Source organism: Phaseolus vulgaris, chromosome 7 (genome assembly GCF_051622355.1).
Source record: "Phaseolus vulgaris cultivar YP4 chromosome 7, ASM5162235v1, whole genome shotgun sequence".
Taxonomy (NCBI): domain Eukaryota; kingdom Viridiplantae; phylum Streptophyta; class Magnoliopsida; order Fabales; family Fabaceae; genus Phaseolus; species Phaseolus vulgaris.
In genome coordinates, this window is record NC_143504.1 from 41144354 (window position 1) to 41216442 (window position 72089).

The window sequence follows — 72089 nt, forward strand, 5'->3', positions numbered from 1 at the left end:
AATAAGAACAGCTGCTGGAAAACTTAAAAACCGAACCAAAAACAACAAGGAAACAAGCTAAGACAAGGAATTAACAAAGAAGAAAGGAAGGAGAAGAGAATTGCTCATGAAGATGGATGAATGATGAATGATCACGCCACTAGAAGTGTGGTTGCTCCTAGATGAGTGTGCTGCCGCCACTTGAGGACACCATGGATCCTTCAAGATAAGACTAGAGAAGAAGGCTCAAAAGCTCTCCAATGCTCACTCCAATTTTGAGTATAGTTTCTTTAGATAAATTCCAATCTGAAATTTACAAAGAGAGCACCTCTATTTATAACCTAAGGTGCTGAAATGTAAGCTACACAAATTCAAAAACTCCCTCCTAAAAAGCTTCTAGAATTGGTGCCTAAAACAAAGCATGAGGAAGGTGTGACCTCTTCCTTCACTTTGGCACCTCCTTTTCTACTCCTACACCTATCTACTAACACACACACCCTAAGACTCCTAACTAAAGACTAAAAGATGCTTTAACAATAGAGGTTTCTAATGTTTCCCTCTAAGCACCTTCAAACAATATTATTTATTATTTAAAACTTGGCCTTGCCCTTCATAGGATGGACTTGGGCTTGGGCTTAGGCTTTGGGCTTGGGCCTCTCTTTATTTTATGTCTTCTTTTAATTTTGAGAAGACTAGAAGGAAGAACTTCAAGTGTGATGGTGAATTGCCTCTTCCTTCATTAATAAAAACCTCCTTTACTTGACTCTCATCATACTCCCCGAGTTGGAGAGAATTCGTCCACGAATTCTGAATTCTAAACACCAAGACGATCGGTGCACTTGACACTCGCGCCCGGGGAGGAGGTGTCCCGAAGGAATCCATTAACTCCCGCCCGAGGTTTTCCTTCATCAAGGCGATCCGATGCATCACTGGTCTCACCTTCGCTCGAGGGCGAGGAGGACTTATCTCTCGCACCTGATGTCCACGCTCGAGGGAGGCGCCCCCCGCCACTTCCTTTCAAGGTGTCTAAACATCAGGGCGACCGGGGGCTTGATGCTTACGCCCGAGGGGAGGTGTCCCGAAGGAATCCGTTAACTCCCGCACAGGGTGTTCGAACACCAAGACGCCCGATTTTTAGCTGGGTTGCATTTACCTTTCGCACTCGATGCCCACGCCCGAAGGATGCGCCCCCCGTCGCTTCCCTTTGGGGTGTCTAAACATCAAGGTGGTTTGTGCGCTTGGTGCCCATGCCTAGAGGAGACGTCCCCGCCACTCTTGCTGAGGTGTCTAAACACCAAGGTTACAGGTTCATTTCTTACTGAACCACGTTGTCTTTGCCCGGTGCCTACGCTCGGGGAAGGCGTCCTATAGGAGACGGCCACTCCCGCTCGAGGCGTCTAAGCACCAGAGTCGCGCCACTCCTCCCTGCATTTCAAAAGAAACTTGAGAATACATGTGCTCAAAACGCAACTTTATTGGGTGACCTCACTAAAAAACCCTGAACAAGGGAAAAAGAGTGTCCCCTTAAACTGAATATAATGTAGAGTTTTTAACTAAAATAAAACTTGAGATTTGCTGCGTTCCAAGTGCGAGGGATGGCGCCTCCCTCCAACGTCTCAAGCATGTACGCCCCGTTTCCCAGGACCTCGGTTACTCTAAAGGGACCGGTCCACTTGGGGGACAACTTGTTCTCCAACTAGTATGGGTGAGCTTTCCACATGACCAAGTCGACAACTTGGAACTGGTGGGGCTTTATCTTGGAGTTGTACTGGTGCTCCACCCTTCTCTTCACTGCTTCCGCTTTTATCCTCGCCTCCTCTCTGACCTCATCCAACAAGTCCAGATTCACTTTTCTCTCCTCATTGGATTCCTCGGCCACAAAACTCTGGAAACGTGGCGAGCTCTCCTGAATCTCAACTCAGATCATCGCGTCCGACTCATACACCAAGCTGAAGGGCGTCTCCTTCGTTGAGGACTGAGGTGTGGTGTGGTAAGCCCACACAATCCTGGGTACCTCTTCTTCCCAAGTTCACTTAGCTTTCTCGAGCCTCCTCTTCAGTCCTCAGAGCAAAACTCTGTTGGCAGACTCCACCTACCTGTTCGTCTAGGGGTGCTCGACAGATGCGAACACCTGCTTTATGCCTACCTCCGTACACAGCTTACCCAACTGCTGACTCGCAAACTGTGTACCATTGTCGGAGACAAGGCGCCTCGGCACACCGAAGCGACACATAATGTTCTTCCACACAAAGTGTTGTACTTTGTGGGCAGTGATCTGCGTCACCGGTTCTGCTTCAATCCACTTCGTGAAGTACTCGATAGCAACTATCAAGTACTTCATCTAACTTATTTCCAACGGGAAGGGCCCTAGAATGTCAATTCCCCATGTGTGGAAAGGCCACGGGCTATAAATTGACCTCAGCTCTTCTGGCGGCGCCTTGTGCCAGTCGGCATGCAGTTGGCACTGCTTGCACCGCTGGGCGTATCTCACGCAGTCTTCTCTTAACGTTGGCCAGTAGTACCCTGCGCGGACAACCTGTCTGCCACCAACATGACTCCCACAAATCCCCTCGTGGAGCTCGGACATGATCCGGGTACACTGTTCTCTGCTCACGCACATCAAAATTGGGTGTGTGAACCCATGCCTGAACAGTTCTCCATCCAAGAGGGTATATCTTGCAGAGTTCTTCTTTATCTTCTTGCCCTCCTCGGGCTACACTGGAAGTATCCCATCGGCAAGGTAACGCCTATAGGGCGTCATCCACGTGTCCCCCTCCTCCAGCACGCATACCTGCATGGGGTCTTCTCCTTCCAGTGAGTCCGGATATACACTCACACTGGGCACCCTCAGCGTCTCCTGGGTTAGCGGCCGATGACTCCTCGCCCCCTTCCTTGACGAACCGACTTGGAGGACGCCTACCATATTATCTGCCACGAACGCTCGCGGTGCTTTGAGAGTTTCCTGTATAACTGTCCTCTGCCTTCCCCCCTTGCCTGAGCTGGCCAGCTTGGTGAGCAGATTAGCACGGGCATTCTGTACCCTAGGGACATGCACTAGCTCAAACACTGCGAACGCCTTTCTCAAAACCTGCACGTAACTTAATTACGTAGCCATCTGTGGATCCTTGGCCTGGTACTCTCCGGTCACCTGACCCGTCACCAGCAGAGAATCACTCTTTGTCAGCAAGCTCCGCGCACCCATCTCCTTGGCCAAGAGCGCGACACCTGCGCGGTCTTCCTTTTCTAGGGGCGGGCGTTCCAGCACCATGAACACCCCCCTCTGCATCTTGAGGCTGCTCTCATAGCACCTCTTAGCTTCTTGCTGATCGGACTTGATCACGATCATCTTCCCACTCAGGTCTGGGAGCTTCATCTTCATGTGGTGGGTGGACGACACCCCCCTTAACCGATTCAACGCCGACCTGCCCAACAAAATGTTGTACGCTGAATGGCCGTTCACCACCAGATACTTGGTATTCTCCGTGCGAGATGTGGAGCCGTCTGTAAAAGTCGTTCTCAGCTCCAAATAGCCCCGCACCTCCACTTGATCTCCCGCGAAGCCATACAAACACCCCGTGTATGGCCTGAGCAAGTCAAGAGATAACTGCAGCTTGTTGAACGTGGACCAGAACATAACATCTGTCGAACTCCCCTGGTCCACGAGCACTCTGTGCATTTTTCTCCCTGCGATTACAACAGAAATCACCACAGGGTCGTTGTCATGGGGGACATCATCACGAAGGTCGGCCCTCGTAAAGGTGAGGTCAACGTCGAGCAAATCGTCCGCTGCTTGCTCCTCCACCGACATCACCGAACGCGCGTATCTCTTACGCTGGGAGGAGGTGCAGCCTCCACTTGAGAATCTGTCCGCGATGGTGTGGATCTCCCCATGGATAGGCATCTCATGGGCTTGGTCGTCTGCTTGCGTAGCCAAGGCCTCAGCTCCTGATGGGACAACACTCGTGCGCTTCTCATTTACTTCGCCCTCCGCTGCGATATGCGCCACCGCACGACGCCTTATCTCAGCGAACGTCGTGGGGCGACTCCTGATAAGCGATTCGCTAAAATGCCCAGGGCATATCCCCTTCCTGAAGGCATGAACGATCATCGACTCGTCCTTGGTGCTCACCCTCACCACCTGAGCCCCAAAACGATTCACAAACTCCTTCAACGTCTCCCCCTAGTACTGCCTTACGTCAAAGAGATCGTAAGAATTGGGCGGGAGAGCACAATTTGCTATATACTGTTCCCTGAACAGTTTTGAGAACTATGCAAATGAGGTCACGTGGCCGTCTGGAAGGCTGATGAACCACTCCATTGTCGTCCCTACCAACGTGCTCATGAACAACTTTCACCTGACGGCATCATAACCGCCAATCAACATCATCTGAGTGTGGAATGTTGTGAGGTGTGCTTCCGGATCTTCCACTCCCGTGAACGTGGCTTTCAGCCCCACGAACGTAGTCGGGATCACAGCATCCATTATCTCTTGCGAGAAGGGCATTGGAAACTCCCTTGTAAGTGTCGCACAGTCATGCTCCTCTGCCTCGCGACTTCCCCCTGGCTGCGCAACTCATGTCGCAACTCTTCATTTCTTGACTGAGACGCAGCCAAGTCCATCTGAATACGCTCTTGATCAGCGCGCGACGCCGCCATCGCTTCCTGGAGACCTTGCATCATCTCCATGACCTGCTGTAAGGTCAAATTCCCCTCCTCCACCGGCGCGGTGGAGCTTTGCCTAGTGGTTCTCATTTCTTGGTGATTCTTGAAGGATTTCAGCGAATCCTTGCAAAACAGAGTGAATCTTGAAGCTTCTTGACGAACGTTCCAAGATTCTTGACGAACTTCGCCAAATTCTTGAAAACCTCAACGAACTTCACAAACCTTTGCAACTTCTCTGGATCTTGAACCTCTCGCAGTGGGACTGATGTTAGATCAAGCCCCACGATGGGTGCCAAAATGTTTCGGCCGATTGAGCTAAGAGGTCCTTGTGCGTCTCAATGATCCACGTCTCGAAATCTCCTTCGTCTTCGCTCAATCTTGCTCTCATTCCTCCGTCGTGAGCACCTGAAACAGAAGAGCAAAGGGAGCCCTCACGGCCGTTTGCACTCCGACGCTCAAGTCAGTATGGCTGGAAACACCGTCGCGCTACCGTCGCGGAACACCACAAGCTCATTGTTCTTGGCAGCGCGTAACTGAATGTAACCGTTTTCTAACAGAATTCTCTCTCACTTTCAGAGCTTGCCAAACGTCTAAGTCTCTAGAAAAGTGTGTGTAAAAAAATGTGATGTAATGAACGTCATGTGTAAAAACGTACCTCACTTAGCCTTTCAGCAAAGGCTTATATACCTTTGCTAAGTGTTTCTGCCACGTGTCTTCTTCTGACTAAGCATTACTGCAGGCGCGCCTTCACGACCCCGTAACCCAAGCTTTGGGAAATTCTAGTGTGCGAGGCTACCCTCTCGAAGTGCATCTGGCACGGGATGACCACTCAAGCGTCGACTCATACGCCCAATATCAGAGGGGTCATCCATGTTGAGCGTACTCTGCCCCTTCACGTGTCGTGCATGTCAATCGCCCCTGGAACGAGACTCTAGCGAGTCGTATCGGTCCCAGTGGCTCTCTAACGGTGGGGCGTATTGCCGCTTCCCTACACCTCATGCACGGATCCTCGTGATCTGGGCCTCTTCGTACTGATAGCTGATGTGTGGCTTTCAAGCCACCTCTTTTTGACTCGTGATCCGAGGCCTCCTCGCCCAGATACAATGCCGCCTCCTCCTCGGTTCTCCTTACTCGTGAGCCTGACAAGGCTCCTCCTTGGTCAACTAAACCTCCTTTGCGGGTCCAACCTGCGGAGTCCCTTTTTGACTTTTGGTCAACGGTCGAGACTGAGACCTGGACGGTAAAATTTTAAATGAATATATTAAGTTTAAGATTTTATGATCTTGATTACCGTAGCAACATTTTAGATTTTTTTAAATATAAAACCTTAAAAAATTATAAAAAGAAAAAAAGAAAAAAATCTAAAAAAATGAGAAGAATTAGAATTTAAAATTTAAATAAAAATAATTAATATCATAGGGAAAATAAATAAAATCCATGTAAATTAGTTCACATCTCTTTCTTTGATTTTCCAAAATCCTTATTATTCTAGGTTGTTGTCACTTTTCCTCTTCAAGTTTATTCCTCTATACACCGAACCAAAACCCAAGGTTTCAACAGCGACCAACAAAACCAGTTCAAACATTAAATGTTAGATGTTTTTCAATATAATGTTTTTCTGGTGTTCTTCAATATCATGCTATTAGACCACTTGGATTTTCATAACTACAATTTTATCTACAATATACCTGTTATAGCTATTAGTCATACTAACAAACCGATCTATTTTATTTTCTTATTAAAACATTTACAAATATTAATTATTTTTATTAACTTAGTATATCTTTTTTCAATATATATATATATATATATATATATATATATATATATATATATATTATTTTCCATTGTTTATGTAACTGTTAAAAAAATGCATACTGTTTTCTGTTTTTTAATGTTATTTAATAGTTAAGTATTCATTTTTTTGCATTCTAATATATTATTTAAAACCTACTAATTGTGTTGATTTTAGAACATATTCATTGCAGGAGCATATACTGAATACAATTAAAATTTATGTCTTATAAAGCATCTCTATTAAAATATACTGACATGACATAAAAAATGAAAATTCAAGATTTTAAATAAAATTTTAGATCATAAAAATAAAAATATTATTTTTCTATCTTAAAAGTATATATTTCTTTTAACAACAAAATAAACATTAGAGAGTGTTGGTCTTATAAAAAAAATTGTATTTAAATAAAAGTTATAAAAAGATTTTTGAAAGTGATATGATCATAAAATCCATAAAAGAATATATTACGATGAATGTTGAAATAGACTTGTTATTATAAAAATAAAGAAGAAGAAATTAAGTAAACAATTATTTTAGGTTTTAAAAGTAAATGATTCTGATTTGCAGTACGAAAAAGAGAAAAAAAAAGTAAATATTTGAGTCTTTGAAAATATTAAAATTAAAAAAGTGACTCAAATTAAATTTTTATTATTATTTTAGTTGTACAATTAGAAAATTTCTTATTTGAAACTTAAATTATCACTTACTTGAATTTAAACATTTATTTTTTAGCGTTTTAAATTTAATTACTTGTTATCTTTAGAATATCTAAAATATAACTATTTTTCAGTATTTTTTAATACTTTTTTTTTATCGGCAATAAAAAATAAATAAATGTGAATCACTTCAGGGGTGGTTCAACCCTTATACAAACATAAAATACCTAAGACACTCCATCTCAATACTCACACCGTCAGACGCCTAGAATTACTAAACAATCCTAACTCAACCCATACGATCTGATCTAAACAATAATTCAAAAAACCATCATCATACAGACCAAAGTTTCGAGACACCACTCGGAAAAGGAGAACAAACCAGAGAGAGACTTGGACGTAATCCAAGACCAAGTCTTCACTTGAACCAGAGCAACCACTTCTAAACCATCGACAACTCCCCCATTAAAGATTGCATTGTTTCTATGCTTCCACAACTCACTTACCACTGCAATCCAAATCACTCCCCACATCTCACTTGCTAAAGCAGACGCATTACACAATCTAAACTGAGAAAAATTTAGCAGTGGATCATTATGGGACACAAACTGCACTCCAAGCCAAGCAAAACAACCACTCCACACTAGCCAAGCAAATCTGCACTCACAAAACAAATGGTTATTTGATTCCACCTCCACCCTACAAAGACTACAAAAAGGACTTTCAACTGCAATCCCGCGCTTTTCCAAGTTAACCCTAGTGGCTAACACCCTCCAGGCAGTAACAAGTGCAGAAGGCAGGGCTTTACATCTTCAAAGCTGTTTGAACACAATGGCATTCCCCCATCCCGGCCCCTCCTAAGACGATTATAGGCAGAATTAACTGTATATGATAACCCCTCCCCATCCTTCCAAACCCAGCTATCCTCCTTTTCCAAGTCCAAACACACACCTTGTACTACCTGTAAGAAGTGGCACTCCAATTGCTTCTCCCATTCAAAAAGACTCCTTCTCCAGGCAAATGTCCAAACCCATTGCCCATTATTCCACGCCCCAAACTCGGCCACCTTAGATTCTTTTGACAAACTCAAGGAAAACAACCTCGGGAAAACTTCCTTCAAAGCTCCGTTGCCCACCCAATTGTCTTCCCAGAAAACAATTTCCTTCCCTGTACCACTCATCCACTTGATAGCATCTTCAAAATTCTGACCCCAACCCTCCGAACTCCAAACCTCCTTCAGATCTCTCCACCAAAGAGAGTCCTTACTACTTTTCCCTCCCTTTCTCAAAACTCTCCACCCCAGTACTTAGACTCAAGAATCTCCTTCCATAAACCGCCCTTGTCAGATCCCAAACGCCAAATCCATTTACCAAGCAACGCCAAATTAAAAACCCTTAAGTCAATGATGCCAAGACCACTGGTCTCCCGTGGTTCACACACCTTTTTCCAAGAAGCCCAGGCAACCTTTCTTCTATCATATCCCCACCCCCATAAAAAATCCCTTTGTAATCTCACTATCTCATTTGCTACCGCAGAGGGTATTTTGAATAAGGACATATAAAACAAAGGAATAGAGGAACGTACCGACTTAATTAGGCAAATTCTCCCCGCCATGGACAAGAACCTACCTTTCCACCTGCTTAATTTACTCCTCAGACTGTCAACCACCCCAACCCAAAACACCCGTCTCTTGTGGCACCCTCCTACCTGCATTCCCAAGTAAACAAAAGGAGTTACCATCACTTCACAATTTAGAATAGCCGCAAAACGATGAATCATTATCTGATCGACCCCCACGCCACCAATCTTGCTCTTCGAGAAGTTCACCTTAAGGCCAGAAGAGAGTTCAAAACAATTTAAAGCCACTTTTATATTAAAGACACTTTTAATGTTTGCTTCACAAAAGAATGTGGTATCATCGGCATATTGCAACATGTTTACCTTCACTTTTTTCCCTCCAATTTCCAAGCTATCAATCATATTCTTCTCAACTGTCATCCTTGACACTCCTGCCAAACCTTCGGCTGCAATAAGGAACAAAAACGGAGCTAGCGGGTCACCCTGCCTAAGTCCCTTCTTTGGCAGAAATTCCTTAGTCGGACTACCATTCACAAGAACAGACAGTGAAGCCGATTCTAGGCACCCCTTAATCCAACGAATCCATCTACTACAGAATCCGACTCTTTCTAACATATAGTAAATGAACTCCCACCTCACAGAGTCATATGCCTTTTCAAAATCCACCTTAAAAAAAATGCCCTTTTTCTTCTTTCTCTTCACCTCATCCAAAACTTCATTGGCTACTAACACGCTATCCAACAAACCCCTTCCTTCAAGAAAAGCAGACTGCCTGACATCAATGACCTTACTAATCACCTTTTTCAATCGTAAAGACAACGCTTTCGAAATGATTTTATACAGACATCCAACCAGCAAAATAGGTCTAAACTCACCGAGCTGTTGTGGATTTTCAACTTTAGGAATCCAACATAAGAAAGACGCATTTGACCCCCTAGGCCATTTACCGTTATCCTCGAAATCTTTCACTGCCGCCATAATGTCCATCTTAATGAAATCCCAACAAAACTTTATGAAACCCATATTAAAACCATCTGGCCCATGACTTTTCGAACTATCACAACTCCACACCGCTTCCCTAATTTCTTCTTCTGAAAAAACACCTACCAACATCTGGTTATCTTCTCCGGAGAAAGATTTAAATTTGACGTTGTCTAGCTTGAGCGGAAGCTCTTCATTTCTAACAAATCTGGCTTCAAAGAATTCTCTGACCTTGTTTTTTACCTCATCCTTGTTCTCACACCACTAACCATTCTCTAGGACTCCATGTAACTCGTTCTTAGCCCTCCTCCATTTAACTGACGTATGGAAAAACTTCGTATTGAGATCTCCTTGCTTCAACCACTTTTGTCTTGCTTTTTGTTTCCAAATCGCCTCTTGCTTGAAAAGATTTTTGTTAAGATCTGCTAAGAGAGACCTTCTTTCCTCCCTTTCATACATATCGAGCTCATTTTCTTCATCTTTTATATCCAACTCGTTAATCCTCTTTTGCAACCCTTCACCCAGTTGATTCACATTCCCAAATATCTCTTTATTCCAAACTTTTAAATCCATTTTGAGTTTTTTTAGTTTTTCTTTGAAAATGTACATTCCACCACCTTGCACCTCATAGCTGGGCCATCTTTCTCTTAGGAACACCTTAAACCTACTATCACTTTGCCAAACATCCAAACTCCTAAACGGTTTCTGGCCCCAGTCAACATACTCATCTTTAAGAATTATTGCACAGTGATCAGAAACAGATCTACTATGAACGAACTGTTTACAATGCGGCCAAACATCGCACCATTCCTTTGACACTAGAAACCTGTCAATCCTACTCTTCACTAGCCCGTTTGGTTTATACCACGTAAACTTTCTACCAGTCAACGGAATATCTACCAATTCAGCTTTCTCAATAAAGGCATTAAAGCCTTTTATTTCCCTACTATACTCGGATACTGACACCAAACTCTTCCTCTCCTCTTTTCTTCTGATAGAGTTAAAATCCCTCATAACACACCAAGCCTTAGATAACTGTGTCAACCTATGAACACTAATCTCCTCCCAAACCAACATCTTCTCCCGCAACGAACCAGGGCAATAAACATTCACAATTGTGACAGGAACCCCCAACCCGACCTTCCAAAGCCCCTCAATAATAGAAAAATTCCTGCCATTAATAAACCTGGACATCTGAAAGCAACTTTTTCTCCATACTGTAAAAATCCCACCAGCACCATTGCTTGCTCCGTTTTCAACCCAATCAACTTCATTAGATCCCCACATAAGAAAAACACTCTCCTTACTTAACTTAGCGCATTTTGTCTCTTGTATACACACCATATCCGCCTCCTCCTTATTAATCAAATTTCTTAAATAATTTCTTTTGATGTTACCTCCTATCCCTCTTATATTTATACTGATTATCTTCATCATCTAAGAACCTTGGACTCCCCCTTTCATTCCTCAACTTGCAGCGGTCCCGGCTCTCTAAAGAAAGTAGATTGCGGATAACAACATCTTCCTGATCAGACCGAGTATACCCCTTTTCCTTACCATGACACCAAATTTTAGCTGCCTCAAAACCATCATTTTTCAGCCTAAAAATTTTTTCGTCATTCTCAAAAGCACTATCTGGCTTTAAAATAGCAGTAGACCTCCCCACCGTATTCTGAACCATATAGTCACCCTGCTCTACCCTTACTTCAACTAGATTACAATCATCTCCGCCCAAACCCTCCATTTCCAACTCACCCCTTCCGTCGACCTCTCCCAACACCACTTCTGTATGGTGTCTACATTGAAGGAACCCTCCTTGCCACAAACAACCATCCCTTGTCAAACACCGCCCCTTTTCTTCCTCCCCCAACGTCTCCACTCCAACCCCACACGGTTCGATGAGACCCACTTGCGGCAGGGAATCACCAAGCTGCCCACAAACTCCTCGCATCTCACACTCCACAGCTACATCTTGCCACCCCCTTCGAGACTCTTCCATTGCCCCTACACTTAGACTCACATGTCCCCCATGTCCCTCTCGGTCCGCAGCCCCTACACCCCTCACCTTTGAGACACCGACCTGCTCTTTCTCTACTTGAGATGGGTCCAACCCACCACAAGCTCCCACCCCATTCACGCCCGAAAACCCCACGTACCAAGCATCATCACTCCCATCCACGTGGACTTCATTTCCTCCTGCATTAATACCAATTTGGCAAGAATCATGTGGCTCATGATTGCATAACTCCACATTTATTTCACTAACCACGTGCATTCCTTCAACCACTTTTTCAGGTTCCAATTCATGATTAATACCAAGCACTTTACGTGCCTCACCATGCTCCATTAATAATGTGCCAACCTCCACATTTAATCCACTAGCTGCATGCATTCCTTCACCCACCTTTTGAGAATCCAATACATGATTACACCCATGCACTTTACGTGCCTCACCATTCTCCATTATTAATGTGCCAACCTCCACCTTCTCCCCACTACCCATTAAAGCTTTTAATGCGGGATTAGTATCCCACTTTTGTTGTGCCACCTCATGCTCCACATTAATGGTACCAATCTCTCTCTCCGTCCCACTACCCAATAGAGGGTTCAATGAAGGATTTATGATCCTCTGTTGATGAGCCCCACCTAGACCCAATTCTGCATGCACCACCGAACCCTGGACCGTCGCCTCTTCGCATTCTCTTCCACCATTGCCATCGTCAAAAACTGAACCCACAGAGTCTGAGCACTCCTGTCCACCTCCAACTTCTGAGCTAGCATCAGAATCCGACACTGAGCGGGCTCCCCACTGACTAAAAAGCTTCTCAACTTGCGGTCTGGAATACACGCCTCCTCTTCGAAAGACACCAAGCACACTGTTCTATTAATGCACACTTCCTTCGTCACGTTTATCGTTTCGCCCGCCGGGATTCTAACTCGAAAACGAACGTATTCCAAAACCTCCCTAGCAAGAGTTGCTTGATCCATCTCTACCACTTTCCCGACTAAAGCCCCAATACTTTCAAAACACTGATTACTCCATAGTTGTATAGTTGTAGAGTTGTATAGTTGTAGAGGGAGACCTCTACAACGTACCCAAGCATATCTTTCATTAACTGCAAAAGATTCATCCCAAAAGGAAGAATCGAGACAAACATTCCAGCAAACCAATCTCTATTTTCTTCAATAATTTTACCAATAAGACCATCCTCGTCACAGGACAACAGTACATAATTGTCCCCAAGTACCTTAACCTAACGACGCTAAAACCACCCATAATAAAACTCGAGTAGTGATACGTGAACAACTCTTCGCCTGGATACAACTTGCTTAGGTGGCAAATTTAATGACATGGCAGGGGTAATTTTGTCCTTTTAAAAAAAATTAAAAAATTCCTATACGCGTTTTTTGGAAAGCTTGGTGGTCTGGGTATTTTCGTTTTGGAAAGGTTGGTGTTCTGGGTATTTTCGTTTTGGAAAGGTTGGTGCTCCTGGGTATTTGGAAAGCTTGGTGCTCCTGGGTATTTTCGTTTTGGAAAGCTTGGTGCTCCTCATTTATGGGCGGTGCTTCTGGCGCAAGAAAAAGTGGGTGCCTTCAATTCAGTGCGAGATTACGCCTTCAATCTGGGTTGGCAATTGGTGTGCGTGCGATTTGGGGGCTTCTTTGGAGGTTAGTTTTTGTTTAGGGTTTAAGATTTTATTGCATTATAGTAGCTATGTAGGATTTCTATTTGAGTTTGAATTTTATGGGTTATTTAGGGTTCCGTTTTGGGTTTTGATTTTAGGGTATTGTTTTGGGTTTTGATTTTCAATGCATATAAAGTATGGTAAAAATAGTGATGTGAATGGCAATAGTGATGGTAGTAAAACTGGAGTGTCTAAAAATGATTTTCCCTTACATAACGTGCATCAGAACCATCAGAGAAATTCAATTTTTCATGTAATTGACTGGGACCCAGACTTTTGGCCACCACTTGAAGTTGATAGAATGGTTTATTTCTTTTAAGTAATTCATGGTGTAAGCAATAAGCAACTGAAGTAGGCATGTCACATGAGAAAACTCTCTTTCAATGTTTTCTAGTTTGATTCCTAAAAGAATAATGGTTCTCTACTTTTGTAAACTATTTATTTTCATTGTTTAAAATAAAAAACTGTGGCAGAAAGTGAGATTGCAATTCATATATGCTTCATCCCACTATCCGTCTCCCAATTCATGAGGCAATTTTAGTGAATTCTGATTTGCATTCGTTGCACCTTCACTGTCCATATTCTTCCCATTTTTCTATGTTCATAATGATTTTGTTCCTAACTACTATACAATCCTTGAGTTCTTAAATTGTAAAAGTTCTTGTATGAAGATATCCAAGTTTAATACATATTCTGTATACTGTGTAAGAAATCTTCAAATTTAGGAGGGTATTGTAAGATGAATTTTTTTCATGGTTCCTATTTTCATTAGTTTTTTTTTATACATATAAATCAACTATTTTTTTATTTACAATAAATAAATAAAATAAAATGAAAGATTTCAGGGATGTCCCCACCCTTATGTTTCATGTTTAACTTTTTATATCAGAATACCATTAAGATTAACGCCTTTACAATGGTAAAATTGAACATGCATTGGGCACATGCAAGTGAATGGATTTCCTAAATATCATCCATTAATACTTGCATCCAGTAATGTTTTTAACAGTGCAGAACATTAACGAAGTGGAGAATATTTGCCTTGATGACATATCCTTGTTTGAAGAATGTGAGACTTCTAACACAGTTAATTGCAAAGGAATTAATAATGATGATGATTTGGTTCCTATAGTGGCCATGTGTTTTGATAGTGCTGATAATGTTAAATTTTTTTATCGACAATATGCCATTTCAAAGGGTTTTGGCATCAGAACACGAAGTTCTAAGAAAGGACCGAACAAAGAGCTAAGGTACTTCATGTTGGTGTGTGCAAGAGCCGGAAAATATGTCTCGCCTATTCCGACAGAAGTTAATACCCAACCAACTCAAAGAATTGAATGTCCAGCTCGAATAACTGTTGGGATAAAAAATGGAAAGTGGTATATTATGTCTGTGCACGAAGAACATTCACATGACCTAAGTCCAACAAAGTCACGGTTGTTTCGGGGTAATAGAAGAATCAATTTACACACAAAGAGGATGCTTGATATGAATGACGATGCTGGGGTACGAATTAATAAGAGTTATCAGTCGTTTGTTTCAGCAGCTGGTGGTCATGATAATCTAGAATTTGTTGAACGAGATGTGCGAAACTATGTCGGGAAACAAAGGAGGGCTTTGGGAAAGGAAGGAGATGGGAAAACACTGTTAACTCATTTCTCTCGTATGAGGGAGCTTAATGAGCACTTCTTCTTTGACATTGATTTCGACATTGATAACAGAATCCGTAACATTTTTTGGGCCGATGCACGAAGTCGGGCTACGTGGGAAAGCTTTGGGGATGTTCTATGTTTTGATACTACATATTTGACTAATAAATATGACATGCCATTTGCACCATTTGTGGGTGTTAATCATCATGGGCAATCAATTTTGTTGGGTTGTGGACTACTATCTTCAGAAGACACAAATGCTTTTGTTTGGCTCTTTCAAACTTGGTTGCGATGTATGTCAAATAGGCCACCTAAAGGCATTGTGACTGACTAATGCAGGGCAATGCAGAATGCAATTGAATTTGTGTTTCCTAATGCAAGTCACAGGTGGTGCTTATGGCACATCATGAAGAAAATACCTGAGAAGCTACAAGGCTATGGCCAATATAAACAAATCAAACATGCAATGAAGATCGTAGTGTATGAGTCCACCAATGTTGATGAATTTTTGTCGTCCTGGGAAAATTTCATTACAACATATGATTTGAGTAACAATGTTTGGTTGACTACCCTATTCGAAGAACGACAACGCTGGGTGCCATGTTTTCTTAAGAATTTCTTTTGGGCAGGGATGTCAACAACACAAAGGAGTGAGAGCATGAACGCCTTTTTTGATGGCTATATCAATTCGATGACCACACTTCAACAATTTGTACATCAATATAACAATGCACTACAAAAAAAAGCACAATTAGAATGTGAAGCAGACTTTGCTTCGATGAACACCGTTATTCCTTGCACGTCCCAGTCTAGCATCGAAAGACAATTCCAAATGGAGTACACACATGCCAAATTCAAAGAAGTACAAGTAGAATTTAGATTGAAAATGAATTGTGTTGCTCATAATGTGCTTGCTGAGGGACAAAGTTGTCGGTTCGATGTTGTTGAAGAGTCCTTTTGTAATGAAAGAACTAAGCACATGAAGTTTGAAGTGTCTTTTAACCGGGGTAACTTTGATATTTCCTGCACATGCTTGTTATTTGAGTTTAGGGGAATTTTGTGTCGACACTGCTTGGTTGTTCTTGCACAGGAAAAAGTCCCACAAGTACCAATGAAATATGTGTTGAGCAGATGGAGTAAAAATCTTCGTCGAAAACACACCTACATAAGAGCTTCATCAGGGATGAAAGACAATGATCCACAAATTCATAGATATGACGGGTTGTGCAAGAAATTTTATGATATAGCTGAACTTGCAAGTGCCTCAACAAGTGGAACAGAACAATTACATAAGCGTCTTGATGATTTTCTGGCCAAACACATGGATAATCAACAAACTTGTACAATTGTGACCCAACCAGTGTTGTCTGGCATTCCTCCATCACCGATGTCACCTAATCATATCACTTTGAACATGAACAACGAAGTTCGTAGCCCTATTGCTGTTAAAAGAAAGGGACGTCCACGATCTACCCGAAAGAAGTCATGGACTGAGAGAGGTCCTCGAGTCAAAACTTCATCTAGTACACACCAAGTTGCCATTATGCGTAATTCGGTTAGTGCAATGCCAAACTTTGTCCACATTTGAATCTAAATTTCGAGTTCATGTATCACATTTATGAATACAATGGAATATCACATATATGAAACATATTATAGGCCAACTATTTGGAATTAAATTTTTTCATTTCTCTTATAGGAGAGGCATGAACAAAGAAATTTTGTAGATGTTCCTTCTCGGGTGTGTGTTGAAAGTCAAGTGAATATGAACACATGCATTGGGATAACACATGCAAGTGAAGGGCTTTCTGTAAGTTATTGTTGTTGTTATAAGTGTGAAAGTTTGTTTCATGTTTTCGCTTCCTTCATTCAATTGTTTGCAATTGTAGGTTCCAATCGGAGCTTCAATAGGATTCCTTTCGCTTTTGACATCATTGGATAATAGTGTAAATAATTCACAGCATTCAAGTGCAGCAGAATTGAAGAGGTTTGTACATTAAAAATTGTTCTTGTGTTATGTTGAACCCAGTACAATTATTTTACACTTAAATTAAACCTCTAAGCATGTTGCTTTCCTTGCAGGCCATAATTTAAAGTGACATCACAACGTTAGAAGTTCAAACTTTTGGAATGATATTAACAAAGAATTTCACATTGTGACCAATCCGTCATGCATTTTTATTTAGTTTGCAATTGTGGTGGGTTATTGTGTATCCCACCTTTTAAAATGGGATGTTAATGTTTACAGCAATGTTGTTTGATATGAACTTTGTCAATGATAATATTTGTAAGAAAATTATGTTCTATTCGTGCATGGGTGAGAAAGTTATACTGTGATCACCACTTATGTAGACAGGAATCACCACATACTCTGAGCACTGTGACAGTTAAAAAACTCAAGCATGAACCAATTTAAGTAAAATTCAGGCACACTAGGTTCTGTTTGCAGAAACTATTACTGAAATCACCACTTATTGGTGCCCTCATCCCCACTTTTTATGGATGAAAACCCAAATGACCACCACATTACCCATGACCAATTGGGAATGCAAAAATAACCTTGGGACAATCCACCCACCTCCCACATGTCCAACAATTCATCCTGGTTTTCCAAAATATACCTAGTTAAAAAAATCCACAATTCGTGCATGGGTCAGAAACGTATACTGTGATCACGAATTATGTACACAGGGATCACCAGATATTGTGAGCACTGTGACAGTTAAAAAAGTCAAGCCTAAACCAATTTAAGTGAAATTCAGGCACACTAGGTTCTGTTTGCAGAAACTATTACTGAAATCACCACTTATTGGTGCCTTCATCCCCACTTTTTATGGATGAAAACCCAAATGACCACCACATCACCCATGACCAATTGGGAATGCAAAAATAACCTTGGGACCATCCACCCACCTCCCACATGTCCAACAATTCATCCTGGTTTTCCAAAATATACCCCCTTAAAAACATCCACAATTCGTGCATGGGTGAGAAAGTTATACTGTGATCACCACTTATGTAGACAGGAATCACCATATACTCTGAGCACTGTGACAGTTAAAAAACTCAAGCATGAACCAATTTAATTAAATTCAGGCACACTAGGTTCTGTTTGCAGAAACTATTACTGAAATCACCACTTATTGGTGCCCTCATCCCCACTTTTTATGGATGAAAACCCAAATGACCACCACATTACCCATGACCAATTGGGAATGCAAAAATAACCTTGGGACAATCCACCCACCTCCCACATGTCCAACAATTCATCCTGGTTTTCAAAAATATACCTAGTTAAAAAAATCCACAATTCGTGCATGGGTCAGAAACGTATACTGTGATCACGAATTATGTACACAGGGATCACCAGATATTGTGAGCACTGTGACAGTTAAAAAAGTCAAGCCTAAACCAATTTAAGTGAAATTCAGGCACACTAGGTTCTGTTTGCAGAAACTATTACTGAAATCACCACTTATTGGTGCCTTCATCCCCACTTTTTATGGATGAAAACCCAAATGACCACCACATCACCCATGACCAATTGGGAATGCAAAAATAACCTTGGGACCATCCACCCACCTCCCACATGTCCAACAATTCATCCTGGTTTTCCAAAATATACCCCCTTAAAAACATTCACAATTCGTGCATGGGTCAGAAACGTATACTGTGATCACGAATTATGTACACAGGGATCACCAGATATTGTGAGCACTGTGACAGTTAAAAAAGTCAAGCCTAAACCAATTTAAGTGAAATTCAGGCACACTAGGTTCTGTTTGCAGAAACTATTACTGAAATCACCACTTATTGGTGCCTTCATCCCCACTTTTTATGGATGAAAACCCAAATGACCACCACATCACCCATGACCAATTGGGAATGCAAAAATAACCTTGGGACCATCCACCCACCTCCCACATGTCCAACAATTCATCCTGGTTTTCCAAAATATACCCCCTTAAAAACATCCACAATTCGTGCATGGGTCAGAAACGTATACTGTGATCACGAATTATGTACACAGGGATCACCAGATATTGTGAGCACTGTGACAGTTAAAAAAGTCAAGCCTAAACCAATTTAAGTGAAATTCAGGCACACTAGGTTCTGTATGCAAAAACTATTACTGAAATCACCACTTATTGGTGCCTTCATCCCCACTTTTTATGGATGAAAACCCAAATGACCACCACATCACCCATGACCAATTGGGAATGCAAAAATAACCTTGGGACCATCCACCCACCTCCCACATGTCCAACAATTCATCCTGGTTTTCCAAAATATACCTAGTTAAAAAAATCAACAATTCGTGCATGGGTCAGAAACGTTTACTGTGATCACGAATTATGTACACAGGGATCACCAGATATTGTGAGCACTGTGACAGTTAAAAAAGTCAAGCCTAAACCAATTTAAGTGAAATTCAGGCACACTAGGTTCTGTTTGCAGAAACTATTACTGAAATCACCACTTATTGGTGCCCTCATCCCCACTTTTTATGGATGAAAACCCAAATGACCACCACATCACCCATGACCAATTGGGAATGCAAAAATAACCTTGGGACCATCTACCCACCTCCCACATGTCCAACAATTCATCCTGGTTTTCCAAAATATACCCCCTTAAAAAAATCCACAATTCGTGCATGGGTCAGAAACGTATACTGTGATCACGAATTATGTACACAGGGATCACCAGATATTGTGAGCACTGTGACAGTTAAAAAACTCAAGCATGAACCAATTTAAGTAAAATTCAGGCACACTAGGTTCTGTTTGCAGAAACTATTACTGAAACCACCACTTATTGGTGCCCTGATCCCCACTTTTTATGGATGAAAACCCAAATGACCACCAAATCACCCAGGACCAATTGGGAATGCAAAAATAACCTTGGGACCATCCACCCACCTCCCACATGTCCAACAATTCATCCTGGTTTTCCAAAATATACCCCCTTAAAAAAATCCACAATTCGTGCATGGGGCAGAAAATTATACTGTGATCACCACTTATGTAGACAGTAATCACCAAATACTGTGAGCACTGTGACAGTTAAAAAAATCAAGCCTAAACCAATTTAAGTAAAATTCAGGCACACTAGGTTCTGTTTGCAGGAACTATTACTGAAATCACCACTTATTGGTGCCCTCATCCCCACTTTTTATGGATGAAAACCCAAATGACCACCACATCACCCATGACCAACTGGGAATGCAAAAATAACCTTGGGACCATCCACCCACCTCCCACATGTCCAACAATTCATCCTGGTTTTCCAAAGTATACCCTCTTAAAAAAATCCACAATTCGTGCATGGGGCAGAAAATTATACTGTGATCACCACTTATGTAGACAGTAATCACCAAATACTGTGAGCACTGTGACAGTTAAAAAAATCAAGCCTAAACCAATTTAAGTAAAATTCAGGCACACTAGGTTCTGTTTGCAGGAACTATTACTGAAATCACCACTTATTTGTGCCCTCATCCCCACTTTTTATGGATGAAAACCCAAATGACCACCACATCACCCATGACCAACTGGGAATGCAAAAATAACCTTGGGACCATCCACCCACCTCCCACATGTCCAACAATTCATCCTGGTTTTCAAAAATATACCTAGTTAAGAAATTCCACAATTCGTGCATGGGTCAGAAACGTATACTGTGATCACCAATTATGTACACAGGGATCACCAGATATTGTGAGCATTGTGACAGTTAAAAAAATCAAGTCTAAACCAATTTAAGGGAAATTCAGGCACACTAGGTTCTGTTTGCAGGAACTATTACTGAAATCACCAGTTATTGGTGCCCTCATCCCCACTTTTTATGGATGAAAACCCAAATGACCACCACATCACCCATGACCAACTGGGAATGCAAAAATAACCTTGGGACCATCCACCCACCTCCCACATGTCCAACAATTCATCCTGGTTTTCCAAAATATACCAAGTTAAAAAAATCCACAATTCGTGCATGGGGCAGAAAATTATACTGTGATCACCACTTATGTAGAAAGTAATCACCAAATACTCTGAGCACTGTGACAGTTAAAAAAGTCAAGCATGAACCAATTTAAGTGAAATTCAGGAACACTAGGTCCTGTGTGCAGAAACTATTACTGAAATCACCACTTATTGGTGCCCTGATCCCCACTTTTTATGGATGAAAACCCAAATGACCACCACATCACCCATGACCAATTGGGAATGCAAAAATAACCTTGGGACCATCCACCCACCTCCCACATGTCCAACAATTCATCCTGGTTTTCCAAAATATACCCCCTTAAAAAAATCCACAATTTGTGCATGGGGCAGAAAATTATACTATGATCACCACTTATGTAGATAGTAATCACCACATACTCTGAGCATTGTGACAGTTAAAAAAGTCAAGCCTAAACCAATTTAGGTGAAATTCAGAAACACTTGGTTCGGTGTGCAGAAACTATTACTGAAATCACCACTTATTGGTGCCCTCATCCCCACTTTTTATGGATGAAAACCCAAATGACCACCACATTACCCATGACCAAATGGGAATGCAAAAATAACCTTGGGACCATCAACCCACCTCCCACATGTCCAACAATTCATCCTGGTTTTCCAAAATATACCAAGTTAAAAAAATCCACAATTCGTGCATGGGGCAGAAAATTATACTGTGATCACCACTTATGTAGACAGTAATCACCAAATACTCTGAGCACTGTGACAGTTAAAAATTATGCATACAATACATTTGTCATAGCTAATAAAACAACATAAACATATGACATGTAAATAAATATACAATTTTACATTAACATCAAAATAAATATTAATAGACAATGAATTTGTAATGACTAATACGGTAATGTTGCTAAATTTTGTACTTGTTCAAATTATGAATATCAGTTAAAACATACAATATTTATTGTGTAATAGTCAAATGTCCCAAAAGCATACTAAAATTAACAATAACATAATCAGTCATATACAACTACAAACGCTTCCATCTTTTCCTGGAATACGTCATCCAAGGTGTTTTCAAAATAGGAGCCTTGACCCGAATTCTGGGTTCACGTTTCATGCGTGATATCATGTTACTTTCTTCATTTGGCACCTTTTCTTCATCTTTTTTATTTCCCCCATCTTCTTGTTCATGTTGTCCTGCATTAATATCATTCAACTCATTCTTTTCCCTATATGTGTAATCCAGTGATAGTGGTTCAAGTAGAGGTGAAGGACAATCTTCTAGAACAGACTTGTGCATTTCACTTATGCATTGCTTTAACTGCTTCACAACATTCTCAACATTGGTAATCAAATAATCTTGTTCCTTAGCTCGATGAACCATTGCTGCAGTTTCTTTAAGCATTTTACCAATATCATCTTTTGTTGGTTTCAGGATGTTATATGCACGTCGACCTTCTTCAAAGGCTTCTTTTACAATTACATTCTCAAACTCTTCCTTCGACACAGGCAAATGAACAATAACCTGATTATGTAAATAACAGTGAAAACATAAATCAATGCATTACTACATCATCAACAACAATATTTCCCTACATATTTGAATTAAAATGATGCCTTACCAAATTCTTTTCCAACGCATATGCAATTTCATGGTCTCCCAATTTAAAGTCCATCCAATTCAAAATTCTAGGAAATTTTATTCTTCTGGGATGCACTTTTGTCTTGTATGAGAACAAATGCTCCAATGCCCATATCTATATACCATCAATATTAAAAATTTCAATCATGCTCAATAAAATATGAAATAAATTACGCATATGAACTAAATTATATAAACATAAACATTTCAAAGTACCTGTAATAAGTATACACATCCAACAATGTGGATATGTGATGTACTTGATTCGTTCGTAATAGACATCGAAGCTGAACACAAACTATTTACTAAGTACTCATAAACTACTAAACCCCAATTAAACTTTTTTAGTTGCCCTAAATCATCCAAAACGCTAAACAACCCAGAATGAACAATACCCATTCTATTTGGTAGTAAAAACTCAGAAAGCCCTAACAATATGTACAATCTACAAAAGTCCTCAATGCAACCATCATTGTCAAACTTCATAATTTCATCAAAAATCATCTTGACATTGACATTATTACTTTGAAATAAAGTCTTAGTATGACTTTCGTTTGCTGCTTTGTGCAAGTCTATTTTTTCTCCCACAACTCTGAACCCCAAACCTAAACAAACATCTACCAAGGACAATGGGACAACTTCACACCTTATGAGGAAACTTTGTCTTCTCTCCACCCATCTTGAACACAACTCCCTAAGTAGGGTTCGACTCATTTTTACCTTGTCACCCAACAACATTACCCATGCAAATGGGGTTGATTGAATGAAAGTCTTTTGTTCATCAGTTAACCTCTTATTCACCACACCCAGAAAAGTTGTTCTACAATAATGTCGAAACACCTACATATGAAATCGAAAAAACAAATCATCAAAAAACAAAAATCAGTGTGCGTTGTGCACAAATTATGATTTTGTTGAATCAGACCTTGTGCTCCATAACCAAATCATCGACTTGACCTGCATCTCCCTCCATTATATCCTGAAAAAAAAACATGTATTTATCCACCTAAAGAAACATTGATTTTTCATATATATAACTTCTGCCTAGGTGGTGTCTGCCCTCACTATTTATCCACCTAAAGAAACCGGGTTTATTTCTTCTCTATTTCTTTTATTTTTACCATACTTAACATGCATCGAATAGGATATGTTATTTTACTTTCCCTTCGTATATATTACGGAACCTAATCATATGGAACAAGTTGAGTTTTATAGTTTTCATATAAATAAATCTAATAAGACAAACTTGTGTCATGTTCCAAAATTAAAGGCAATCATTACTGTCTCTCTCTTATCTTAATACATATATTAGCATTATGACCTCCATTTTTGTCTCTCTTTCTATTATTTGACTTGTTATCTATGTATTACAGCAACAACATTTGGCACTACAAGGTGTGGGAAACTTGCATGGACAATGGATTTGAGAAGATGATAATTAAGGGGAGTGAATTCCCTTTATGCCAGATGCAGCTATACCCTAACACCAAATCTAGAGAAAGAAATGTACATTAATGGCTACTGCTGATTAATTCTGCTCAAACCCTTCAAAACTTATGTCATTTCCTATTTCGACCTATTTATGATACCTCGGTGTACACTCTGAGACTTGTTATACCACCATCATTGAATTTGGATTATCAAACTATCAATTACTATGTTTTCTGCTTCTTCAGATCTCTCTTAACACATTCAATCAAAATAAGTGTTGAGTTTTTCAATATATCTTTCAAAACTTTTGCCACAATTTTTTATTTTAAACAATGAAAATAAATAGTTTACAAAAGTAGAGAACCATTATTCTTTTATGAATCAAACTAGAATCAAAACAATACCCTAAACAATACCCTAAAATCAAAACCCAAAACAATACCCTAAAATTAAAACCCAAAACAATACCCTAAAATCAAAACCCAAAACGGAACCCTAAATAACCCATAAAATTCAAACTCAAATAGAAATCCTAAACCACAAACATATAACCAAACAGTCACACAATATAACCAAAAGGTCAAAACACTGTGCAACGTTGCAGTTTTTCTCTTTCTTTCCCTTGAAATTTGATTTTCAATAAACCACACATACAAACGAACACAGTCAAAGAAACTAACCCAGCAAGATTAAGATAAAAGAACACAATTAAAAGACAAGAACGAAATTGAGGTTGGACTTGAATCAACAGAATAAGCAAATGGAAGTACAATTAAATGTATAAACAACAAAAGACACAGTTCACATCTTCCATTCTCTAACAGATTCAAATTAAAACCCACAACAAGAAATCTATCCATGATTCCTTGCACGAATTCATCAATTGAAACGTAAATTGATCAATTGGAGCAAATCCATTAGCCGTTTATCCACTCCTGGTGAACCCTAATTTCGGAGGCGGGGTACAGGATTTACTCGTGAGTTGTGGCCGACCTTGCCGGTGATCTCGCCGACCCACCATAGACTCAAACAGTCACACAATATAACCAAAAACTCGAAAACCAAAAACGCCCACAACACCAATGCATTCAAAAAACGACCAAAAAAATTCACTCACCTTCCCGTCGCTCCTACCACTTCGTCCGCAATCGCTTCGCACTCCGTCAACGACCAAAAAAACTCCTACCACTTCGTCCGCGATCACTTCGCTCTCCGTCTCCTTCTGTTTGAGCAAACACCCACACTCCACACTGGGTACAGCACGTTTTGAAACGCAGGAAGTTCTGAAACAAAATTCAAATTTTCATTGTTATTTTACAAAAACACCCATGCCACGTAAGCAATCCATCCAGGTCATCCAGATGTATTCTGGCGCAAAAAATAATTGGGGTGTCTAAATATCATTTTCCATAAAACTCTCTTTAATCAACTGTATGTTAGGTGCTTCTGCCAGACAACCTACGAAGCATCTGTCTAACCAGGAAGAAGACTCTACCTTAACATTAAACTGAAAAGCAGCCTCTGCCCCATGAGGACTACTCACTTTCTTTCCAGAAACCACCTGAGCGAAAGAGAGTTTTTGTTGTTTCCGTTGCTCCTGCTCCCTCGGCCTCCACATCTTACGGGTTTGCTCCTCCTTCGTCCTAGACCTCCATTCTTTCCTTGGCCCTTCATTCCTACTGTATTTAGGTAAGTTCACCTGTAATTTCCACGTACCAATCCAAATAGCGTCCAGGCTCCTTTCCAGGGAATAGACATTTACTCCTCCGCTTCCTGGAATTAAGCTTATTAGAAATGAACACGTCCAACACTCTTCCCCATCTCTGAAAAACCTTCCACAGATCCTTCGCAAAGAAATGATCTGGAAAGTTTGTGAAGAAGAAAGATGTATCCGTCATTGGCCTAGCCCTCCCTTCACCGGAAAACTTCCTTATAATTCTCTTCTCTCTCTGATATAGATTAATCGAAAACAATAATTAATGTTATTGAAAATACTGAGCACAGACAAATTGAATAATTACTTCTAACATAATTTATTTGATTTACTGGTATTTTAGTAGTTAAACTTAACTACTTATTATCATTAAGTGAAATTTACATAGCGGTATAATAATAAGTGATTAAAATTTATAGAGCAAATAACTTTAAATTATTAAAACCACGAATTAAAAGATCATTAAAGTAAAGTATAAGATAATTATAGGACTAGAATAGTTAAAAATTTACATTTTTAACTATTTTTTAAAATTTTGATAATTATAAAGATTTAAATAAAATAAAATATTCTAAAATTAAACTCACCTATTTACCGAAAAGAAACTTACGCGAGGTAAGTTGTGTGCGAGAGACTTCAAAATATCCAATATAATGTACACTTTATTGTTTTATCTTTAATATAAGAAATATATACTTAGAGTTATTAAAACATCTCTAAGAGGTTATAAGAGTTATTTAAAAAATAAAACTATTGTTTTAACATAAATTATTGAAAATTAAAAACAATTACCTGAATACAGAGAAAAGATGAAACAGAAGGTAGCAAATTCAAGAAGAACGAAAACAGAAGGTATGCATATTCAATTTGCGAGGAAGACAACTTTCCAACTATTATTGCCCAATTTTCCCTTTCTGAAAAGTCTTCTAGAAAAACAAGACTCTTATCACTTTTTATATATGATGCTAAAACATTTTAATTAAAAAAATAGTTTCTATTAAAATATGAAAAAAAGAATAGGATGAATATCTTATGGATATTAAACACATACGATTATAAAAAAAACCTATAGACTAAGCTCATTACATAAATAGAAATATCTAACAATATCTATAATATCTCATAATATCTAACACTCCCCTTCAAGTTGGTGTATATAAATTATATGTATCCAGCTTGTCACAAATATAATCAATCTTAAGTCCTCGTAAGAGTTAGTAAAAGTATTTGCTAATTGATCATTTGAATTGACAAACTCAATCTTGATATTTTCCAATATATTCTCGGATGAGATGAAATGACAATCAATCTCAATATGTTTGGTCCTTTCATGAAAAAACTATATTTGAGCTAATATGAAGAGCAACCTGATTATCATATATAAGTGTCATTTGAGTGACCTCTTCAAATTGTAATTCTTTAAGTAATTGTTTAAACTAAATAAGCTCACATGTAGCTGAAGCCATAACTCTATATTCTGCTTATGCACTAGATCTCGCCACAACACTTTGTTTTTTGCTCTTCTAAGAGATCAAGTTATCACCAATGCCAACACAATAACCAGAAGTTGATCTTCCATCAGATGAAGGTCCTTCCCAATTAGCATCTGAATAACAAACGAATTTAGTATGAATATTGTGACCATATAACAAACTTTTTCCAAGAGAGCCTTTAATGTACTTCAGTAAAAAAATGACTACATTCCAATGGTCTTCACATGGAGAATTAAGAATTTGACTCACCACACTGACTGCAAAGGAAATATTAGGACGAGTAATAGTGAGATAGTTCAATTTTCCAATTAATCTTGTGTACTTCTTAGGATCTGAAAGAGGCTCCCCCTGATTGAGTAGAAGTTTGACATTGGGATCCATGAAAATATCAACAGGTTTCGAATTCATCAACCCAATTTCCTCCAAAATATTCAATGCATATTTTCTTTGAGAGGTAACAATACCATTATTGGATTGTGCTACCTCAATCCCTAACAAATATTTGAGTTTGCCAAGATCTTTGGTCTGAAAATGTTGACAAAGGTGTTGTTTTACTTGTGAGATGCCATGGTGATCATTGCATGTAAGAACAATGTCATCTACATATACGACAAAATAGATACACCCAACACTCGAATGACGCTAAAAAACTGAATGATCCACTTCACTGCGAGTCATACCAAACTGTTGAACAACATTGCTAAATTTTCAAAACCAAGCCCTAGGAGAATGCTTGAGGTCATATAAGGATTTGCAAAGATGACATACCAATCTAGAAGACTCCCTCTGAGCAACAAAACCGGGAGGTTGCTCCATATAAATTTCTTCCTGGAAATCCCCATTAAGAAAGGCCTTTTTGACATCTAGTTGATAAAGAGGTTGTCATTGAAGAGCAGTCATCGATATGAATAAGAGAACAAAAGCCATATTTGTTACTGGAAAAGAGTATCACCATAGTCTAAACCAAAAATTTAGGTAAAACCCTTAGTCACAAGACGAGTTTTAAGACGATCAATAGTACCATCAGGACCAACTTTGATAGCAAAAATTCACATGCAACCAACAACAGATTTCCTAGAAGGTAAAGGAACAAATTCCCAAGTTCCATTATTCTAAAGTGCATTCATTTCATCAAGCATGGCCTGACGACAACCAGGATGGCTAAGGCATAACCTACAAATTTTGGAATGGATACAAAAAAAATAGACGAAAGACATGCATAAAAGTTTGAGATAGTTTATGGTAACTCAAAGCAGTATAATGTGGATAGGGATTACGGGTATAATGTATACCTTTACGGATGGCAATAGTAAAATCAGTTTCAACTGTCGGAGGTTCAACTGTCAGAGTCGGGGGGTGGAGGTGTTGGCACTAGAAGAGAGCCATTTGATGGAAGATGGAATGTCTGACGATGACTATACACCTAAAGAGTTGGTGGTTGTGGTGAATCATTAGGTGCACTATGAACAATAAGAGGAATATTAACTTGATTAGATGAAGACACACAAGGAGAAGGACAAGATTTAAAGTAAAGGGAAGACTCACTGAAGGTGACATTTGTTGAAATAAAATAATAGTTAAAAGAAGGTGAGAAACATTTATATCTTTTTTGTGATCTAGTGAATCCTAGAAAGACACATTGGTCTGACCTATGAGATAATTTATCAATACCAGGACTAAAATTATGAACAAAGCATGTGGACCCAAAAACTTTGGGAGAAAAGGAGTGGAGAGGGTCATGTGGAAACAAAATAGAATGAGGAATTTTGTCCTTTAAAACAAAAGATGACGTGTGATTAATGAGATAACATGCACTAAGAACAACATCACTCCAAAAACGCTGAGGAACATCACCATGGATTAAAATAGTATGAGTTGTTTCAATAAGATGTTTATTTTTGTGCTCAGCTACCCCATTTTGTTGAGGTGTATAAGCACATGAAGTTTGATGAAGAATACCGTGAAAAGCCATGAAATTTTTAAAAGAATGAGAAATATACTTATGCCCATTATCATTGCGCACAATTCAAATGGAAATTTCAAATTTATTTTTAATTTCATTGTAAAAGATTTGAAATATCGAAAACAACTCAAAACGATTTTTCATTAAACACATCCACGTACTTCTTGAACAATCACCAATAAAAGTAAAAAAATATTGAAATCCTAAATTAGACTTAATACGACTGGGTCCCCAAATGTCAAAGTGAACTAAGGGAAAAAGAAATGAAAAACGTTGTGAGAAACTACTACGAAAAAACTACGAATGTGTTTCCCTAACTGATATGACACACACGATAAACTTGATACATTCGACAAACTTGGAACAAGTTGTTGCATATTGGCAATACTAGGATGACCCAACCGAGCAGGAATGAGAGATGGAGAATTTATAATTGTGTCAACATGTACAGAGATTTGTAGTTGATAAAGTCCATGAGACTCACATCTGGTGTCAATCCTCCGTCCCGAACTTTGGTCTAGTAAAGAAACAGATTCTTTGGTAAAAGAAATAACAAAATCAAGGGAATAAGTGAGAAGACTAATGGATAATAAGTTAAATGGAAACCCAAGGACACAAAGAACATTACTAATAGATAAATAAGGAAAAAGATTAATAGTACCAACACCATGTGATGATACCGTAGATCCATTGGTCATGCTAACTGTACCGACCAGGTAGTCGGGAGTGATGACGTGGCAGCAAGTGGTAATATAGGCGTGTTGAACGGAACACCTGGCTGACGGAAGGGAAGGACATCGGGAAGTTCGTGTAGTCGCCAATCGTTAAGTTGGCGTGCTCCGATCTTTAGCATATCTAAACCGGCGGTCACCAGGCTTGTGTTGTAGTCGCCGTATGCGAGCTTAGGCGACCAAGTGATCAGAAATCGCCGAGAGGGGGACATTGCCGAAGGATTAGGAAGGCTTGCTTAGGGCCTTCAGAGGGTACGAGTACGAAGGACGAAGTTATCAGATGATCATTCCCTAGCCAGAGGTTGAGGCAAGGGAACAGCTTACCAGAACATACACGATGAAGCAAGCGAAGCAGATCATGATGGCGGCCGGCGAGACCACAGAGAAGGTGTGCATGGTGACACCCCGTACTCGCCACGCAGAAGAGATCGCGCTCCAAGGCAGCTATACACCGAGTTACTCCTTGCATGGGTAACTTAGTCGAACGGCCTGAAGAGTAAGAAGTGACGCTCAAACAGAGGACGTTCCAGATGGTGACACGTGTACAGCTGGATGCGAGCCACGTGTCCAGAGGTGTAACCGTCAGGAGAGAGAAAGTGCACAGGTATATAAGGGATTCTAACTAACTTCTGAGGTACATGCGTTTAGAACACTTCTTTACGCTTGGAGAATACTTGAGTACGCTGAGAGAGTTTTTGCACAGTTCCTTGAGTTTCTAGCTTTTCTCTCTTAGAGTTTTGGTGGTTTCGTCACTGACTTGAGCGTCGGAGCGCGATCGGCCGCAGCGGCGCCACTCTGTCTTTTGCAGGTTCTTGAGGTGAATCGAGGTGTGAAGGACGGAAGCTAGCGTGGTGCAAAGCCGATCCAGAGGAAGATACCTTTGACGTGGCAAGACTCTTGCGTTCTGGTCAACCGGCAGGATCATCAGGCGCCCACCGTGGGGCCGTGTAAAACCTGCCCCCATCCACAGCGTAAGTTCTTGAAGTTTCTGTAGTTTCCGTGTGGTTGTGTGCTGGTGCAACCATTTTCCACAGTTCGTTCGAGTTTTTGTTCGGTGAATTCGAGTTCTCTGCTGTTCGTTTGGGTTTTAATCGATAGTCTGAAGTTTTCCACCGTTCGTTCGAGCTTTCGATCGGTTTCTTGAAGTTTCTTGCTGTTTGCACGGTTTTCAATCGGTTGATTCGGAGCTTTTTCCGTTCGTTTGCGTTTCTGGTTGGTGAATCAGGAGTTTGCTGGAGGAGCGGTAGGTTCGTGGTGAGAGTGCAAGTTTCTGTGAAGGTTTCGACGTCCGAATCTATCGGCGTGCTGTTGTGGTTGTGTTTTTGGAAGTTCTTGGGAGTTTGGGAGTTTCTGACCGATTGATTGCTGGATCGATTGTTTGCTGGATAAGGTTTTGTTCGTTGAAGTTTGGTTTGCTGAGTTTTCATGAGAAAGATGAGAAGCAACCGCTCAAGTCCCGTTGTGCCAGTTGCTACAGAAGGCGCCATGACCATGGCGCAAATGATGGAGATCATGCGTGCGCTGCATGCGAATGTGGAGGCATCGCGCATAGAGCAAGCGAAGATGCATGAAGACCTGGTCGCCTCTCAGGCCAGGAATGAAGAGCTCAGCAAAGTGACTGAGGAGTTGCGTCAAGCTCTTCATGAGCAGAGAGGACGCCCAGTTGTTGAAGAGGTCGCGCCGTCGTTGCCACCGCGCGTTTTCCCTATGCCGTTTGCTCAGGCGATCACAGACACGTCTATCCCTGCGAGCGTAGTACCTGTGAAAGCTTCTTTCACCGGCGTGGAGGACCCTGAGGCACATCTCACCATGTTCCACACGCAGATGATGTTGTCAGGAGGCTCGGATGCTGTATATTGCAAGATGTTTGTGAGCACGCTCCAGGGAACAGCGCTGGAATGGTTTGTGAGCTTGCCTACAGGTCACATAACCAATTTCCAGCAGTTTTCGAAGCTTTTCGTCGAGCAGTACATTGTGAACAAGGCGCCACCTAGGGTGTCTTATGACCTGTTCGACATAAGGCAGTACCAGGGAGAGTCCCTCAGGGACTACTTGAATCGCTTTGGAGCACAGATGGTCCGCTCGCCTGCTAAAGACGAAGAGATGCTGGTATACGCCTTCAAAAAGGGCGTGCTGCCGGGACCTTTCTGTGAGGCGCTGATTAGGGCTCACCCCGCCACGTTTGCTGAAGTTAAGCGACTTGCGGTGGCCCACATCGCCGACGAGAGTGAGTTCCAGGCCAAGTAACAGGCGAGTTCCAGGCCAAGGATCCACAAATGGCGGCTTACTTGGAGTATGTGCAGGAGTTGAAGAGTTCCTTTGTCTCATTTGAAGTGGTGCATGTGCCCAGAGAGCAGAATGCCCAAGCAGACTTGTTAGCTAAGCTGCCAGTTCGGGCAAGGGGGGTAGGCAGAGGACAGTGATCCAAGAAACTCTGAAGACGCCTAGAGCATTTGTGGCAGACCACCTGGTTCTTCAGATAAGCAAGTCAACGGAGAAAGCGACGAGGAGTCACAGATCCTTGACTCAGGAGACCTTGAGATCGCCGAGAATAAGAGCATGTCAGGGGGAGAGGGTGAACATGACGCAGGTCTGCGCTACGCACGAGCCAGACACGTGGATAACACAGTACCAGCGCTGCCTGGCAGATGACCTTCTCCCGCTGGATCCGACGGAGGCTAGAAAGATAAAGAAGAACTCCAGCAAGTTCACCATGATTGATGGCGAGTTGTACAGGTTTGGGTTCACACACCCACTCCTGGAATGTGTGCACAGAGAAAAATTTACAAGAATCATGGCCAAGCTCCATGAGGGCATATGTGGGAGTCACGTTGGGGGTCGAGCCCTGGCTGCAACAACTCTCCGTGCGGGTTATTACTGGCCAACGATGAGGGAGGACTGCAAGAAGTATGCATAGTGTTGTAAGTAATGCCAGCAGCACGCCGATTGGCACAGGGCGCCTCCAGAAGAGTTAAAGTCAATTTACAGCCCATGGCCGTTTCATACTTGGGGAATTGACATCCTGGGACCTTTCCCATTGGCGATCAGGCAGATGAAGTACTTGGTGGTGGCGATTGAATACTTCACCAAGTGGATCGAAGCAGAACCAGTAGCCCAGATCACCGCACACAAGATTGAGAGCTTTGTATGGAAGAACATCGTGTGCCGGTTTGGTGTGCCTACGCGCCTGGTGTCAGACAATGGGACTCAGTTTGCAAGTCACCTACTGAAGAAGCTGTGCGAAGAGGTGGGAATTCAGCAGGTGTTTGCATCCGTCGAGCACCCGCAGACAAATGGCCAAGTAGAGTCCGCCAATCGGGTGTTGCTAAGAGGCTTGAAGAGAAGGCTAGAGAAAGCCAAAGGATCGTGGGCAGAAGAGGTACCCACCCCGTATTGTTTGGGCGTACCACACCACCGAGCAGTCAGGAACCCACGAGACCCCGTTCAGCTTGGTCTATGGATGTGATGCAATGATTCCAGTGGAAATCCAGAAGAGCTCGCCGAGATTCCAGAACTTTGTGGCGGAAGACTCGAACGAAGAAAGAAGGTTGAATCTGGATTTACTGGATGAGGTCAGGGAGGAGGGAAGGGTAAAGGCTGAGGCAGTGAAAAGGAGGATTGAATGAAGGTATAACTCGAAGGTGATGCCAAGGCAGTTTAGAGAAGGCGATCTGGTGATGAGGAAGGCCCACCAGTACGAGATGGAAAACAAGTTATCGCCTAAGTGGACAGGACCGTTCAGAATAACCGAGGCGCTCGGGAACGGCGCCTACCGCTTAGAGACATTGGAAGGAGGGGCGATTCCTCGCACTTGGAGCGCCACACACCTCAAGTTATATTACAGTTAAAGCTTTGTAAGTAAAAACGAACATGAAGAGATTTGCAAGCTTTCTGTTAAAACAGTTTGAAGGGGGCACTCTTTTTTCCCTAAGGAGGGTTTTTAATGAGGCCACCCAATAAAGAAAAGTTTTCAAAGAGTTTAAAGTTTCTAAGATTGCATGCTTGTTATTTCGAAAGTTTTAGAAAAAAGACCTTATCACTCGTACGTGATTCAAGGCAAGTTTAAAGTTATGTTGCATGCTTTCTAAGGAAAAGTTTTAAAGTCCCCATCGTCTTTCGGCGATTGGCGGCATCAGTTAAAGTTTTAAAGTCCCCATCGTCTTTCGGCGATTGGCAGCGTCAGTTAAAGTTTTAAAGTCCTCATCGTCTTTCGGCGATCGGAGGCACCAGCGACGACTAAAGACCTCAACGCTCTCGTGCGTCTGGAGGCAAGAAAGGTAAAAGACCTCCTCGCCCTCGAGCGAGTGCAGGCGAGAAAGAGAAAAAAGTCCTCAGTGCATCCAAGGGGGAAGAGATGTACACCCTGGGCAAGTTGAGGCACCAGATAAAGTCCTTCTCGCCGTCGAGCGAGTTCGGGCCAGATAAAGTCCTTCTCGCCGTCGAGCGAGTTCAGGCAAGATAAAGTCCTTCTCGCCGTCGAGCGAGTTCAGGCCAGATAAAGTCCTTCTCGCCGTCGAGCGAGTTCAGGCAAGATAAAGTCCTTCTCGCCATCGAGCGAGTTCAGGCGAGAAAAAGTCCTTCTCACCTCAGAGTGAGTTCAGGCAAGATGAACTGAAAGGTCAGGGGTGTTCGTGACCTTAAACGGCGGGAAGGGAAGGAAAATGCCTTTCCCCCTTTTAAGTGAAACATCAATATTAACTTAGTAAGACCGGAGAAAAACTTCCACGCTTGTGGGCGGTATGAAGACAGATCAAATCCTTCTCGTCTTGAACGAGTTCAGGTATAGCGTGAAGGGCGAAAAAGGTTTAAGAGATAGCTAAGGTAGGTTCAAAGAGAACACCTCGCTATCCAGTTCTTTGTTCTGAAACTCAGGGAGGTAGAGAGGGATCCGAAAGGCGCCTCTACCCCCCAGATGAGGGAACAATAGTCAAGCGATGAAGGCAAAGAAAGCCTACATCGCCAGAACCCTACGGCGATCAGAAGAGTTCCAGGCGATGACAGGGATAAGGGTCACCTTGCTGGGCAGATCAGGTAAACTGTATTTTGATACTAGCTTAAGTTAAAACCTGCTGCCTGGTAAGTAACTTATTGTTTTAAGTTTGCAAGCTGTCTTAAATGTCATCGCTTGAAGGTTAATAAGTTGCTCAAGTTTTACTTCGAGTTAACAGTTCGATAAATTGTTATAAGATTAACGGTTTGACTCAAGTTCAAAGCGGTGAGTGAATAGTTGAGCCCGGAGTATCGCTGGGTCGATTTGTTTAAGCAAGTTTCACCAGGTAAGTTGATCAACCATACAACGAGTAAGAAAGCAGATGAAGGTTAAAGAATGCGAAGTAAACAGAAAGACGAGGTGCAAAAAGCAGAAGAAGTTATATAAAAGCAATGTCAGTACAAGTTTACACATAAGCCACTATTACAATTGAAAGATAAGCAGCAGTTTTCAAAAACGAGGTGATGAGGAGAGGCAGCTAGTCTTCGGAGGGTACGATCTTCCCATCCACCACCTCGTTGCAAATGGACACCATGGTCAGATCAAGCTCGGGGTATTGGCAAGCGACTTGCTCCAGGGCGGCGTCGAACCCGGCGGCAAGGACTTGGGCGGAGCTTTGCTCGAGCTCTTCGGTTTGTTTCTTCAGCTCGTCAGTTCGTTTCTTCAGCTCTTCAGTTTCCTCGCGAGCTTGAGCAAGGTCTTCAGCAACCTTTTTGCCTTCGTCCCGCGCCTGGGCCAACTCTGCAGCAATCTTCTTGTTTTCCTCTTGAGCTTTGGCGAGCTCAGCCATGGTGTCGTCCCTCTCCTTCTCGACCTTCCCGAGGAGGACTTCCCGATCTTCCGACCTTTTTTCAAGTTTTTCCACCTTGGCCGCATTTGCTTTCATTGATGCCTCCAAGTTGGCCACCTTGAGCCTGTAAGGTACCAGCTTACTCTCCAGCTCAATTTTCTCTTAAGCTAGGAGGTGCAGTTTTTGGCGCAGATCGGAGGCCTCCTTACGCGCGCCCCTTAGTTCAGCGTCCATGGAGTCCTCCAGCCTTGAATGGTCGATCTCCGCCATCATCAGATTGCAAGAAAGCTTCTCTGCCTCCATCCTTATCAGGCAGTTTGACTCCTTGAGCGCCGCATTCTCATCTTGAAGCTTCTTGCTCGTGTTCTTCACAGCCTTTGTTATAATCGAGGGGAGATCCTCTGCCATCATCTTCAGTTTGGCTGTGAAGGGTCCCCAGATCTCTTCGATGGAGGGGGGAAAGTTTGAAGTTGTTGCTGGCGGAGGTGCTGAAGGAGCTTGGTGCTGACTTTCACCACCACCCTCTTGAGTTTGAAGGGCGAGGGGGGCTTCTTGGCGTGGTGGTGAAGTGGGAGATTCGGTTATGAGTATTGGAGAGTTGTGAGCACCCTCATCTCCACCTGGTGCGGCCCCAGCAATAGAGGTGGTTGAAGGAGGACCCTCTCCAGCAGATACGAACGGCGTGGAGGCGCTTGGAGGGTTCTCTATGAAATTGGGGTCGCTGCTTTCAACCGCAGGGGGTGCGACAGCCAAAGGTGTTGCTTGGACTGGTTGTGTTGGAGCTGGAGGTGAGGGCGGTGTTGGAGCTGGGGGTGAAGGCGGTGTTGGAGTTGGGAGTGCAGGTGGCGAAGAGGGAGCCACCCTTGTCCTTTTGGTAACGAGGCCATCCTCGGTGGTCTCTTCATCCTCTTCATCCTCTTGTACCACTTGGGGAGTTTTTCTTTTTGGCTTCCTCAAGACCAATTTTTTTCGTTGAGGGGCGGGTAGTACCCCGGAAGAGGTTGCACCTCGGGGGGGAGTTTTGCCCTGAGCAACGGCAATCTCCACCACCGAGTTGGGCACGGTTTGGGAGCCCGCCGCCAGTTTGTGAGTTCGGGCGATCGCCCTCAATTCAGCCAGTTTACCTTTTCCCAGCATGTTATCTGCACAAGGTAAAGAATAGGTGAGCAATTAAAACAGAAGCAGAAAATACCAGCATGTCTGTACAGGGATAACACAGGCAGCACATAGGTTAATAACGGAATGCCAAAGTAGAACGGAAAAAATGCCAAGTTGGTGTTAAATTTGATGGTGAGGTGGGGCTTACCGATGTGGGCTTCGAGTTGACCCTCGAGGAATTCGAAGGTGATTATTGAGGAAGTAGGAAAGTTAATGTGGGCATCAGCCACCCTCTTCCAGAAAAGGCAGAGGTCCTTGTCCAACTCACCCATGTTGTCAGGACTTCTTGGCCTTCTGAAGTTTTCTTTGGAGTCCCTGCTCCCCTTGTTTACCCAATACAAGGGGAAGCCATCGAGCAGCGAGGGGTCTTGATCGTTTTGACGCACTTGGACAAACTTTCCTTTCCAGTCTTTGTAGGATTGCTGGAAGATTGAGAGGATCGATCTCCCAGCAATCCCGTTTAAGCTCACCTAGGGGCGGTCTCCGGGATTCTTGGCCTCGAACAAGAAAAGGAAAACATCTACCGAGGCCGGTAGTCCCAAATGCACGCACATGATTTGAAATGCCCTCACGAATGCCCAGCTGTTGGGATGGAGCTGGGCAGCGGCAATGTTGAGCTCGGTTAGTAGCTCTCGTTCAAAGCGGGTGAAGGGAAACCTGAGTTTTACCTTCTTGAATAAAGTGGTGTAAACGAAGCAGAACAACTCGCCGTTGTTCCCCTTATCATCCGCGCAGATTGGCACGTCGGGAGGGCAAGGCAGCACCATTAACTTGTCGTCGTGCTCCTTGTGGAACGAGAGGTTGGGTTCGTCCCCTTTCTTCAACCGTAGCACCGCCAACGCAGAGTTTACTGAAGAGGTCTCCTTCAGCAAAAGTTGGGGTGGCCCACGGGTAGAGTTTCTTATAGTCTTGTGTAGGAATGGAGGCTCCTCCGGCGACTAGTGGAGTTGCTGGAGTGGGATTGGCGTGAGAAGGAGCAGGCCTCTCAGCCTGTGCGGAAGGAGCGCCGGAGGCTCGTGGCGGGTTACGCACTGGTGGAGGATTCGCCCCAGCGGCAACCCTACGCGCTTGGGGTGGAGGGATTCACGATGAAGGAGGAGGGTTCGCGGTGGATTTCGCGTGAGCCATCGCAGGAACTGCAAAGGAAAAAGGAAAGGGATGAACAAAGGTTGCAGAGAACAACTCGATTGAGGACGAAGAAAGAAGAACGAACGAACAAGAGTTCGTTGGGATGAACGTGATGGAAGACGAAGCCCTAAGTTACGAGAGGGGAGAAAAGGAAGAAACAACCCACAACGTATGCACCAGACAGATAATGGATGATGCGAATCGGTCAAAATGCAACAAATATCAACAGAAGAAGTAAAAGGGATACCTTTTGATGATCGGATGAGCGTTGAAGAGAGTTGGAGATTGAGAGAGTTGATAAGCTTCGTGGGTTTGCAGAGAAAAACTCAGAGCGTTCGAGAATGCAGAAAGATGATGGAACAGTGGAAGTGCAAGGGGTTTAAGGGTTTTTCGAACGTTTTCGGGAGCGCAAACGACAGCTGAAGATGACCGTTGATGAAGCCACGTGTCGAGCGATTGGAAAAAGGGGTTTGGTGGAGCGTCAGGAAAGCAGAGGGTACAGACGTTTGGAATTCCGTGCTAGCGCCACGTAGATCGACGGTGATATGACCTCTTAGTCTTTTCGCTGGACAAGTCTTCGCTTAAGACTGGGGGGCTTGTGTACCGACCAGGTAGTCGGGAGTGATGACGTGGCAGCAAGTGGTAATATAGGCGTGTTGAACAGAACACCTGGCTGACGGAAGGGAAGGACATCGGGAAGTTCGTGTAGTCGCCAATCGTTAAGTTGGCGTGCTCCGATCTTTAGCATATCTAAACCGGCGGTCACCAGGCTTGTGTTGTAGTCGCCGTATGCGAGCTTAGGCGACCCAGTGATCAGAAATCGCCGAGAGGGGGACATCACCGAAGGATTAGGAAGGCTTGCTTAGGGCCTTCAGAGGGTACGAGTACGAAGGACGAAGTTATCAGATGATCATTCCCTAGCCAGAGGTTGAGGCAAGGGAACAGCTTACCAGAACATACACGATGAAGCAAGTGAAGCAGATCATGATGGCGGCCGGCGAGACCACAGAGAAGGTGTGCATGGTGACACCCCGTACTCGCCACACAGAAGAGATCGCGCTCCAAGGCAGCTATACACCGAGTTACTCCTTGCATGGGTAACTTAGTCGAACGGCCTGAAGAGTAAGAAGTGATGCTCAAACAGAGGACGTTCCAGATGGTGACACGTGTACAGCTGGATGCGAGCCACGTGTCCAGAGGTGTAACCGTCAGGAGAGAGAAAGTGCACAGGTATATAAGGGATTCTAACGAACTTCTGAGGTACGCGTGTTTAGAACACTTCTTTACGCTTGGCGAATACTTGAGTACGCTGAGAGAGTTTTTGCACGGTTCCTTGAGTTTCTAGCTTTTCTCTCTTAAAGTTTTGGTGGTTTCGTCACTGACTTGAGCGTCGGAGCGCGATCGGCCGCAGCGGCGCCACTCTGTCTTTTGCAGGTTCTTGAGGTGAATCGAGGTGTGAAGGACGGAAGCTAGCGTGGTGCAAAGCCGATCCAGAGGAAGATACCTTTGACGTGGCAAGACTCTTGCGTTCTGGTCAACCGACAGGATCACTAACCGAAGGTATATAACCCGTAGTAGATAGGGAAAAGAAAAAAGATTAATTACTAGAAATATCATCTGTGGCACTTGAATCTAGAACTCAAGGGCCAAGGTAAGTAGAATGAGTGAGGTCAATAAAAGATGTACATGAATATGCAACGGCAGAAGTGGAACCCAGAGTTCTGACGATCCTCATACCATTTAAGAAATTCATTGAAAATACCAAGTTGGCCTGGAGTATCAAATGAAGTATGACCTTAGTAGAAGGTTGCACAGGATTAGTTTGGATAACCCAACAAATCTAGGAGGATGACCATGTAAGAAATAACATCTATCAATTTTATTGTCAAGTTTGCCACAGTGGTCACACTTGTGACGCCCTTTGCCCGACTTGTGAAGGTGAGTATTATCATTATGTCGAGAGACTAAAGCAAAAGAGTCATCAACACAAGACGTTATATCATTGGTGTGTTTACCTGGCACACATAGAAGGGTAAAACAAGTGGAAGTAAAATTGACAAATGGTAGGAGATCCCAAAATTTAATCACGCACATGAGAATAATCATCAGAAAGGTCATGTAAGCCCAATAACATGAAGAACTTGGATCTTTTCTCTAGTTCTTGAGAAGGAGTGGAGGAAGGAGGCAATAACTCATTAAAATTATGAAGAAGAGCATGAAGTTTACCCATATATTTTTCCATTGTACCATCAAGACGTTTGGGAGCAATAACTATGAGGAGATTTTGACACACACCATAAAGACGTTGAGTATGATTGGCGTATGTACCGCCCAGGTAGTCGGAAGTAATGACGTGGCAGCAAGCTATTATGTAGGCGTGTTGAGCAGGGCTCGTGGCTAGCAGAAGGGAAGGAAGTCGGGGGGCTCGTGTAGTCGTCAGTCCTTAAGTTGGCGTGCTCCGATCTCTAGCATACCTGAACCGGCGGTCGCCGGGTTTGAGATGAAGTCGCCAGATGCGAACCCAGACGACCAAGTGATCAGAGATCGCCGAAAGGAGGACATCGCCGAAGGGTCAGGGAAGTTTGTTCAGGCTTTCGAAGCAGAGGATAAAGTCGTCAGATAGTCATCCCCTAGCTAGCCAGAGGTTGAGGTCGGGGAACAGCTTACCCAAACATGCACGATGAAGCAAGTGAAGTAGATCATGAAGGCGGCCGGCGAGACCACAGGGAAGGTGTGTATGAAGGCACCCGTACTCGCCACGCAGAAGAGATCACGCTCCAAGGCAGTTATGCGCTGGGTTGTTTCTTGCATAAGTAACTTAGCCGAAAAGCCTGAAGAGTAAGAAGTGACGCCCAAGTCAAGGATGCTCCAGATGGTGACACGTGTACAGCTGGATACGAGCCACGTGTCCAGATGTGTAACTGTCAGGAGAGAGAAAGTGCACAGGTATATAAGAGATTCTAACGAACTTCTGAGGTACGCGCGTTTTAGATTACTTCTTTTACGCTTGCAAGAACTTGAGTACGCTGAGAGAGAATTTTGCACGGTTCCTGTTCATAGTTTTCTCTTAGTATTTTGGTGGTTCAGTCGCTGACTTGGGCGTCGGAGCGTGATCGGCCGCAGCGGCGCCGTTCTGTCTTTTGCAGGTTCTTGAGGTGAATCAAGGCGAAGGACCGAAGCTAACACGGCGCAGAGTCGATCCATATTTGACGAGGCAAGGTTCTTGCGTCCTAGTCAACAGGCAGGATCAGCGTATAATAATTTTTCCTGTTCCCAAACTTTTGAACATGTCTAATAGATTTGAAAATTTTGTTTTAAAGAAGAGTGAATGGTAGATTTGATAACAATGCATAATTGAGCTTCAATTTTCAATCAACAGAAAACCTCATTTTCAACAACAGTGGGACGAGTAAGATGACCAACATAACCTTAACTTTTAAGCCAAAATTTAATATCTTAGGCCTAAGTGACATAATTGGTTCCATCCAATTTGTCAATGGAGAGATGAACATTGACATAATTAGTATAAATAGACGGATCAGACATAGTGGCAGCGGAAGAAGCCATAGATAATAAGGACAGATCTAGTAACCAACTGACAGATGCGCCCCATAATGCTGGTACATGAGTTGGTACCCTGGCGGCCATGCTGTTAAGATTATGCACTCCCTAGAAGAAGATTTTGTGCGGTTGTTACACTAAGATTGTGTGACAAAGTAACAGAATGTCTTCCCATCATACCTACTTTCACTCGAGATAAGGTTCTCGTGAGAGAGGGTTGATACAATGAGGCAACCTAAATAGTCTATAAAAGGGGTTTGAGATCCCTGGTAAAGGTACACCGTTTCTAAGGCTGAAACTATTTACTTACTCATTGTTTCTTAGCCCAGTACTAACTTGATCATCGGAGTGCAATCAACAGGTAGGGCCCCCTCTGTTTCAAACAGAGTCGCGTTCCAACATCCCACGGAAAGAACAAATTCCAGCAGAGACAAACGGAGTCACGACCTACTCCTAAAGTCAATTGGCGACCAGGTCAACCAGCAAGAACAAGTAGCGAGAAGTTTGGAAGCGGAAGTTGAAGCATAGATCAACCGCTTGACAGGAAGACAGAAGACGAAGTCTCTCAATAGTTCTTTAGGTCCCATCTCCCTATCGAGAACAAACCCTATATGACTTTGTTGCCCTGTGAGCACTCATCATTTTACCTTTTTCTCTAAACATCATCTTTTCCTTCGCTTCGCTAACTAAATCCCACAATAATCTTTGTTTCTCTGTCGTCGCCGCCACCATCTCTAAACAATTTGTTCAACGCGTAAACCAACTCCACTATTTCTCCAAAACTCAGAAACCCAAAATGCTCTCTCAACTCGTTAACTCTAACCAACACCTTGCTCAATGCTACAATCCTATCCTCTTCCACCAAACTTGATATCTTAGAAACTAGCTTGTTCCCTTCCATGGATGTTGTGTCGCCCCTCCCTTGGCTCCAGCACCACACGTCGCCGTCGTCGCCTCCCTTTCCCTCAATCTTCTATTCTCGATTTCCAAACCCTAAAATTTCGATCAGTTCACGTGTGCAAATCAATGTCACTGTGTGCACCACGTCATCAACAATTAACGTCGTTGGTAGAAACTTAACGGAGATTTTTTAAAAACCACTATATTAAATTGAATATTAACCCTAAATGTAGAGATAAAAAAATAATTAAAAAATTCATAAAGATAATTAAGACATTTCACATACTTCAAGGGTTTCCAGTTGAAAAATAGGGGTGGAGAAAGTAATAACCTAAAATTTATATTTAAACAATTTTATAGATCTGTCCAATTGTTTTTAATTTTTCTTTTTATTTATTTATTTAATTTAGAAGTATGAATATGTTGAATAGTAAATTTTATATTATTAAACATGTGGAGTTAAACTCTTTTTCAGTTAATCTTATTGCAAATAATCTTAAATCAATCTCTAAGAAACTTTTTTTAAATAATCTTTTTACAACTAAAACAATTATTTAAAATTATATTATAATAACATAAATCAATATTTGATAATTGTCATTGTTAAGTGAAATTTTTTATTATTATTTTATTATATCAATTGTCAAATATTTAGTTGTTATATTTAATATTTTATTTTTCTTGGCTCGTCATGGTGGGGGTTGAGGAAACAGGAGCACCTATTTTAGTTTCTTTGTGGGAAGAGTGTTTGGTGAGAAGAGGAAATGTGAATTGAAGAGATATAAGTATTTGCATATGAAAAAGATAGTTGTAGGATGTGTTAGGTATGAGGATAAGCTAATAATAATACAAGTCTTGCAAATTTTTGAACCACATGTTTCAACAACCAGAGAGAGGTTTATCTTCAAAATCCAACTGGAATATGAAATAAGAAAAATATTACTTTTAGAAAGAAAAAAAAATCTAAAGTGTATAAGTAAGGAGCTGCATCTGAGCAAAGCAAGGAACTGTGTGTCGGCCAACAAGACACAAGATAAAGATGTCTACTGAATTGATGAACGAGGAGCAGCTTCATGTTGTTATGTTCCCATTTCTTGCATTTGGTCACATTAGCCCGTTTGTTCAGTTATCCAACAAGTTGTTCTCTCATGGTGTTCGTATCACTTTTTTGTCAGCTGAATCCAACATTTCCAGAATCAGATCAAGCCTTAATCTCAATCCAGCCGTCAATGTTATCCCACTACAGTTCCCCAATGGCATAAGCAACACTGCTGATTTGCCTCCTCACTTGGCTGCAAATCTCGTACACGCCCTTGACCTTACTCAACCTCAGGTGAAGTCTCTTCTGTTGGAACTCAAACCCCATTATGTTTTCTTTGACTTTGCACAACACTGGCTCCCAAAAATAGCTTCTCAACTTGGCATCAAATCCGTTCATTTCTCTGTCTACTCTGCCATTTCTGATTCCTACATTACCGTGCCTTCCAGATTTTCCCATCTTGAGGGAACAAACATCACTTTTGAGGATCTTAAATCCCCCCCACCTGGGTATCCTCAAAACTCCCATGTTTCCCTCAAGGCCTTTGAGGCCATGGACTTCATGTTCCTCTTTAAGAGATCTGGTGAACACCTCACTGGTTATGAGCGGGTTTTGCAAAGCCTTGGTGAGTGCTCATTCATAGTGTTTAAAACGTGCAGGGAAATAGAAGGACCCTACTTAGAGTACATAGAAAAGCAATTTGGAAAACCAGTTTTGCTATCTGGTCCACTTGTTCCCGAGCCATCAAGGGATGTGCTAGAGGAAAAGTGGTCCAAATGGTTAGACACTTTCCCTGCCAAATCTGTCATATTATGCTCCTTTGGTAGTGAGACCTTTCTGAATGATGATCAAATCAGAGAACTAGCCAGTGGGTTAGAACTCAGCGGCTTACCTTTCATTTTGGTTCTAAATTTCCCATCCGATCTCTCTGCCCAATCTGAGTTGGAGAGAACATTACCAAAAGGGTTCTTGGAAAGAGTGAAGGATAGGGCAGTGGTGCACACTGGTTGGTTTCAGCAGCAACTTGTGCTGAAACATCCTAGTGTGGGCTGCTACGTCTGTCATGCTGGGTTTAGTTCTGTGATAGAAGCTATGGTGAATGAGTGTCAACTTGTGCTGTTGCCTTTCAAGGGTGACCAGTTTTTCAACTCCAAGCTGGTAGCGAATGATTTGGAGGCAGGGGTAGAGGTAAATAGGAGGGAAGAAGATGGGTACTTTCACAAAGAGGGTGTACTAAAGGCATTAAAAACTTTAATGGTAGAGGATGACAGAGAACCAGGGAAACAGATAAGAGAAAACCACATGAAATGGAGCAAGTTTTTATCTGATAAGGAAATTCAGAACAATTTCATCACTAATCTGATTGCGCAATTGAAGTCTATGGCTTAATCTAGTCTCTTTCTTCCAAGGGAAAATAAAGGCAATCATTTGAAATCCTTAGATTTTCATGTATCATTGTAATATCCGTCCGTGTGAGTGTATGTTATTCTTATGGTTTTCTTTTACTTTGTTGGTTTTAATTTTTGTTTCCTGTCCCTAGTTTCTTCTCAAGTTTCCTATATACTTATATTAATAATAAAAATTATAAAAGGATTTTGAATGTGATATGATAATAGAATCCATAAAAAAATATATTAAGATGAATGTTGAAATAGACTTTTTATTATAAAAATAAAGGAGAAGAAATTAAATAAACAATTATTTTAGGTTTTAAAAGTAAATGATTCTGATTTCCAGTACCAAAAAAAAAGAAAGAAAAAAAATTAAATATTTGAGTCTTTGAAAATATTAAAATTAAAAAAGTGACTCAAATTAAAATTTTGTTTATTATTTTAGTTCTACAATTAGAAAATTTCTTATTTGACACATAAATTATCACTTACTTGAACTTAAACATTTATTTTTTAGCGTTTTGAATTTAATTACTTGTTATCTTTAGAACATCTAAAATATAACTATTTTTCAGTATTTTTTAATTAATCGAAAACAATAATTAATGTTATTGAAAATATTGATCACACAAATTGAATAATTACTTTTAACATAATTTATTTCATTTACTGATATTTTAGTAGTTAAACTTAACTACTTATTATCATTAGACGGTCTGAAAAGACTTATTAAGTGCATAACATAATTCATGATAGAGGATTTGAGTGTCTACAACATCAACCGGTTGTTTTTATCAGTCGTTTACAAAAACAACTTAAAACAAATATAATTGAGATTAGGGAAAAAGAAAATCACACAAACAAATTTATACTGGTTCACTTTTACACCAAGAGTTACATCCAGTTCTTATAAACTACTGGGTATTCCACTATGTAATCAACCACAAATTACAACCACACACACACCAAATAAGCGATCTTGAACCCCTCAATAACACACACTTCCTTTGGTAATACAACACACCACAGATCATAAGAGCCTCTGACTCTGAGAATCACAGTTCGTTACAGAAATACTGATCAAGAGAGAATAAGGAAAGATCACACCTGATACAGATTAAAATATAAACGATTACACAATAGTCTTATTCCACTCTTAGCAAGTTCAATCAAAGTTTGATGTAAATCTTGGAGAAAACTGTTTTCAAAGTATTAATGTCATATCATTACTACCAGAAGCAATTTCAAAAAACAATCGGTTGAATTTTCGAAACAACCGATTGAATTGGCTTGAAAACAAGTCAACCAATTTCAAGCTTTGTCAAAACCTGTTTCAAAAAACACTAAGTCTAGTCGCTTCACTCACCAAACAAGTTTTAACCACTACACCAAATAAGTTTTTTTGACATATTATGATTTTTATTATACTTATTATTATTATTAATATAATTTATATTATTAATATAATTTATATTATAAATATTATTAATATCATTTATATTATTAATATTATTAGTATCATTTAATTATTAATATTCTAAAATGTTTAATACTTGTTATAAAATTAAAGTTGTTTTAGTTTTTTTATTAGATTTATATTAAATTAAAATAGAGTGGAATTTAACTTCATATTGTTTGTTTTGAGTAGTTCTTAATGAAAAATTTAATAAAACTGAGATAGAACACCCTAATTAAAAGCTTTGGAATATTTTGATGAATAAGGTTGAATTGCATCTAAGAGCATACAAAAATATAAGTATATAGATAAAAGAGTGAAGCGAGCTTCGTGTGTGATTTTAAGAGCATAAAATATGATTAGGTCACGTGACTCACTATATCAGAAAAAGTCTTCACTGAAGATTCAAGAAAACTTCACTTCTCTCACTATTCCTGCAACTCCCATTTCTTTAATCTGCAGGTTCTTGCATACCTTTTTTTTTCTATAATTTAATATGAAAGTTATAGTATAACGAATTCTTTTATGAGGAGTTGAAATTCTAATTGAATAATTGATTTTTTTTTATTTTTACTTTTTCTTTTAGTTGTTCGGGTTTTAAGTTTTTATTGGAAATGTATATGCCAAAGATTCTTCAAAACATTCAAGTAAATATTTGTAATAATTTTGTAATATTTGTAAACATTTACGGATCTATATAAAATAAAGTGTCATAATTAGCATTAATATTATCTAATGTTTTATATGATTTAATTATTATTAATATGTATTTTAGTTAATATTTAGTTAATAAGTTGACCTCATACCATTCTGTTGGATACTGGATATCCATACGTTCTCGACCATTCTGTCTCTAAGAATACATATAGGAATGATTTATTTAACTAATTAATTGTTGAATGGGAAATAATATTTTTATTTAGTATAAAATTTGAAAAAAATAATCAATGTACCTGTGTGAATATCAGGGGTAGAGTAATGTTGCTCCACGTCAATACACAATTGTTGTTGTGCCAGCAGCTACCTGATCCTTCAAGTCCTTCCTCTCTCGTGCGCGTGCTCGTCAGGTCAGCGGGGTACCTGCGATTGCATTCTGATGCTCAAGTCAGTGCTAGTGTTTTTTTTAGTCTCTCCGGATATCATAAAAACGTATCTTTCCCCTTTCAGAAGTTCCTTTTATATGTTGACTTAGGCTTTGGTTCATGTGGGCCAGGTAACCGGTTGCTAGAGACATGCGTAGTGGTCCTTAGGTCATGTGTAGTGGCTTCCTGATATTAAGGAAGTGTCTCTCGAAGTGTCTCTGACTATTCAACGCTAGTTGTAACCGTTTACATGCCACGTATTTATTATATTACATTATTTAATGCATAGTCTCGATCGTCCGGGACCGACCCATATAAATCATAATACAGAAAAATATTTTTAGGTTAATTAAGATATATCTTATGATTTTTTTTAATGTATTCTTGTTTTAGAAATCATAGTACAGAATTTAAAATAAGAGAAATCCAACATTTTGAAAAAATATTTCTTTTTTCTCTTCAATAAAATAAAAACCGAAAAAAGAATTACAGATATTTTATTTACAAAAAAGTAAAGCAGTTTCCTGTTTATGAAGTGAAGCAAAACCGTTCTGTGGGTATTAAAATTCTCATCCATTTTTTTTATAAAAGTGTATGGCATGGCATATCCGTGATAGAGATCGACTCTCCGTGAACCCATTTTTTATAAAGGGTTTTTTATTCTTTTTGTTTAAGTTTAACCAATTTATAATTTTTTAAATTTATTTTTCGCTTTTAAATAATGAATAAAGTTAAAAAAATTAAACAATAAAATTTAACTTAATATATTATATAAATTTATAGAAGAAAAGTAAATTTATTAGACTTATTATAAATAATATTTAAAAGTTTAACTTATAAAAACATATTTTAATAATTTATGTCGGTTCCAATACATTAATAATATATTTTTTTGATAATTATGTTAAAAAACAAATTTAAAAAAAAATATCAATATACCTGGAAAATTATATTTTAAAAGTGTAAATATAACAAATTTAAAAATTCCTATAGAATAGTTATTTAATATAGAATTTACTTTTTTATATGTACTAAAGTATAATAATAAATTTAAGTAATAATATTTAGAAAAGGCTTATTTAAATTATATATAATAAAAAGTATTTAAATAGTTAAGATTAATTGGAAGTTATTTATTTGAGAGTTAAATGTTAGAATAAAGTCAAACATAATTTTGATTAAATATTGTTAAACAATAAAGAATAAACATGAATATATTTTATTTGTAAGACAATTTTTAAATAAATAATGTGAAACACAAAGTGTTTTATCTAACAAACTATATGTTACGTGTGTTTTTTTGCTTCGTTGATAAACAAAAGTTTGTTAGATGATACACACAAAGTTTTTAAGTTAATTATTTATGAAATTATTTTATGTTGGAGAGAATGTTCCTATTTTCATGTGTATCAAAAAGATCTTGCAAAGCACTTGTCACCATCAATTTTTTTAAAAAAAACATGCTAAAGTTGTTCAACATCAACACGCATTATGACATATCTTATGTCACGTGTAGGAAGGCTATTTGTCACGTACATTCATATTCTTTACTTCGATTTATGTGAAAACTCTCTATTCAAGGTCTGATGTTGCTTAAAGAAGAGATAAGTTGTTAATGTTGCACGGAGTGCATTCATACGTTCATGCGTGAACTTACAAATGCTTGAAGATGAAAAATTGAAGTGAAGTTTCTCAACATGGAGAAAAGGATTTGCAACGACTTTTTACTCCACTTTCTATTTATACAAATCTTCAAAGTTGAAGAAATATACCAAAGTAATCAAGAGTTATGGAAATGTTACAAAATTTGTTGTTCAAAACTCTATATGCTCTTAAACTTCACAAGAACAATCACTACAAAAAATCAGTATTATCTACGAATTTTTACCCACGGATTTGAATTTGTAGGTAAATTCAACATTACCTACAGATATTACCTACGGGCAACATTACATACGGATATTATCTACATATCTGAATCCGTATGTAAATTCAACATTACCTACCAACTATTATCCACGAATCTCTATTACCTACCAACTATTATCATAATAATTATATACATAATATTAAAAATATTATTATAATACGAATAATTATAGAAATCTTCAAAGTTGAAGAAATATACCAAGGTAATCAAGAGTTATGGAAAAGTTACAAAATTTGTTGCTCAAATCTCTATATGCTCTTAATCTTCATAAGAACAATGTTTGTGTTCATTTAACAAAATAATACAATGTTCAAATCTTGTATTTGTCAAAATATGTGTTTCTCTATCTAGTAGGCAAAACCATGTGATATTTTAGATCACACCTTTCTTTGTAAAACCCTTAACCAGAAGTTAATGTGTTTCCAATAATACTCAAGTCTTAGCTAAAAGTGACTACGTTCCAAACAATAATTTGGATTGTTTAGCCCTAAGTGAGAGGTGTTCGAAACAATGCTCAGATTTTAACAATAGTTGTTGCGTTCCAAATAATACTTGGTGACATGAACCTTAAAATGTTGGGAGGATCTTGATCAACTCAAGAGGTTTTGGAGAAGAAGAAACTTGTGAAAGCATGTTCCATGGTGATTCAAATTCGTATGTCATTGAAAACCCATGAAAAACAAGAATATCTTGTAAAAGAAAATATAAAATAGATTAAGGACTAGAAAATGAATAAACATGTCACCTTTGTGATGAATTCCCAAAGGATAGGTGTGATAAGATTCAGCACTTGATAAAGATTCTCAAGATATGAACAAGGAGAGAAGTAAATAATTCTTAGGACTTTCATAATGAAAATTTCATTCAATCTTCAAAAGTTATTTTATAAGTGGGAGATATCAAGTCATTCACAAACTTTCACACAATCATCACATCACTCACAAATTTCAATAAACTTTCTTCACAAATCTACACTAATATACCTCAATCCAAACAACTTCACTTTCCTCTCAAATCACTTCAAATCTCCTTCCCAATCCAAACACATCATAATGGTCTTTGTTTGGATTAGAGAATGGATAGTTAAGGGTGTGAAAAAGTGGAAGTGTGAGGATTTGAAAAGAAAGTTAGGGTATGTTTGAGTGAATGTGTGAGGAAAGTTTATTGAAGTATGTAAATGATGTGATGGTTGTAAGGATAATTTGAATTATTTTTAATGGTGTAAATTGTACGATTACAAATTTACCCTTGTGTATAAAAAAGGAAAAAATAATAATAATTAATTTTGTATATATTTCAGTTAATTAAAATAATATAAAATTACTATTATAAATAAAAAATAAAATAATGTAAAATTAAAATAAATAAATATAATTAAAATATATATACATATATATATATAATTATATTATTTTTCATTTTATTAATTTAAATTAATTTTATTAGTTAAATTAATGTTTTCAGATAATTTTAATATTATTTATAGTTATTTAATTTATATTACATTATGTTATACATATATTAAGTATATATTTTTTTTATATAAGAAAAGTAATATTAATGATGATTTTTATTGTTATTAATATAAGAAAATTATTTTTGAGGATGGTTCCTATTCAAATACTACACACTCGAATGCACATAAGCACATTTATTTAGGGTAAAAACGAAAATTAAAAAATCTTACCCAACTTTCCCTGTTAAGTTTCACTTTCTCTTCAACTATGAGAAGATACCTTATACCCGTCATTCACCTTTCTTCACTCTTACATCCGTCTAAGCGCTGGTTTGGATTAGGGGGTGCACTGTTCCTGTAGACAGAAGTGAGGGTGCACCCCCTGTTTAGATCAGCAGATGGAAGGGGGTGGGAGAGCGAGGAAGTGTGGGAGAGGGGTTGAAAGCTTTCTTCTCAAAATTGCAGAGAAAGGAGGAGGAGAGACTCATACACAAATATATAAAATGACTTATATACCCTCATTTCTATTCACAATATTTACTATAAATTATTCATATTCCACATTTTTTTAAACTATAATAAAACATAAAAAATATTAAATATATTTTATTCCAAATATATTTAAAATAATGATAATAAATATTAATTAAAATAATTTAATTTTATTCCAAATAAACTGTAAACATCCAAGAAATATTTAATATATTCATAATAAAAATATTTAATATATTCATAATAAAAATATTTAATATATTCATAATAAAAATATTAAATATATTTTTAATGAAATAAAAATACCTATATACCTAAAAATATAACCAATTAACCTCTATTTTTACGAGGACAATCGATTATGTGGTGTGTGTTAAAATAAACATAATCAATTATGCCTTTCAGATATTCAACATACGATTAGGTTCTTTTTTTAAGGGAAGACATAATCGATTAGGTTCCTAAAAACAGTGGGTAATCGATTATGTTTTTTTTAAGACAAAGTATAATCGGTTATGTTCATTTTTTTTCCAAATTTTCCATTTTTTATTTTTTATGATTTTTCATGTGTATTTTTTTTTTGTAATTTTTTGTTCTAATTTAATACTATGTTTGTATTTATTTTTGAAATATTAAAAGAATATTCAAAATTAATAAAATATATTATTTGAAATTATAACCTATTACTTTAATAATTTTATTTATATTATGTTATTCAAAATTCTATTGTATATTGTATATTGTAGTAATCTAGATTTTGATTTATTAATAAGAATAGAAAATTCATTTAAATATTTAAATTCTAAAATTATAAATAATAGAATTCAATTATATATTATAATAATCTAGATTTTGATTTATTAATGAGAATACAAAATTCATTTAAATATTTAAATTATGAAAATATAAATAATGAAATCGATTGATATATTATAGTAATTCACATTTAATTTTTAATGATAATTTGAATATTTAATTTCTATAAATAAAAATAATAATATAATTATTTTATTAATGTAATTATTATTTTTTGTTTTATTAATGTAATTATTATTTTTTGTTTTATTAATGAGTATCCATTTTAATATTGAAAATTTAGAATAATTATATTTTTTTATATTACACTATTGAATTGAGATTTATCAGCAGTTTATTAAAATACAGATTAAAATACAAACGATTACAAAATAGTCATATTCCATTCTTAGCAAGTTCAATCAAAGTTTGATGATCAAGTCGCTTCAATCACCAAACAAGCTTTAACCACTACACCAAACAAGTTCTTTTGTCATATTATGATTTTTATTATACTCATTTATATTATTAATATAATTTATATTATTAATATCATTTATATTATTAATATCATTTATATTTTTAATATCATTTATATTATTAATATCATTTATATTATTAAGATCATTTATATTATTAATATCATTTATATTTTTAATATCATTTATATTATTAATATCATTTATATTATTAATATCATTTATATTATTAATATTATTAATATTGTTAATATCATTTATATTATAAATATTATTAATATCATTTATATTATTAATATTATTAGTATCATTTATATTATTAATACTAGCGGGAACACAGGCACGTGAGTGCCTGTGTATCCGCATTTTTCATTTTTACTATTTATATATTCATATATTTTTAATAAATATTAAATTATATGAGAAGATATGTAAATTATCTAAATGCACCATTGATAATAGTTTTATTAAGATTTTATGTTAATTTTTTTATATTTTCATTTTATTGTTTTTGAATATTAAATTTTGATTTAACTTGGGTGTAATCTTGAACTTTGTAAGGTTATCAAAATTAAAATTAAGGTTTAAAAAAAATAGACCAGCAAACAATGTCAAAACATAATTCAAATGGTTGTATGTTGGAAGATGTAGAATGTATCACCATATCAATTGAATCCGCATCTTCCATGGCAAAGAAGTTGAAAAATACAAATTACCAAACTTCCAACTTATGTAATATCTAATAGATCAAAGCACCAGTAGACATAAAAACTTTGCCCGGATTCATACAAAAATATAAAAAAAATTAAGAAAGCAATAGAAACAAAAATGTTCAAATCCTATAACAATGAGACACGTCTCTGCTTCAAACGCTTTGGGAAGTGCGAGAAGGAGGAAGTAATGGTGGTTGTTGTTGTACAGTGGTGATTGAAGAGGGACTAAGATGGGTGAGAGTAGGAGAAGAACATGGAGCGTGAAGGAAGATGGTTCAAAATGTGTCAAAATTTATGAACATTTTTTTTCTTTGGATGCAACGGGTGAAAACTACTCCTTATAAGGAAGTGGAAGAAAGTGGTAACCGCTCAACTACTCCTTATAAGGGAGTGGATGTAACTGGTGAAAACTACTCCTTCGTAAGAAAGTGGATGTAAATGGTGACGGTGAAAACTATTGAAGAAAGTGGTAATCGCTCATTAATAATCAAATTGTTCACGTTTGGCCACTACTCACATTTCCTAATATTTATTTCTCTCTCATAAACCAGACACTCCCTCTCATTATGCAATTAATTTTTAAAATAAATTATCTCTTTCAATTCAAACGGTTGCTCAATTTATTTCAAATATTTTATTAAATTTATTTCTCTCTCATACAACAGACACTCTCTCATTATACAATTAATTTTCAAAATAAATTATCTCTTTCAATTCATAACCACTTCTCCACCTCTCTTTCAATTCATAACCGTTGCTCCACCTCTCTTTCAATTCATAATTGTTCCTCCACATCTCTTTTAATTCAAAACCGCTTTTCCACCTTTCTTTCAATTCAAAATCACCCCACTACGTATACCAAATATTGTAGCAAAAATACAAAAAGGCACAATGACCATAATATAATAATAAAATTAAATATTAATATAAGGATAAAATGGGGAAAAAAAAATTAAGAGCAGTTAAGAGGGAAATAAGAAATGACACAATGACCATAATACAATAACAAAATTAAATATTAATATAAGGATAAAATAGGAAAAAAAATTAAGAACAGTTAAGAGGGGAATCCCCTTTATATATATGTATAGATTATTAGTATCATTTATATTATTAATATCATTTATATTATTATTATTATTATTAAATTCATTTATATTATTAATATTATTAATATAATTTATTTTATTAATATTATTCATAATATAAATAATATTAATAGTATTAATATCATTTATATTATTAATATTATTAATATAATTTATATTATTAATATTACTAAAATTATTAATATCATTTATATTATTAATATTATTAATATCATTTATATTATTAATATCATTTATATCATTAATATTATTAATATCATTTATATTATTTATATTATTAATATTATTAATATCATTTATATTATTAATATTATTAATATCATTTATATTATTAATATCATTTATATTATTAATATCATTTATATTATTAATATTATTAATATCATTTACATTATTAATATTATTAATATCATTTACATTATTAGTATTATTAATAACATTTATATTATTAAAATTATTAATATTATTAATATTTTTATTAATATTAATAATATTATTAAATATTGTGAATATTAATAAATATGTTTAATATTGTTAATATTATTAATTTTATAAATATTATAAATAATATAAATATTATAAATATTATAAATAATATAAATATTATAAATATTAATAATATCCTTTATATTAATAATATTATTAATATCCTTTATATTATTAATATTATTAATATCATTTATATTATTAATATCATTTATATTATTAATATAACTTATATTATTAATATAATGTATATTATTAATATTATTAATATTCTTTATATTATTAATATTATTAATATTATTAATATCGTTTATATTATTAATATTATTAATATAGTTTATATTATTAATATTATTAAAATTATTAAAATTGTTAATACTATTAAATATTGCTAATATTATTAATATTATAAACATTATTAATATTATTAAATATTATTAATATTATTAAATATTATTAATTTATAAACATTATAAATATTATTAATATCGTTTATATTATTAATATTATTAATATAGTTTATATTATTAATATTATTAAAATTATTAAAATTATTAAAATTGTTAATACTATTAAATATTACTAATATTATTAATATTATAAACATTATTAATATTATTAAATATTATTAATTTATAAACATTATAAATATTATTAAATATTTTTAATATTATTAAATATTGTTAATATTATTAAATATTGTTAATATTATTAAGTATTGTTAATATTATTAAATATTAGTAATATAATAAAAAATATTAATATAATAAATATTATTAATATTATTAATATTATTAATTATATTAATATTATTAATATTATTAATTATATTAATATTATTAATAATATTAATATTATAATCATTATTAATATGATTAATATTTTAAATATTATTAATAATAATATTATTATTACTAATAATATTGTATTGGCCAGAGCGCTTAGAACTCAATGCTCGCTGGTCGGAGCTTAACATGCCTCAGTTAGGTCAACTCGGCTTTTGTGCCAAGTTGACGGGCCAAATGGTTGGACTCAAGATATGTGTTAACTCTTTTCTATATACTTAACGTAACCCCTTGTGTTAAGGCCCAAACGGTCAGGAAGGGGTAGTAATGGACCTAGGGGTGCGCTTAGTGCATTTGGGTCTAGTACAAGCAAAATGTTTTCTCTAAACCGAAGCCCATGTGTGTTAGGGCACAATGTGTAGATTGCATGTATGTTACGTAGCACCTCCTCGCGGGTGCCTACGTAAAACAAATTGGACCCCTGATGCTGGTACATGAGTTGGTACCCTGGTGGTTATTCTGTTAAGATTTGATGCACTCTAGTGAAGGAAAGGTTCTTTTCAGTTGTGACGCTAAACAGAGTGTGCCCTAAACAAAATATCTTCCTAACGCATAGGCTTTAAGTTGAGATAAGACTCTCGTGGTAGAAAGCTGTTACAAGAGGTAGGCTATAAAAGGGACTTGAGATCCTAAATAAAGGTGGGTTGTTTCTAAGACTTAAACCTATTACTTCTTGTTTCTATAAGTCCTGTACTGACTTGATCGTCGAAGTGCAATCAATAGGTAGGGCCCCCTCTGTCTCAACGAAGTCGCGTTCTAGCATTCTAAAGGGAAGAACAGATTCCTCCACCAGAGATAGACGGAGTCAGAGCTTGGGATTGGAGTCGATCGGCGACTAGGTCAACCGACAAGAACATTTGACGCCCACCGTAGGGCCCGATAAAACCAGGTCCCACCCACAGTTGTCTTAAAGCTCTTTAGAAAAATGAGGAACACGAGGCAAGGTCCGACAGGACCATAAGGAAACGATAATCCCACCCTGCAATAGCTCATGGAGATGATTAACGCCCTTCAAGAGACAGTGGCGGCATCAAAGGCTGACCAGGACAAGCTCATGGCGGAGGTTCGAGTTGAACATGTGCTTAGGCAATACCAATTTCGGGCGGAGCTAGATGCGTCTCGAGCAAGCAACGAGGAACTACGCAAAGCCAACGAGGAATTGCATAGAGAACTACAATGGCTAGGAGAGCACTCCATGGGAGAACAGAACCCAACGACACAAGAAAGGACTCGCCCCATGTCTTTTTCACAGGCTATCATGGACGTTGTCGTGCCGATTAACTTCATGACGCCCAAGATCGTCTTCACAAGTACAGAAGACCTAGAGGCCCATCTCATAGCATTCAATGCTCAGATGATGATCTTGGGAGGAACGAACACCATGCACTATAAGTTGTTCATGGGCACGTTCACAGGCACCACACTGCAGTTGTTCATTGGCCTCCCAGATGGCCACATTACCTCCTTCGACTAGTTCTTTGCTCTGTTCAAAAAGCAGTTCATCATCAACTGAGCTCAATCGCCTGTATCTTCCGACCTCTTCGGGGTGAAACAGAGGTAGGGAGAACCCTTGAAGGACTTCCTGAACAGGTTTGGGGTGTTCGTGGTAAAACTCCAGACACAGGATGAGGCTTTGATGGTTCATGCCTTCGGGCAGGGGATCATGTTAGGGCCCTTTAGCGACTCACTGATCAGGAACCGGGCAAGGACATTTGGGGAGATCAGACGACGAGCTGTGACAGTCAAGCGTGGGAGCTCGTACACAGGGGAGGCCAAACCCAAAGAGAGCGGTCAAGCCCAACCAATGAGAGTGCATGAGACTATGACCGAGAAGAGGTCATACACCCGACGAGCACCTTATGCACCGAGAAAGAACCAAACTAGGTCAAGGGCGAAGGACGACTTGCCTTTTCGACCTATGTTCAAAAAGCCTTACAAGGAATTGCTGGCTATGCCAGGTATGGCAGACTAGCTGAGGTTCCCCCCAAAGTCTGATAGGAATTTGGGGCCACGAAAGGAGATCTGGTGTGATTTCCACAAAGCCTTCGGGCATGACGTGGAGCACTGCATAGCTCTCGGCTACCAGTTGGCAGTGCTGCAGAATGATGATTTCTTGAAGGAATACTTGGAAGGGAACCAGGAAGAACCGAAGGAGGATCTGCAATCAGCGGACCAAAGACACGAGGTGCCTGTCCATGGTGAGATTAATACAATCTCGGGAGGAGGCTGCACCGTCTCTCAGTGTAAGAGGTACGCGAGGGAGGTGATAACAGTAGAGGCATGAGAGCCTGGTCAGCCGGCCGAGCCCGAACTCTGCTTCACCAAGGATGACTTGAGAGATGTAGTCCTACACGAGGACGACCCAGTGGGAAGAAGAGTACACAGGGTCCTCATCGACCAGGGCAGCTCGGTCGACGTGATGTTTTGGGGAACGTTCAACAAACTGCGATTGTCACCCGACCAACTGAGACCTTACGACGATTGCTTGTTTGGTTTCGCGGGGGATCAGGTTGAGGTAAGGGGCCATGTGGAGTTAAGGAAGACCTTCTCAGATGGCACCTCATCTCGTACGACCAGTATGAGGTACTTAGTTGTCAATGTAGCTTCAGCTTATAACATACTCTTGGGTAGGCCTTCCTTGAACAGGTTAGGCACGGTGGCCTCAACGAGGCACATGAAGATGAAATTACTCTTCCTTGAGGGAGGGGTAATCGTTATCAGGTCTGACTAGAAGGCGGCGAGGAAGTGTTATGAGAACAGCTTGAAGAATAAGAGAGGTATATGTGTTGTCTCCGACCAACCACAGGAGCCTGAGAGGATCACTTGCGTAGAGATCGCCAGCGAGAGCCGACCTGAGCCTGTAGGTGAGGTTCAGGAGAAATAAATTGTGGGAGAGAAGTTCAAGCTCAGCACGTCGCTGGGCCAGGAGCTGCAAGATCAGATCGCTGAGGTAATAGCAAGAGACTTAAACGCTTTTGCGTGGTCTGCCTCTAACATGCTTGCCATCGTCTCTGACTTCTTGTGCCACCGTCTCACGATGGACACGAAGGACAGACCCGTAATTCAAAGGAGAAGGAAGTTTAACGAGGGGAGATGTTTAGTTATTCGGGAAGAGACCCAGAAGCTGCTCGGGCCACATAAGGGAGATCCAGTACCCTGAGTGACTAGCAAACGTTGTGTTGGTCAAGAAAGCCAACAGGAAGTGGAGGATGTGTGTTGACTTCACCGACTTGAATAACGCCTGTCCTAAGGATTTGTATCCGCTGCCCAGCATTGACGCCTTAGTGGATAACGCCTCGAGTTGCCAAATTTTCAGTTTCTTGGACGCATTCTCAGGGTACAACCAAATCCGTATGCACCCCTGCGACAAGAGTAAAACTGCATTAATGACCAAGCTCTCCAGTTACTGTTACAAAGTCATGCCCTTTGGACTGAAGAACTCCGGGGCGACCTACCAGAGGTTGATGGATAGGATTCTCGCCCCTATGATAGGGCGAAATGTGTAGGCATATGTGGACGACATGGTCATCATCTCGCCAGAGAAGGATCAACATGTGGATGATTTGGAGAAGCTATTTGCCACAATAGCTAAGTATGACTTGAAGTTGAATCCCGAAAAATGTGTATTCGAGGTAGAGGTAGGGAAATTCTTAGGGTTCTTGCTCACTGAACGGGGAATAGAAGTAAACCCCGATAAGTGCACAACGATCATAAGGATGAGGAGCCCTGCCATTATAAAAGAGGTACAACACTTGACCGGGCCCTGTCCCGATTTTTGTTAGCAGGTGGAGATAAGAGGTATCCTTATTTTCAATGTCTAAAGAAGAATAATCGCTTCGTATGGACTAGCGAGTGTGAGGAGGTGTTTCTCAAGTTGAAGGAGTACTTGGCCAGCCCACCTGTTCTTTGCAAGCAGTTGCCAGGCACTCCCCTCCGCCTCTACTTCGCGGTGACAAATCGAGCGATCAGCTCAGTCCTGGTACAGGAACAGGATCAGGTCCAGAAGCCGATATACTTTGTGAGTAAGGTGTTGAAGGGGCCTGAGGTGCGCTACCAGGCCATCGAGAAAGCAGCTCTAAAAGTTGTATTCGCAGCTCGGCAGCTCCGCCACTATTTCCAGAGCTTCATAGTGGTTGTCATGACCAACCTTCCCATACGAAAGGTCCTCTAGAAACTTGACGTAGCAGGTCAGATGGTACGCTAGGCAATCGAGTTGTCTGAGTTTGATGTGCAGTATGAACCTAGAAGACATATCAAGGGCCATGTTTATGCTGACTTTGTGGTGGAGCTCTCCTCAGAAGCCCCTCATGTAGACGGGGCGAGGGGGGGGGGATTTCCAATGGGTTCTTTCCGTGGATGGCTCTTCTAACCAGTAGGGTAGCGGGGCTGGTATAATCCTGGAGGGACCAAACAGATTGCTGATCGAGCAAGTCATCAAATTTTCTTTCAGAGCCAGCAACAACCAGGCTGATTACAAGGCGCTGGTAGCTGGAATGTTGTTGGCTAAAGAGTTGGGTGCTCGGAGTTTGATGGTGAAAAGCGACTTGCTGCTAGTGACCGGGAAGGTAACAGGTGAGTACCAGGACAAGGATTCGCATATGGCCTCGTACTTAAGGTATGTCATGCTCTTTAAGGAGACCTTTCCTATGTTTGAATTAGTACATGTCCCGAGGGAACATAATGCGCGAGCAGACCCACTGGCCAAGCTCGCTAGCTTAGGCAAGGGAGGTCACCAGAGTTCAGTTATTTAAGAAATCCTGAAGTCACCCAGAACTGCCGCAGGTTATGCAGGAGAGGTGCAACAAGTGGAGACTTTGAAGGGTGGAAGAAGAGGGCACCGATCGTTGATGCAAGAAACGCTGAAGGTGCCCAAGGTAAGCACCTACGACTTGTCAGGAGAGGATATGCTGGACGTTTGTCAGGTTGACGTAGGCGAAACCTGGATGACACCGTATAGGCATTACCTTGCTGATGGAATGTTCCCAGCAGAGCCCGTGGAGGCTAAGGTGATTAAAAATAACTCATGCAGGCCCTGGTAGATGGGATGTTGTTTAGACATGGCTACACACACCCTATCCTCACCTGCATGAGCGAGGATCAATGTACGAGCATCATGGCAGAACTCCATGAAGGCATCTGTGGGAGTCATGTTGGGGGACGAGCTCTCTCTCTAAAGGCTATTCGGGCGGGGTATTATTGGCCGACCATGAGGGAAGACTACACGAAGTACTCATAGCGATGCGATCAATGTCAGAAGCATGTTGATTGGCATCATGCACCCCCAGAGGAGTTGCAGTCCATACATAGCCCCTGGCCTTTCCACACATGGGGAATAGACATCTTGGGCCCTTTCCCACTAGCGATTCGTCAGATGAAGTACCTAGTGGTGATCATTAAATACTTTACCAAGTGGGTAGAAGCTGAACCAGTGGCACATATAACTTCCCACAAGGTTCAGCACTTCGTGTGGAAGAACATTGTTTGTCATTTTGGGATTCCAAAACGTTTGGTATCTGACAATGACACCCAGTTCACAAGCCAGCAGTTGGGCAAGTTGTGCACAGAGCTCAGCATCAAGCAAGTGTTCGCCTCGGTAGAACACCCTCAGAAAAACAGACAGGTTGAGTCCGCCAACAAAGTCTTGCTCAGAGGCTTGAAGAGGAGGCTAGAGAAGGCTAATAGGACCTGGGATAATGAGGTACCCCGAATCTTGTGGGCCTACCACACCACTCCACTATCCACCACGAAGCAAACACCCTTCAGCCTGGTATATGGATCAGACGCCATGATTCCTGTGGAAATCCAGGAGAGCTCGTCGCGGTTCTAGAACTTCGTGATAAAAGAGTCTAATGAAGGGAGGAAGGTGAACTTAGACTTACTTGACAAGGTGTGAGAGCAAGCACGCGTCAAAGCTGAAGCCCTGGAGAGAAGGGTGGAGCAGAAACAAAGGTCCAAGCTTAGACCTTGATAGTTCCAAGCTACCGACCTGGTGATGCGAAAAGCTCACCCCTACTAGTTGGAGAACAAGTTGTCTCCCAAGTGGACCGGCCCATTCCGCGTGGTAGAGGCACTCGGAAATGGAGCATACAGGCTCGAGACTCTGGAGGGTGGAGCTATACCCCGAACGTGGAATGGGGCCAGCCTCAAGTTTTATTTCAGTTAATGTATTTTTGTCAATCTTTATGAACAATTTGAATAATTAAGGGGACACTCTTTTTCCCTTACGGGGTTTTTTAACGAGGTCGCCCAATCAAAACTATTCTTGGAAAAATGTTTTGCTAGGATACTTCGTTAAGACACAAGAAGACGACTTGATTGGTAAGGTATCCGAGTAAGCGCAAAGTGTGAATGATTGACCACCAAACGAGGTCACCTATTCCCTTGGTAAGTCTCCAGGGCTTAGGTGGCTCAACGATCATACTATTCAGATGTCCTCACAGTAAGACTCTGAGTCTTGGCACGCTGAATAGGGTTAAAATTATCTACCCAATGGCAGGTAGACTAACCTACCTCGGGGTCAAGGAGTAGACTTGGCTTGTAAGCCAACACCCAAGTCAGATACTCCAAATAATAAAAATTGTTCAAGAGTAGACTTGGCATGTAAGCAAAGTCAGATACTCCAACCGAAAGGCCTTAATAGAGTAGACATGGTGTGTGAGATGACACCCAGGTCAGACATTCTAAAGGCCAACAAGTTATGAAAGAAATATCTATAATTGGATATCAGATAGGGCGACCTTTGCTCAATAAGACTATGAGCTCAGGTGCCCCGAAACATAGTTAGCCACAACTAAGGTTGATTGACTTAAGTTTGGGAAAGATGATCTGGCTTGGTAAGATTCTGAGCCCAGACACCCTAAAGCATACACCATGAGGCAGTACCCTCTCTACTCAGTAAGATTCTGAGTCCAAAGGTACTAAACCAACAATACCTAAAAGTACACAACTAAAGGTATAGAGAGCAACCCACCTCGGCGTTAGTAGAACCACCCGAGCTCGGGCGTTTTGTGAAAGAAGAACCAAACATGTGGTAGCAAAGCACCACGGAGGTGTTAAAAGTAGACTTGGTGTGTAAGCCAACACTCAGGTTAGATACTCTAAATAATGAAAACTACCAAAGAATGGACTTGAAAGATGGACCAACACTCAAGTCAGATACTCTCAGCCACTATGGGCCATTCAAGGGCAGACTCGACAAAGAAATTGGCCCCAAGTCAGATGCCCAAGTCACCCCTAGCCTAGGGGAAGGATGTGCTAAGAAAGCAAGTAAACTTTCCAAATGCACAAGTCCTGCGCGACCATATCGAAAGCTCTAATCCCTTACTCAGGTAGCTAGTCAATGCTCGAGCAAGGGTGATATCCTTCGCACTTAGAAGGTACAGGTCATCCATGAGATAGCTCCGCCAAGAGCACTATGATTTACCATGCTTAATCGATGTATTGCATTGATAAGGTGGTCGATTATATTATCATCAGTTGATTAAGTTACGATAAGTCATGTTTACCAAGGCATGCATTGTTGATACACTAGTCGAGATGTGATAGAGATAAACAAGTTAAATAAATAAAGGTACTGATATATACAAAGAGTTTGAAAAATTGTTCAAAGAGTTGCGGAAGGCAGTTGATTACAAAAAAGGCTCAACACTCTACTCTACTCCTCCTCATCCACTAGTTGCCCATCTACCACAATCTTTCCCAAACCTAGTTGGGATAAGTCCATCTTTGGGTAGATCCCCGAGGCCTGGGCAACGACGTCTTCAAAGCTCTCCATGAAGGAGTTGGCGGCATCATTAGTAAGAGCTTCCCTTTGTCGTGCCTGCTCTTCATCCTTTCGGAGTAGCTCTTCATCCTTTTTGGCCAACTCCTCCTTCAGCTTTTCCACCTCAGCCTGGAGCACAACTTTCTCCTCAGACTTTTCATTCAGGAGAACTAATGTGAGTTGATTTTAAGAGTTTTCATTTAGGTGACACTTTAGTTTTAGGATTGAGATTGTTAGGCAATTATGAGTGAAAACCTAATAAAAATTCTCATTGGACATTAACTTAACCAAGTGGTTAAGTAGATGTGAAGTTCATTTCACAAAGGCAAAAGGAAAAGAAAATTATATAAGCTTTGTACTGACTTGATTGTCGGAGTGCAATCAATAGGTAGGGCCCCCTCTATCTCAACGGAGCCAGAGCTTGGGATTGGATTCGACTGGCGACTAGGTCAACCAGAGATAGACGGAGCCAGAGCTTGGGATTGGATTCGACTGGCGACTAGGTCAACCGACGAGAACAAATATTATTAAATTATTAATATTAATATTAATAAAAATATTAATATCAATATTATCATTAATATCAATATTATTATTATTACAATTATTAAAAATATTATGTATGTAATACTTTATATACGGATACAATCCATATGTAAATTTTTGTTTATAATTTTAATATTATAATTTTTTCTTTAATTAAATTTAAAGAAAAAACTAAACTCAAATTATTTTTCTAATTTAATTCTAACAACGTAATAAATTTTAAAATTATTTCAATTCCCTATAACCTTCTTTTATATTTTCATTTTCATTTTTTTAGTTTGTTCATTGCTTTTAATTCCCATCAAGAACTATACGAATCCAAATCCGTATGTAACACTCACTTTATATGTGGATTTGGATCCATATGTAAAAATCGGTATGTAACACTTACTTTACATACGGATATGGATCCGTATGAAAAAAACCATATATAATGCTCACTTTACAAACGGATTTAGATCCGTATGTAACGCTCACTTTACATATGAATCCAAATCCGTGTAAAAATCCATATGTAATGCTCACTTTACATACGGATCCAGATCCGTATGTAAAAATCTGTATGTAGCGTTGACTTTACATACAGATCCAAATCTATATGTAAAAATCCATATGTTATGCCCACTTTACATACGAATCCAGATCCGTATGTAAAAATCCGTATTTAACACTCACTTTACATACGGATTCAAATCCATATGTAAAATCTGTATGTAACGCTCACTTTACATACATATTTGAATCCTATGTAATAATCGGTATGTAAATAGAAAATTTCTTGTAGTGGAACAATTTTCTTGGATATTTTCAATTCCATATTGCAAGTATACTAGTCCAAATCTCCATTGTGAACATGACCCATGCTTTCTACCGACCCATCACAACATAGTATCGACACGGGAATGACCCAAGAATAACAAGTTGACCTTCATTAACATAAAATCTTACATCTTGGTCCCTAATATCAGAAGCCATCTGCTTTGCTGCAACAAGTTCAACCTCACTATCTTATGTACTGTTAACAACTGCAACTAGACAACCAACAGGTATTCCAGATTTATGTTTGACAATGTAGGGCTCTCAGCCTTTGCATCCCAAGAAAGGAATCCATTCTTGATTGAGATAACTTGTAAAATTTGATCAAGAGGTAGAAATATTCTTTCTTCTGCTAGGAGCAAACCTTCTAGTCCTTTCAAAGATACATTTTCATTCCACACCTCCAAGCAAGGTGAAGACTCCAAATGTAATCACATTAATAAATATTCATCAACCCCATGACCACCAATGTGATTGCCATACATAAAAAGCTTTGAGTTTCCAGAAAAACAAAGAATAAATCCCTTGATTATCTTATTCAAAGGCATAATAAATGCATATATGACTCACAATGGGTTTTGAAAGAAAAGAAATAGTTGTAACCATGCATAAGAATTCATAACAGCTTTATTCAAATGTGTCAGAGGGAAAACAATCGGTTGTTTCGTGAAAACAATTGGTTGTTTTTCTGTGACATCAATAAAATGTTTTTCAAAGCAAATAATCTTTCAAAGTGATGGAAAATGCATACCTTTGCACAGAGAAAACCTCAACATGTTTAACCAAGAGAAACATGTTTAGAAATTCATTTGCTCATATGAGGCCAAAAGCATAGGATGAACATAAACAACTTACTTTACATAGGTCATGAATCTTTGACTTGTCAAGAATTTGAGTAAGGTGTATGCTTCAGAACAATAATAATAAACATCACTTTGATGAGTTTTCACCAGAGCACTTCTTCTTTAACCCAAACTTTTCTTGATTTTCAAAAGTACTTTTGTTGTTCCCACATTTCTCATAACCTTCTTGCTTAAGAAGTAGAGCATTTATCCTTTGTTATGTGCTTTAAAACAACCACAGTTCAAGTATCGTAAGTGTTAGTTTGCTGCCAAAGAACCCTGCAAAAAACAAGATCAAGTAGTAAGATTTGGTTCCCCTATAAATTTGGGTCCATGAGTGTTAGTAGAAACATTAAGATCCTGAGAAATCCTAGGAACCCATTTTAAAACACCTTTAGGAACAAAAAAATTCCTAATTTTACAAAACCTAACATAATGGCCTCTTTTCATGCAGTAAAAACATGTAACAACCGGTTGTTTCTATTTTCAATCGGTTGTTTCTGTTATAGTGGAGTAAGGCTTTGAAATTCCATTTTTCTTACTCTATGGATAGAAACCCAAACCAGATTTTCCATAAACACAATTTTTGAGATGTTAGAACAGTCTCAAAATTTGATTTTCCTTTCGAAAGCTTATCCACTATTTTTACAAGGTAATGAACCTTTTTTTCAAGAGATTCACAGTTTTCACAAACACTAGAGTTACACTTGCAAGAAGAGTTTTTATACATCAATTCTGGATTTTCAAAATCATTTTTTGAATTTTCCAACTCTTCTTCCAGTGTTTTAACTCTATTTTCCAACCAATTATTTAAACCTTTCAATCGGTTGTTCAAGAGAGTCAATCTATTAGCTTTCTCATGTGTTTATTTGAAAGCTTCAAGAAGTTAACTGTAATTTTCAATATTAACAAAGGAGCAGGAACTTACACTGTTTGTGTCGCTTTCACCCTTGACCATTAGACACAGATTTGCTTCTTCTTCTTCACTTGAAAAGCCACTTGATGATAATACATCATTGTCATCCCAAACAATGTAGGCCATTTTTTATTTGTCCTTCTTTTCAAACTTCTTGCTGGACTTTTTCTCTTTGCTTCCTTTATCAGGACATTCAGCTTTTATGTGCCCCTGCTCACCACATCCAAAACATGTATATTTGTTAGTTTTTAAACCAGTAGGTTTCTTGCTAACATACCTGTCATTGGTGTGATTTTTGTTGTTGTTCTTTCTTCACTGTCATCACTTGAATATTGATAGTTTTTGTTCCCAACTATCTTCAATGCAATTGTCATCACATGCTTGTCTCATTCTCTTGAACACCTAGCATGTTCATCTCTAACTCGTGTTCTCTCAGCTTTCCAAACAATGAGGCAGTGGTCACAGAGGTTAGATCCTTTGATTCAGATTTCACAGTAACCTTGGGCTGCCATGATCTATCAAGACACTTGAGAATTTTTATATTAAGCTCCTCTTTATCAAATGTTTTCCCAAGACTCATAAGATGATTTACAATATGAGTAAATCATTTTTTCACTTCTACAATTGTTTCTCCTTTCTTCATTCTGAACATCTCATATTCTTGTATGAGAGTGTGCTTCCTTGCCCTTTTCACATCATTGGTGCCTTCATGAGTTACTTCAAGAGTATCCCACATCTCCTTTGTTCATTCACATAGAGACACCCTGAAAAACTCGCCAGAACTTAGTGCACATGTGATAATGTTCTTAGTAATACAATCATATTGGGCCTTTTTACTTTCTTGCTCAGTCCATTGGGACCAAGGCTTTTCATAAATTACTTTTTCATTTTCAATCAGAGGGATAAAATGACCATTTTTAATTGCATCCCAAATACCTTTGTCAATTGCTTCAACAAAGATTTTCATCCTTACCTTCCAAAATTGGTAATTTACACCACAAAACCGTGGTGGTCTATTTATAGAAGCACCTTCCCCAAAAGCTAGTTTATCAGCCATAAAAACAGATTTTTGGATCAAAACTCGAGTAACTTTCAAGAACCTAGCTCTTGATGCCAATTATTAGAATTGTAGGCCAAAAACAAGAGGGGGTGAATTGTTTTTACACGTTTTTCACAAACTTTAAAGGTATGGAGAAAGCCAATGAAGAATCAAAGCCAGAGGAATGAAAATGCTAAAGTTACAAAACTGTTTTAGTTCATTTTCAAAAATTCAAGCAATTGTTTTTATCATCAATTTATAAAAACAACTTAAAATAGATATAGTTGAGATTAGGGAAAGAGAGAATCACACAAACAGATTTATACTGGTTCACTCTTACACCAAGAGCTACATCCAGTCCCCAGAAATCACTGGGTATTCTACTATGTAATCAACCACAAATTATAACCACACACACACCAAAAAAGTGATCTTGAACCCTTCAAGAACACACACTTCCTTTGGAAATACAACACACCAAAGATCAAAACAGCCTCTAACTTTGTGAATCACAGTTCTTTACAGAAATACAGATCAAGAGAGAATAAGAAAAGATCACACCTGATACAGATTGAAATACAAAAGATTACACAACAGTCCTATTCCACCCTTAGCAAGTTCAATCAAAGCTTGATGTAAATCTTGGAGAAAACTGTTTTCAAAAGATTAATCTCAAATCATTACTACCAGGAGCGTTAAAACAACCTATTTAAACTCCAAAAGGCAGTTAAAAGCATTTAATGAAGGAGCCAAAACCGTTTTGAATCAATTAAAACAGATTTACCAAACTTAACATATTATGTTAAGTATTTTCAAAAAACAACCGGTTGAATTGTTGAAACAATTGATTGAATTGGCTTGACAGCAAGTCAACCAATTTCAAACTTTGTCAAAACTTGTTTCAAAAACCACTAAATGTCAAACAACTAATTGAAACGATAAAACAACTGGTTGTTTTTCCACTTCTTTGGAAAACACTCTTTTTCAAAAGGATTTGATTTAAACCAACTTTGAATCCTAACTAAGAGTGGATTTACGAATTCAAACTACTCAGAACTCACTCACACAAGCTATATTGAGCCTTCAAGCAATCCATATAGATTTGGAGACATCAAAGCTCTTATTCAACATGAGCATCTATAACATATATTCATTAGACGATCTAATAAGATTTTTAAGTGAATAATAAATTTTAGACTGAATATGTTTTTTATGATCTAACGATATTTTTTACAACTGTAGTATGCAGTAAATTCTTTGAGAATCTACAATTTTCATTAATGATAGGCACAATCTACTGAACAAATTGAAAGCGTAATTTTTTTAATTAAAATAGTTAAACAAAATATTTTGAATACATATATCTTCTAAAAGTTCTTATATCTACAAAAAGTTCTTATATCTATAACCAAAAAGATTTGAATAGGTGTAATGACTATATTCGACTCTATTTTTTTCATATCTCTAAGATCAATCTTTTCCTAAATATATTTGTTCAAATCAAGTTTTGCAAATATCTTTTTAATATATTGTGGTCTTCCAATCTTTTCTAAATAGAAACATTTTTAAAAATTGAAAATCTTTAGTACTTTGTTTTTCCTATCATGAAATATCTGGAACGAAAATATATTATTATTTTGTTTTGATTTGTTTTTATTAACCCATATTGAAAATACTTTTGAATTAAATTTTTAAACAGATTCAAAGCATAAATAAATTGAAGTATTTCAAATTCAAGCTCTCTGTTTTGAGCATCTAATACGGAAAGACGAAGATATGAAGATATTGCAAAATCCAGAATTAACCAATTCAAGTATCAAATGATATATTCAAAAATCTTATAAAGTGATTGAAGGTGAAGAACGAAGGTAAGGCAAGCCAAGAAATCAAAGCTACTAATAAGTGTCATATTTCAGTAATATTTCATATTAAAATACAAACACTTATGGATATTAATTGATAAAATAACTATAATATAATCCCTAATTTATGAATTTAAACATTTTTCCATATTGGATGATTATAATATGAATACGAATTATTTATTCCCTAATTTGTGTTAATTTCAGAATTCTAGGGAAAATGGAGATGAAAGGGTAAAAGGAGAATATATAAGATAAAAAGGGAAAGTCAACGCTCCAAACACTCGCCTAAATTCGCCTAAGCTAGAAGCTCCCAAAGGATCTCTCTCAAGTGAGCTCAATCACGCCTAGGCGAGATCACTCTAAAGACGTTGGGCCTGTTTTCGTCCAACTCGCCCAGGCGAGCCCATTCACGCCCAGGCGAGAAGTCATTTAGCCCAAGCCCAACTAGGTTAAAAATGAGGCGTGAGGCATAACCCTAAACATATATTGGGAGAATAGAAGGTGATAGAAAACCCTAGAGGAGGCCGCTATCAAGGAGAAACATCCTAGATCTTCTTTTCTTGCTTTCCATGCTTGTAATGGCCAACATGTGTGGCTAATTATACCCTTTGGTATTGGGAGTAATATATTCAATCTCTTATGTATTGAGGTGATATTTAAATATAATGTTCTATTCTTGATTGATGATTGGTATTGTCATTTTATTTGTAATGTTTGTTTATCACGATTTAGATCCTTAGATTTGACTGAAAAGTATCTCTAAGTTTCCGATCCAAATGATAATGCTTAACATATTTGAATGCTATGAATAGATTTGAAATGTTAATTGTTATTAACATCTAATCGTAATGATAAAGAGTTTTTATAAATATGGGAGGAATCGATATTTAGGAGACTCTGTTAATAATTTTATATGCGAGGAATCGATATAAATCAATTTTATATGGGCATCAACATCAATCAAATGATAGAATATTACTATACTTTTCAAAATACAAAAGAGCAAGAAGGATGAAGCTCAATCCCAATTTTTCCAATTGAACCAAGAAACTCTTTAACTTGCTTTCTTTACAATTCTTGCAATCATAAACAACAAACTTCCAATAAACTTTATTATTTTGTTTTCTATTTAGTGAATCTTGTACTTAATAATTTAATTGTTTCTTGTGGGTTTGATATTTGTCCTTAGGGACAATCATTACTTCTGACACAGTACACTTGCCGTAAAATAGTCATCAGTTACTTATGTGATATTGTTGAAAATACAAGGTTGTAGTGAACGTCTAATCAAGTTATTGGAGCATTTAGTCTTTTAGGTTAAGTGTGAAATCTTTGTAATTTTTGACTTTGTAAAGTTATACTCGTGTGAGCTTTCTTTGTACTCTCTTTGAGAGTGTTTTTCTTGTCAGTTCTTAATCTTAGGGGCAGGTCAAGAAGGTGTAATATGGAGAGGTGTAAACACTTGTTGTAACTTGAAGAGGTGAGAATACTTTGTGATAACAAGTTGGTTAGTGGAAGCTCATAAGCAGTTGCTTAAGGAGACTAGACGTAGTCCAGATTTAGTTGAAACAAGATAAATTTCTTGTGTTGATCTCTCATTACTTTTACTATTGTTTGTGATTAGTTCTTAATGTTGGACGATATGTTAGATGATCCTATTAGAAGATCTGTTAGATTATTCATTAGATGGTCTAACTATTTTATTTACTGTGAAAAGAGAGTTTGAGACTCCTTTCACCCTGTCCCCCCTTCTGGAGTCAATTGTACATTCACAAACATGTCCCTAAGTAGTTACGAAAGAAACTAGACAATAAAGGAGAATAAATGATACTGCCAGGATATAATAAAATTGGTGGTTACAAGTTATTCAATCCCAACAACAAGCAAGTTGTAATGAGTAGAAATATTGTGTTTGATGAGTCAAAGGGATGGAATTGGAAATTAAACACAAATGAACAATCTAAGAAAATTTATTAATAAGTTGGAGGAGGTTTAAAACTAGTGAAGAACAAAATGATGAAGTGGGAAGTAAATTTAATGCTTTAAGGAGATCTCAGAGGAAAAGTTACATTCTTAACATGTTTAGAGGTTTCAAAATGACATCAAATATTGATGTAAATGAAGACAAATATATTGTTCACTTTTCTCTATTTTTGAAAACTAAACCAATCACCTTAGAAGAAGCCATTACAAACAGTAAATAGGTTTATGTTACGAAGGATGAGATTTGATCCATTAAGAAGAATAATATGTGAGAATTAGTGCCTCTATGGAAAATCAAGAAACCAATTCGTGTAAGGTGGGTCCTTAATAGAAAAATTGATCCTACAAGAAGAGTAGTGAACACAAGGTAAGTATGTGAGTTTCTTCAAAATCTAGTTAATTATGAAGAAGTATTTGCACCAAGTGGGTCCTTAATATGAAAATTGATCCTACAAGAAGAGTAGTGAAGCACAAGGTAAGTATGTGAGTTTCTTCAAAATCCAATTGATTATGAAGAAGTATTTGCACCAGTGACTTTGAATCAAGACAATAAGAATTGTGGTTGTTATTGCCAAT

The 72089-nt window shown here is 38.6% G+C and overlaps 4 protein-coding genes across 4 annotated transcripts; 3 read left to right on the top strand and 1 right to left on the bottom strand.

Annotated features, from left to right (window-relative positions):
- Window positions 1-9918: 9918 nt before the first annotated feature.
- LOC137829237 (uncharacterized) lies at window positions 9919-10998 on the bottom strand. Its single transcript, XM_068636035.2, has one exon. It carries the CDS (start codon window positions 10996-10998, stop codon window positions 9919-9921), a length of 1080 nt encoding a protein of 359 aa, XP_068492136.2.
- Window positions 10999-14336: 3338 nt separating this feature from the next.
- LOC137829238 (protein FAR-RED IMPAIRED RESPONSE 1-like) lies at window positions 14337-15326 on the top strand. Its single transcript, XM_068636036.2, has one exon. It carries the CDS (start codon window positions 14337-14339, stop codon window positions 15324-15326), a length of 990 nt encoding a protein of 329 aa, XP_068492137.2.
- LOC137829505 (protein FAR1-RELATED SEQUENCE 6) lies at window positions 14410-17356 on the top strand. Its single transcript, XM_090305471.1, has 4 exons — window positions 14410-16547; window positions 16692-16802; window positions 16882-16979; window positions 17075-17356. Exons 1-4 carry the CDS (start codon window positions 15336-15338, stop codon window positions 17079-17081), a joined length of 1428 nt encoding a protein of 475 aa, XP_090161597.1. The 5' UTR covers window positions 14410-15335; the 3' UTR covers window positions 17082-17356.
- A 25932-nt stretch (window positions 17357-43288) lies between these two features.
- Window positions 43289-45015, top strand: LOC150025900 (UDP-glycosyltransferase 79A6). The gene has a single exon (XM_090305214.1). The coding sequence runs from the start codon at window positions 43511-43513 to the stop codon at window positions 44897-44899; it is 1389 nt and encodes a 462-aa protein (XP_090161340.1). The 5' UTR covers window positions 43289-43510; the 3' UTR covers window positions 44900-45015.
- Window positions 45016-72089: the final 27074 nt, after the last annotated feature.

Coding starts and splice junctions, on each gene's coding strand:
- LOC137829238 (XM_068636036.2), top strand. CDS start 14,337: ATGTTTTTAACAGTGCAGAACATTAACGAAGTGGAGAATATTTGCCTT.
- LOC137829505 (XM_090305471.1), top strand. CDS start 15,336: ATGCAGAATGCAATTGAATTTGTGTTTCCTAATGCAAGTCACAGGTGG. Junction 16,548..16,691: donor TTGCCATTATGCGTAATTCG/GTTAGTGCAATG, acceptor TTTCTCTTATAG/GAGAGGCATGAACAAAGAAA. Junction 16,803..16,881: donor ATGCAAGTGAAGGGCTTTCT/GTAAGTTATTGT, acceptor TTGCAATTGTAG/GTTCCAATCGGAGCTTCAAT.
- LOC137829237 (XM_068636035.2), bottom strand. CDS start 10,998: ATGGTGTGTATACAAGAGACAAAATGCGCTAAGTTAAGTAAGGAGAGT.
- LOC150025900 (XM_090305214.1), top strand. CDS start 43,511: ATGTCTACTGAATTGATGAACGAGGAGCAGCTTCATGTTGTTATGTTC.